This window comes from Phragmites australis, chromosome 8 (genome assembly GCF_958298935.1).
Source record: "Phragmites australis chromosome 8, lpPhrAust1.1, whole genome shotgun sequence".
Lineage (NCBI taxonomy): Eukaryota > Viridiplantae > Streptophyta > Magnoliopsida > Poales > Poaceae > Phragmites > Phragmites australis.
In genome coordinates, this window is record NC_084928.1 from 17,830,847 (window position 1) to 17,902,935 (window position 72,089).

Here is a 72,089-nt window from a genome sequence, read left to right on the forward strand (position 1 = left end):
CTGGTACTCCTCCCTTTGTATATCAGAGGGAGAGAGGATTTACACGAGAGTCAAGACATAGACCCTGGCCTAGCTAGAGCTTCCCACCTAGGCCTATCATTACTAAGAGCAAACATATCCCACTTGCTCTACGGTGCTATAGAGCCTGTCCCATTCCTCCACCACCTCTGTCATCCCGGTCTCCTGGACTGCCCTGTCCCGTCCCCACGCGCTGCCTGCGCACCTAAAAAAACCTCCTGACATGCCTGTCAGGCCATCCCGTAGCGTTTAATGCTATGGGACGGAACATGGCAACTCTGCGCCGACCACGCCATGGTCGACCAGAAAGAGGACATGGGGAACGGAAATACTCGAGTGAAAAAACATTTACTGTGATTAAGCTGTGTAGACACATACCTACCCTGCGACCAGAGTAGACTGGTCACGGAGCCTGGTCGGAGAGACTAGTTGCATGGTCTCTAGTTGGTTGCGCGGGGTGACCACGGTTCCAGACAAATATGGCATACAACACCTGCCGATATTTTACCGGTGTGGATCCACTTGCGACAGGACCCAACGATTCTTTACACTAACAGTATGATTTGAGGATTATTGGTGGTATTGATTGTATCCGAAGGAGCTATGGGCTCATCATTCAACCTCTTTATGTTGCCGAAAAAATTGAAAACCAACACCTACATGAAGTGCTGCAGGAGAAGTAAGCAACGGGAGCGGGTAGAGGTCCTGGAGCCGAAGGCGGTTAAGGCCAGCAAAGCTATCAGCAAAACTCTTAAAGAGCTAGGTGCTTCATCCTCAGCTCCAACCCTCGACCTCGCCGACCTCAACGTCCTTCTCGAGTGGATCGCTGCATCATCTGAAAGCCTTCGGCTAGCAGCCTACTTGTATAGTGATTTCTATGCCATGATCTCAGGCCGAAGCCTTATACAATCCTTAGAGATTACAGGTTGTGACCACTACAAGGCGCTCTAGAGCCCTTCGTTCTCTACCCCTTGGATATGTCCATCGGAGCGGTGTCGAAGGCATCGAAGGCCGCTGTGAAATCATTCATCAACAACTGCTGGTGTAAACATGAGTGCTACCTCACCCTTCAAGAGGCAGAGCACAACCCTCTTTGAGTAAGCGCCTTTTAGCTACGCATTGAAATTGTTTTATCATTCTATGTTTCACATATTTCTGATTGGTTTTCGTTGCAGGCTGTTGTGAATACAAAGGATGCTTTGTCTACAGTGAGACCGTCTGTCCTGCCTACCTCGCTGCCTGCCCCTTGACAAAACATTGAAGACGCACTGAAAATGGTTGAAGGTCAGGGGCAATGCACTGTGTCTTAAATTTGAAACATTCGATGATACTCAAAATATTGTAATATATTTTTGCTTAACTTTTGTTAAATATTTTAACAACCTTCACTTCCTACACAGGTCCTACCTTCAGACTCTACGTAGTTAGCTGAAGATGTTGTTCCCATCACCATGATGCGGGATAACTTTTTCATGCCGTGGGCTTGCTGGGATTCATTCCGCTGCCGCCATCCTGCCATAGAGTTTGACAAGTATTGGCAAGCGAAAGCTATGGTATATGACAGGAGGAACGCTAATTCAAAAGCATTTTGGGATTCGTTTACCCTTCAAACTTAGAGGTCTGAAGGGTTGAGAAAGGAACCCGTAGGATAGAGCATGGAGACTATGAGCCTATGAATCTCTGCTAGGGATTTTTCAATTTTGTTATCGTTGACAGCCTCATCCTTCGCAAGTAACACCGTTTACCAAAGGTTATAGTGCTTCACCTGTGTCTTCACCCAGAACCTCTTGGGATAGCTATATCGTGTTTTCTTTAGATCCAACGCAGCCTTTTCCCTCTAGTCGGGGCATTGCTTTCCAACTTGGCCGTAGTCAGATGTATAAAAATTTTGTAGACACTGACGTTGATGAAGCTGCAGAATTTGTTATTCTTTGTTGCATCCTTCCACTGAGTCATTGATCCCCACTATTTTAGTCGCAGGGACCTTCGACAACAACGTGTTTAAAACGTCGATCAAAAAAAGGCCACCAGCCCTAACTTTTAAGCCACAGGGACCTTCGGCACCAACATTTGTGAAGCGTCGATCGAAAAAATGTCGCCCCCAACTTTTAAGCCAGAGGGACCTTCGGCACCAACATTTGTGAAGTGTCGATTGAAAAAAATGCCCCCCCCCCCTGACTTTTAAGCTGGAGGGACCTTCAACATGACCTGTCTAGTTGAGCACTGCTTCGACATATTCTTAGTTTCTTCACTCATATCTTTTGGTTCAAAGACCAATTACATATTGGTCGAAGGGTGCATTTGAAGGCCATTTACATTTTTTATGCATGCTACTCTCATTTGTAATTCGAGTACCACTTTAATTTCTTTCATACCATAGTGTTCAGCCCCCACTTAGGTCTGGTGATACAAACTATTTCTTATTCGAAGCCAGGGGTGCGCTGTCTTTTGTGCGAGGCTTAGCATTACTTCGGTTTGTATTCATGAAGAATTAACGCTTTGATGCATTGGCTAGCTCATGAGTGGAAAGTAAAGCTTCAATATATGCATATAGAGAGTAATCGTTTTAATGTGGTTTACTCTTTCTACAGGGGTGCATTGCCTGGCAAGGGTGGGGAATACCTCAACTTTTTATGTGAAGGTTCATTGCCTATGGTGGGTTAGCAACACTTCATCTTTTTTGTTCCGAGTGTCTGTTTAGACTTTGGTGCGATGCTGGCACTCTTAGCATCGGTCTTATTTATGATCTGAAGAATTGAATTAGACTTCGGAGCAAGGGCAGTCACTCTTTGCCCTCGCCAAGAGGTGTGATTCCTTTATTTAAGGTCTAACAACACTTTGGCTTTTTCTTCCCGAATGTCTGTTTAGACTTTAGTGTAGTGCTGGCACTCTTAGCATCCATCTTATTTATGATCTGAAGGGCGAATGGCCTTCGGTGTGGGGGCAGGCACTCTTAGCCCCCGTATTTTGTGGTTGTGTGAAATAGATGCACATATGGTGCCGTCAAAGGGTTAGTGTTTTGACCTTTTGCTGCGGGTGTGTACCCGTCTTTTAGTCGAAGCGTAAAATGTTAGGCACACTTTGAAATTCCTTATCTTCACTTTTTATGGCTAGGCTTTGGCTTGTCTTATTTCGTCGATTGGTGTGCATCCTTCAAGCGAAGTCTTGCATCACTTCGACGATGAATCATGCCTAAATTCCATCAAAGCACAAGCTTTCTTGTGGTTAATTAAATATAGTCATGAGGTTTTACAAAGGTGGTTACCTCATTAAAAATCTCACCCCCAAAAAGGGGTTCCCGCTGTGAGGAAAAGAGTATATCACCTGTACAATGCTTGAATTGAAATGCAAAATTTAGAATAGCATAAATGCAAATTTACTACAGGTGCTTCACCCATTAATACGAAGCTCCTCTTCTGGCGTCTTCGATTACACGTAATATTTGCAAAGGATGTCCGCATTCCATGTGTGCAAAAGCTCTTCTCCTTCGAGAGTAGCCAAGTGATATGACTCAGGCCTCTTTGAACTTTTTACCATAAAAAGTCCATCCCACTTGCTTTGTAGCTTTCCCACAGTCGAAGCATTAGGGAGCCTTCGGAGCATAAGGTCCCCCAAATTGAACTCCTTTGGAGACAACAACTTATCTCTCCACCTTTTTGCTTCCTCTTGGTACTTCAACAAATTTTCAATGGCTTGTGCTCCTATTTCTTCTAGTGCATCTTATGATACTAGCTCTTCGCTTGAGCTGCCTTAGCCATGACACGAAATGATTTTTTTTACATTCTTCTATAGTCATAACCTCTTCGTCAAAAAGCAATCAAAATTGTGTGAATCTCGTTGGTCTGGTTGCCATTGTCCTAATTGTCACAGCCGGTTTTAACGGCCAAAACCAGACGCTACTGATGTGTGCCCAGGATGTTCAACACACATAAGAATATCACAGGTGAAGTAACAAAAGCAATACTTTAACTTACAATCATTAAACTCTTACACAAAGTCTTCACCTAAACAACTCTACTAACCAATCTATAACTATTAAACGACGGCAGCAGAACGAAAGTATCGGTGACCAAGCACTCCACAGGCACCAACTGGAAGACACACTCCTAGAACATCAGGTCGTCATCTTGAAAGTCTTGAAAGTCTTCCATTGAGCAGCATATGTATTGTGGGAGATAGCAAGGGTGAGCACATGGAGTACTTAGCAAGTGTGGGAAAATAATGATATGCAGTCTTTCAACAAGAATAGGCTATCATACGATATTTTTGCGTAAATGCAAGTAAAGAAAACATATTTGAACTCAAAAGCATTAAATAGTTATTAAGTGAATGTATCCCATATAACCAACTAACCAACCTACAAGGCTCCCCATCTTGCAAACCACAACCTCATAGTACTTCCTGTACTAGAACCTTAACTACAACCAAACTAATAACCATACCATAACCATTTCACCACCAACTAATCATGTGAGGATCCAAGTCTCTCATGACCATGAGCACGGCTGTTATAACAGTTTTACACTCTGCAGAGGTTGTACAACTTTCCCACGAGTCGTGATTTCATCACCTGCAAGTAGATGACTAAAGTCTCCATGTTGCAATGCCGACCAAGCACTATACACACGCCAGTGGTGTGTTGCTAGGAGATCACTACGAAGCCTTTACAAAGAATCCTCCCAGTATGTGTCACGAACACTCCAAGTTTCACCGCTAGGTGCTGCCACCTAGAAGCCCCCTCTTGTGCCATGTGGTTTCTAAGAATTACCTTCCCTCATCCATGTCTTCCATCTGGCCCACACAACATTGGAAGAACCCTAATTAATCGGCTAAGCCTACCCATATCATTCTCGTGTTTGTATGGAACATCTTGGGTTGTCGCTCCACGAACCGATCCTTACTTAGGTTACTTGAGCAAACACTAAACCAACATCATAACCATGACCACTATCACCAACATCCCTATGCTCAAGGTCTAAGGTTCCATGTTGCTAGACCATTAACACATTAGCCACCATTGTTGCATATGTTCATTAGTCAAGATTATGACACTTCCCAGTATCCCAAAAGCATGGCTAAGCAATCTACCCATAAAAGATACTTGACCATAAACCATCTAGGTTCCAAGGGAGGATAAGGGAAAATCTAGAGAAAACCCTAACATAGGTGACTACCCATCATATTCACACTGCATGCAATTTTGTAAAACAAAACAGTTTAAAAACATAGGTTCAAGATGATCAAGGGCACTTGCCTTCTCCTTGCTGCTGCTCAGTATACTCTAGCTCCTGGTCTTGATGTTCTTCAAACTGATCTGGGCGTTGACGACTAATCGCACAATTATCGGCAAAGCACACAAACAAACACACTAAGTACAGAGCACAAACCATAGAAATAACAAGACAAAATCTATCTAGAAAGATAGAGCTCGGAGAAACGAATCTAACGGCGCAAGAATCGCTTAAAATGGAGCTACGATGAAAAAGATATGCTAAAAAAATATTAGAGTTAATTTTTAAAAAGGACTTAATTGTAATTATCAGAAAGTTTAGGGACCTTTTTGTAAAAATATAAGGACCTATTTGTAATTTTGGAAAATTTTAGGGACCTAACTGTAAAAAGATAGGGTTATTTTGTTATTACAAAAAAGTATAGGGGTCTTTCTGCAAAATTACCAACTAAAGGAATTATCTAGAATTATTTTGTATTGGAAAACATCTTTTATTGTGTGGCAGCTGACTGGGCTCTGACTGGGCATGACATGTGGGCAAAAGGTGACATGACGGCTGAGGTGGCATGGCTGAGGTGGTGTGGCTGCTGACTGGTTAAGCATATGACACATGGCGAGTTCTGATTGGACATCGAAGGGGTAAATAGGCGATCTAATCTGGACTGCTCGGCTCGCATCTAACAGTGCAAGGAGATCGGACGGCCGAGGAAGGAAGAGAGCGGCGGTGCCGAGGGATTCATGGCGGTGCTCTTGCCGGAGAGACGTCGGAACCTCGTCGCTAGCCTCGGGAAACGACGACGAGCGGTGGAACACAAAGAGACAGAGGAACTCGATTGCAGGCTTACCGAGGTCGATTCGGCACTAGAGAAGCTCGGCAACGACGAGGGGCGGCCGAGGGCTCGGATCTTCAACGGAGAGGGTGCTTTGGCGATCTATCAGCGACGGCGACGTTCGGAGAAGCTTCGGGTAGGTCACGCGGCTCCGATGGTGGGCTTCGGAAGGCTCCAGGATGCTCGGGACCAGCAGGGCGGCGAGCTTGAACAGCGGCGGCGGGTATGGTGTAGGCGGCGAGATGAATCTTGGTGAGAGGGCTCGGTTTCGGCGAGTTGGCGATGGGAACGGGTCGAGAAGGATCGAGGCTAGATATATAGGCGGGTTCGGGAAGGCGGGGTGCGCTAGGACTCCAGGGCGACGACGGATCGATTCAGACACGGTGGCGGTCGGCTGAGTTCGACTTGAGGACGACAGGTCTGACAAGTGGGCTCCACACGTCGGTGGCTCAGCGCGAAGGCGGAAACGGCCAGGCATCTTCAGCGATGGGCGGCAACACGGCGCGCGGACAGGGCCGGCTCGGCGCACGGGCGTGGCCCAGCAGAGCGGCGGGAGGCGGGGGTGAGCGAGCCGGCGCGGAGGAGCTAGGCCGAAAGGACAGGGAGGCTACCCAGATAAGATTTTAACCTTTTTCTTTTTCCTTTTTATTCCTTTCCTTTCAAATTCTATTTTCTTTTTCTTTTCTAACCATTTGCTAAATCTATTTCTCAAGCAAGCAATTCAAACAAGCTAAACAAAAACCTAAATGCCTAACTCCAGCATGAATGCATCCAACCAATAATAATCCTATTTCAAATTTAAATTTGAATTTGGAAAATAGGCTTTTTTTTTCCTATTCTAATTATTCAATCTAGCTTCTAGTCTTGGAAAATTTTAGAAAATTGAGAAAAGTGAAAATTAGGGTGTGACACTGATTGACCACAGTACCTTCGGCAACTCCTCAAGCCACTTTCCCTTCAGGAGATCCTACAGCCACCTTGCCATGCCAGCCAAGACGTTGCCATTCGCCCTCTCCATGGCCCTATTCGACTGTGGATGGTTTACTGAGGCGAAACAAAACTTGATATCCATGTCTTCAGAAAATTTCTTGAAGTAATCGCTGTGGCAATTGCCCTATGTTGTCAATCCCCTACCGAGTTAAGGGCCAAGTTGGTGGGATGAGCTGTATCGCTGAGGAAGGCCTGTTAGAGGTCTTGGCCATGTACTAGCACTTCGCACAACTTTGGACTATGGCCTCTGTATTGAAGATGGTCTTCAGCCAATATAATCCATGTCTAAATGCTTTTTTGACAAGTGCTCGAGTGCCGATGTGTGAGCCACACAACCCTTCATGTATTTTTCTGAGCAACCTTGCCCTTTTGGTTGGGATATGCACTAAAGGATCGGTGAACAAATTCTCATCTTGTACAAATTTGCTTCCACAATTTTGTGGTTTCTAAAAGCTCTTTGCTCCAGACGCTTTGCCTCTACCTAGTCTTCGAGTTTGTAAGGATGCTAAAGGTAGGCCATTATAGAAGACTACCAATCTTCACTCTCAACTATGTTGACTTGATGGGCCGCTTGCTACGAGGCTTCAACCACTAGTATATTCAAATTCTAATAGAAGATGTCTAGAGGCATCAACAGTTGTTGTGATGCAGCTTTTGAGAGGTCATCGGCTTTGGAATTATCATTTCTTGAGATGTTTGACAGTGAAACCAAAGAAATATTTCTATGCTTTGCACAACTACCCTATACTTCCAGCCAATCGATGTGCCTCTTTCTTGTTCTGCGGAGGCCTCATATCAAGTATTGCTTGTCTATTTTCCAAATTTACCTTGATGCCGCTTTTTTACCCCAAAAATCCTAACAACCTTCTGGAGCGGACACCGAATGCACACTTTTCTAGATTCAGCTTTAAACCCACACTTCGAAGATTTCCAAAGGTCTCCCGAAAGTCGTTCAAATTATTAACTTCTTTGGTACTCTTGACAACTATGTCATCTACATATGCAGATATGTTCCTTCCCAACTGCAGCTGTAGTACAATTTGGACCAACCTTGCGAAGGTGGCCCTAGCATTTTGAAGGCCAAAGGGCATTCTTACGTAACAATAACTTCCGAAGGAGGTTGAGAAGCTTATTTTTTCCTCATCCTCCCTTGCCATCTAGACTTGATGGTACCCCGACTATGCATCCAAAAAGTTTAACATCTCACAGCTAGCTACGGAGTCTACTAATTGGTCAATGCGTGGCAACAGACAGGCTCTGTTCAGGTCTATGAAATCAACACACATTCTCCATTTGACATTGTTTTTTCCTCACTAACACCGGGTTTGCTAGTCATTCGGCAGCATCGACAAATTTTTGCACCTCAGCCTTTGATGTGTCTTCTCTTTCTTTTGACACCATCCGAAGCCTTTGCTTTTTTTGCTTCGCCTTTAGATCAACATTTAGAGTGTGTTCGATGATATCTCTACTGACCCATTGCAAATCCTTTGGCAACCATGGGAAGACATCCTCATTGTTGCAAAGGAACTCTATCGTTCTTCGGTCACCTTCTTGTGTCATTTCAGCTCCTCTGACCACATCTCTTTCTCATCTATCCTGACACAACAATACTTTCTTTGTTTGGCCTTCGGGCTCAGGCTTCGGCACTCGCCGTGTCTGGAGCAAGTCTTTAGCTTCTAAAGGCTTCAACGATGGTTCTATCACCACATGGACAGTGAGCCAAACTGGAGCAGTTCCCACTTCAGTTCTGTGGGCTATCTTTTGATCTCCCAGCACCGAGAAGATGCCTCCAAGGCCGGGCATATTCATGAACAAATAATCGTGATGTGGTATTGCCCCAAGCTTGTTTAGCACCCCTCTTTTGAAGATTGCATTGTATGGGTACGTTATATCGACAACATCGAAGGTAATATCTTGTATGCGAAAGTTTGACCCTTCGCCAAAAGAGACTGGTATCTCAATTTTGCCTAAAGCATTGATTGTTTTGCCACCGAAGCCCAACAATGGAGATTCAGCCTGTTGTAAATCACTTTGCTACAAACCCATCTTATCAAATGCATCTACAACGATTATGTCTGCCGACCTGCCGCCATCTTTCAAAATCCTATGGACTTCGCTTCCTAAAATGTTAGCCGCAATGATGAAGGCATTTGTATGCGGATATTCCATGAATCTAATGTCTTCCTGTGAGAAGGTGATGGGGATGTGAGACCACTTTGAATGGACGAAGGCAGGGCCTATGCTGACATGGTTAACCCTTCATACATATTCTTTTTGTTTCCTTTTGGACTCAATTTCCTAATTAGAGCCTCCAATGATTTCCAACACCACGTATGCCATGTGTTAGTGTGTTTACCGTCCTGTTGGTTTTTTTGGAGGTGGGGGGGGGGGAGCTTCTGTCACAGCCCAAAGATCCGAATTTTGGCATTAAGCATGCATTAGCATTAGGGCATCTTTTAAATCGTATTTTGAGTATTTTAAAATGTTTCAAAAATGGATGTCTTTAGTTTATGCATGTTTTCTATCATGTATGTGTTTGAGGTTTCCTAATCACCTCTGAAACTCTTTAGGAAAACCCAAATGCATTGGTGGGAAAGAAGAAAGTAAATAGGGGAACTTAGAAAAACAATCATCAAAAAGACTGCCCTCATGGTCTGACTAGGGTAGCCTGTGGTCTGACTGCCAGAGGCATGTAGAACCCTCAGAGCCTCTGTCTCGAGGTGGTTTGGCCACCTAAGCTCACGGTTTGACCACCACTGCTCAGAACCGCCACTTAAAGTCATCGCCAAAATCTTATCCGCTCGACCACCCCCCCCCCCATCCGTTCTTCCCCATCGCGAAAGAGAGGGAGAAGAGAGGAGATTCCCCCACCCCACCTTAAGCTCACCGGAGGCCGGAGATCAAAGGAGGAGGTCGTCCATGAGTCCCCTACGTCAGAGAGAGCCCCAAGCCGAGGGAGAGAGGAGAGCTCCACCTCGACCACCACAACATCTAGAGATCGACGAAGATGACTTCCCCAAGATTCCCTAGGACTTCCCTGAGCTCATCCCCTTCATTCTTTCGTTAGAGGAGCATTAATTGCCCCCAAGCCCACTAGCTACCCTAGAGCCCGATCTCCAAATCGGAGCTTTTTTAGAGTGGAATGTTCCCCTAGGAATTCCCCTTATGCCGAGGCGAGACATTCCCTACCATTTTTCCATCATTTCCAGGCTCGCATCGGCCGTCATCACATTTAGGCCCAAAATTAACCCTAGCTTGGATCCTATCCATGAAATTTTCCAAATTGACCTGGTGGATGTTGTCCAAACTACCCTAGAAGGGATCTGATAGTCTCATAGGATGTTTTGGTACCCTTCATAGTCGAGGCATTGCCAGAGCCTTCATCGGAGGCCTCACCAAGGCGCTACCGACAAGCCCCAGCGGTCTGATTGCCATTTTGGCTGTTTTAACCGCCGAGATGGAACTTAGCCAATCAGCTTCACATTAAGATACACAATTAGGTGTTAGACTGCCATTGGGTCGGTCTGACCGCCATGCCCTGCGGTCCGACCGCCCTAGGGTTTGGTCTGACCGCCAGGCGCCAACCTCTCTACTTGATGGTTTGATCGTCTGACCATGTAGAAAACATATTGTTTTAACCGCCAACCCTTCCTCGGTCTGACTGCCACTTTTTCCTCGATCTAACCGCCAGCTTCATAGAACCTTAACACCTTAGGTCGTCTTGGCTGATATTTGGAACTTTTTCTAGCTAATCATCCAAGCATTCTTTTAATAGTGTTTTCATAAGCACGCATCATATAAATTCTTTTGTAGCATATCATCGTGCTTATTGTGGTGCATTTTCTTTTAGTGATCGTCAATCCGGAGTGTGGCAGGTTTTCGAAAAAGGGGATTCATGTTTGATCCCAAATTGAAGAAAAGCAGCAAGGTAAGCATCTAAGCATACTGCACCTATTATTTTGGATCATGTGTCGTCTCAATTGATAAATTATGCTTTATGTATGTTTACATGTTAGTGAATCAATATCGGGTTCCATGGGTAGAGCCTATATTGATGCATTATTTTTCCCCACCTTGAATTGTTGATTATCTGTACTCTTGTACCCTATGTTTAATATGATGTTGTCTAAATTAAAAGTTGCTCATGATGCTTAGCAATGCATAGGTTACCGGTAGAAGTCGAGCGGTGAAGTGTTTCATCGTTCGTGAGCATAGGCATTACTTATTTTCACAATGATCACAATATTAGGTTGATAATGTTGGTTGGATGAGTGATGAGGTTGAGGTGATGCTAGGGGTATCTTCTGCCCCAGAGGAGTTCCTCGGGGTAATTCGGGAGAGAAGCTTGGGCACCATAGACCGTTTGCATCGTTTAAGCACCGTCCGTCAGTGCAGTTGGCTCTAGCACTTTCCATACTAACCACGTGCTGATCTAATGGTAAGGTAAGCTAAATACCATACGCCATGCTGACACTTGACTTGCGGGCCTATCATGCGTAAGAGTAAAAGAAAAGGAGAACCAAGGTGGTGGGGAGCCGGATGTGTTCAGAACACGCTCGCGGTAACCCCGATGCCATAGGGGCATTGCAAGTGGGTGATTTCGGGTATGAGAAAGGTTGACACAGGTACCCCTTGGGTAGGCTTGTGTGGTCACTCAAGCCGTATGGTCCTCGTATCATGTCGATAAAGTTGTATCCCCTGTAACAATTTGAATTATCGTGCTCTCGATCATGAGCAAGCTCCATTTGCATCGATCATAGAGTCACGAATGTGGGATGTTTGGGATGGATGGTATGTTGGGAATGTATGTTGGTTATGGTGTGATGATGGTTCCATTTACAGTTATGTTTATTTGGGTTCCAGTTACATTTATATTTCAAGTGGGTATCTACATGATAGATTGGTATAGGTGTTCTAGTGTAGAGGCTCACACAGTTGTGTCAAGTTTTGTTCTCGCATAATAAATTTACTTAACCATATGGTTTTTTCCTTACTAACAACCAAATGCATAATCCTTGGAGTCATGTTATTTCTATGTACCCACTATAGATTAAGTCTTGCAAATACCTTCATACTCACGCTGCTTATTTTCTTTTTCGGTGGAGTTAGGTGCTGGCTACTCTAGCCCCCGATTGGTTGCCTTGTGGAAAAATGGCACCACCAGTTTTGTTTCTTTAGTTTTTTTCCACTATGATGTTTGTTGTAAGTTAACACCAGATGAGCCCTGTCGTTTATCTTTGGTATCAACTTGTTTTTCTTGTAATCCTGTTTCTTCATCGTGTTGTGGTATTCATGTTGTTGAGGTATGTGTGGGTAATAGCTTTTTTGGGAGTTACCAATGCACACATACCGGAACTACCGAAATTAAATTTGCTTTAATCATAAGTGGCTATGATTGTTGTGGTGAGATGAGGTTAGCACACGGCACATTGAAAGATATGCATGGGCTAGCTCTCATCTTGTTAACTGATTGTCCTAGTGATTAATTCGAATTTAATTTGGACGGGTCCATACAACTTCGATTGCAGGTCTTGGCGAAGGGGTGGAAGCAATGCTTGAATAGGTCTGATCTGGTGGAGCTGAAGGTGCTAGAACATCTGGCTGCGCAGAAGCCATGGGATTCCATTGAGAAGGAAATGCCAAAGGGTTTGGCCCCTGAGCATGGTCCTGTCCCTGTTCAAATTGCCATGCGTTGCCCGGCCTATATGGCACGGCATGATGCACTACTCTTGCAGGATTGAAGGTTTCTTTCCCTAGGCCTTCCTTCATTGCCACAACATATGGACATTGCTTAGTCGTATGACCAGCACCTTTATCGTATAGCTCACAATACAATGTGCTTGGGTCCCGCGGTGCCCGTGCTCCTCAGCCACCTCGACCTCTGCAGCCTCTACCGCTTCATCCGTCGTGGTCTTTGGCACCTAGGGCCTCGACAACCTCTTGCAAGACATCTTCAAGCCTGGATTCTATCTGGTTGATCTCTTTCTCCTTGGAAGTGTACCCGAAGGCATCACTTTTCTTAGAGTGATTCGGCATGTCTCTCGGCTGACCACTACTTCCTTCCTTGCTGGAGGGAGAAGGCTTCGATATTTTTAACACCGCTATCTCACTTTTCCTTTGCTGATGGTTTGCTTTGGACCTTGCATATTCCTCCATTTTGTTGAAGAGCTCCTAGACATTCCCGACATTTTTCGTGTTAGCTTTGCTACTAGTAGCCCTCCTCTGATGCCTTGGATAGCAGTATCGATGATTGTATCCTTACTCAAGCCCTTCACCTGACAGCACACATGTACAAAACGACGCATGTAGTCTTTCAGTGGCTCCTTCGGTTGTTGCTTGACTATGAAAAGGTCATAGGACATGACTTTTTCTACACGATTGATTTGGAAATTGCAGAAAAGAGCATCATGCAATTCCTCCTAGGAATATATCAACCCTGGAGGTAAGGTGGAGTACCAAGACCTTGTTATTCCTTTTACTGTCAGCACGAAAGACTTCGCCAATGTTGTGTCATCTCCACTAGTAGATTCAACAGCTACCTCAATGATCATGACAAATTCTCTTGGATCTAATTCTCCATCAAACATCACAACTCTCGGCATTTTGAAACCTGAAGGCCACGCTGGTTCTACAAACCAGAAGAAAAGGGGGAGTTTGGGTTGCCTGAATGTGACTTGGGCCAAAGATCTTGTGCGGCCCTTGTTACAAATGATGACGAAGGGGCGATGGTGTGTCATGTCTCCTCGCCCTCGCGCTGCAGCTTGTTAATTTGGTCTTGCAAATGTTTCAACATTCTTCTGGCTTCGTCAGCATAACAATCATATTTGGCCACCCTCCGGCTTACTGTCAGGCTCTCTAGCATGCTCTTCTTTTGTGCTATTTTCCTTTCTAGGTCTTCGGCCTCTAGCCGCATAGTTCTTTCTGCTTCAGTTTCTTCTTCTTCCTCATCTTCATAGTCTTGAAAATTTTTGAAGTCTTCATGGTCTTCGAAACGATAGGCATTTTCCTTCACTGCTTGCAAAGCTTCAAAATGAGTGCGAAGCCCAGCCTCTACCCTCGCATTGAAGCATTTGCATCCTCCTGGTGAGTTGTGTCTTCGCAAACTCGATCATCCTCAGTGGATAGCACGACCACATTAATTTGTTCTTCTTGGCCCTCTTTGACTGGCTCAATCGAAGCATTGACTATGTCCGCCATGACCAGAGGGGTAGTTGTAGCCGTATCCCCCCCCCCCCCCAGAAGATGTTGTGTCTGTTGCGTTGCTGACGTATCGACGCCCTTCTACTTCTTTTTTGGGTGGCATTACTTCAGAATTTGTTCAGTCCCCACGAACGGCGCCAACTATTGGAAACAAGCGTAACCAGATAAGATGGTAGGCCTTCAAACTCCAAAAGGATCCAAATGCTATGCGGGAACGTATGCGGACACTGATATTAATGTCATATGTCCCATCAGTTATAGTGGCACCCTATTTATAGGTCGTACTTGATCATTCCTCATTGCCATTTACGAGATTACCCCTTCAACTGCCACATGCTCAGCATATTCGAGGGTACTAAGGTACTTTCCTAAGAACATCTAGGTTATTTACAATCTTGGCCTTCATGGTATTCGGTCACCACGTATTGTCCTCCCTTCGGCCATGCATTCACCCTTTGCTCCATCTTTGTGCTGGACTTAGGTCACCCTTCGTTTGGACCTTTGAAGGTCTCCGCTCGGCCGCACCTTCAGTGTCCCTTCGAGCGACCTCCTCATGGCGTTGAGCGAAGCCCTTTGACTGTGCTCCAAAGGCCTGATGAAGGCTTAGCTCATTCGAACTGTCGAAACTGTCTTTGTGGCACATAGAGTATGAAAGGGTTCCTTCGGCTTGTCAAAGGTTTCCTGCAACACGACAGATCCACAATAACTGTAAGTATGATTAGTTTGCGGTATCCACCGAGGTCTTCGACCTGATGGATGAAGGGGCCTGTGAAACCATTCCACAACAGGTATGGACACTAGTGTCATGACTGGGCCACAACAAAAATATTACGTGAGCTTGCAGAATGAGATCATTGCTAGACGACGCAACCACTTGGGTTGAGCTACTTCATATATTGTCTCTACTATAATTTTACTATGTTGTACTATCTATATGTTGTGGAAACCATGAACTTGTGAGAACCATTATGTTGTATGAACAATTAACTTGTGTTACCAGTTATATTTTATGAACCAATATGTTCGATGGACCGTAGACAAACCAATGAAATTATTGACAACCCTAAGTTACATGGGGATCATATGTGTTATGGACCATAGATGAATCATTTAAATGTTGCATACATTGCAAAAACATAAGATACATGAACCGAATACATTATTACAACTACAACATGCTACTCCCCTCCACATCTGATCAACTAGATCTTCTTGAAGCTGAGAATGATCATCTTGGGATCTAATGGATCTAAGATTTTGAATGAACTATTCCAATTCAGGCGTAGGCTCATGAGAAGGTATAACTTCTTCTCCCATTCCATAGTACTGGAAGTCATCTTCTTCTTCCGCCTCATCTTCAACTATCATATTATGCATAATGACACAAGCTGTCATGATATCACCGAGTGTTTTTTATCCCAAAATTGCGCTGGTCTCGGACAATGGCAAAACATGAATGTAGAACTCCAAAGGCTCGTTTGACATCCTTCCTAGCTGCTTCTTGAGCTTGGTCGAAATGCTTTTTCTTGTTCCCTTAAGGAGATGATATTGACTTTACAAATATGGCCCATGTAGGATAAATGTCATCTGCAAGGTAATATCACATTGTATAGTTGTGTCCATTAATAGTATAATTCACTTGTGGAGCTTACCCTTCGGCTAGCTTTGCAAAGAGTGGGGAACGACCAAGGACACTGATATCATTGTGAGACCCTGGTAAACCAAAGAAAATGTCAGATCCAAAGATCTTGTGAAGCAATGACTTCAAGAATAATTGTTGGCTTGTGAACATGGCTGGTATACATACTTTGTCATGCTGAAGGGTAGTTTTTCTACTTCCAATGGATGCAATCTATGCTCCCTAGCATTCCAGGAAACCATCTTTGCTCTCCAATTGCAAGTATTCTAGTTGTATTATTCTCACTTGGAGATCTCAAGTATTCATCTCTGAAGACTTTAACAATGGCTTTGACAAACCTTTTAAGACTATCTATAGTAGTACTTTCTCTAATACAAACATATTGGTCCATAGCATCCACTGGTACTCCATAAGTTAGCTAAAGAAATGCTACAATAATCTTCTGTAAAAGAGATAGCCCAAGTTGTCCAGCAACATTTCTTTTCTGCACAAAATAGGGATCGTGTGCTTCTACGGCTTGTACAATGCGCAAAAACAGAGGCCGCGATATTCTAAACCTGTGGGGAAAAGAAGAATGAGCACATGAGGATCAACAAACAAGGCGAACAAAACTAAATAGATAGAGTCCAAACCTGCACTGAAAGATAATTGGGCTGTAGGTTGGATTATCTAAAAAAATAGTCTTGGTACGGTCTTGCATGCCATCCAACTCTATCGCGATTAAGTTCTTGCTGTCCAGGCACAGAACCTCCATGGCGTCGAGCATTACCGAGCTGGTATTATCGGTGAGCTAGGTGTGTGGCAACAAGAATGGCTTCATCGTCATCATCTGACGATGTCGAATCCAACACACATTGCATGGCTAATCCATGATGACTCATTTCTGATTTGATGCAGGAGGAGCAACCAGAGAGCCATTGCAAAAAACTAGCAGTTGGAATATAGCCATTGCAAGAAATAGCCGTTGCAAACAAAAAAGCCGTTGGAATATACTGGCCGTTACGAATAAAGTATAGGTAAATGGGATATGGAGAGTAAGATTTGGCTACGCTACTAGATAATTCATTTGTACATATGGCTCGCAACCACTGTGTGGGACACTTTTTTGAACCGTCTGTGAAAAAGAGTCTGTATATATTAGATTTGTATAGACGGGTTTTGAATCATCTGTACAAAAGATTTGTACAGACAGCTCATAACTAGAGCCATATGTACTATAGAATATCACAGACGGCTTGAAACTTTGAGCCGTCTATGAACTAAGAATAGTACAGAAGGCTCTTAGTTTAGAACCATCTGTACAAACATAAAAAATACAAAAAAAGTAAAATTGCGCCCACCGCGGCTGCTCATCAGCTTGACTCTGGTCGCTCATCAGCTGCACCAATCAAGCAAACATCATCCCAGAGCAATCATCACACGAGCACGATGAGATATGCCATGAAAGTTCATCATGAACCTCACAAGTACCAAAGCAAAGGGTAACACCACCATCACGTAGGAGAACCAACACATAATCGAGAACGGTAACACGATACGACAGAGCTTCAGCTGATGCATCGCTTGAAGCAAACGCACATTCGAAACAAGACAGGGCAGATCTATGAACTACAACACAGATTTAGTCCTTGAAGGAGCCGGTGTAGGTGATGTCGCAGTGCTTGACCCAAAGGTGCTCACGACTGAATAGGAACCGTCTTCTTCATCCCGACGATCCTCAGGCCATGGCGCACCTCCCTATCCTTGCCGGTGGTCTTCTAGTAGCCTCCGATGGTGGCGTGGTTGTTACGGGCGTGGTTGGTGTGCTTGTGGTTGAGGCGGCTAAAGAAGTACCACTAGGAGTTGCGGGAGCAGAGGCGGGAGCCGGCAGGGAGGCCCCATGGCTCGAGCTTTTAGAGGTCAACATCGACCTTGAGCAGGCGGCCTAGGACCTTGCGCTTAAGGTAGTAGGAGATGAGCTCCTCGTCTGTCGGGTGGAAGCGGAAGCTCGAGGCGAGGGTGAAGGAGGACGAGGGGTGGGTAATGTTCCACCAGACCTGGTTGATGGTGGCGCAGCTAGGGTTTGTTCTTGGTTGGAGAGAATGTGTGTGGATTGGATTAGGGAAAATTTTGGGGGAGGGGAAGAAGGAAGGGGGTGGCTATGAGGATTTGGGCACATCAGGACGGTGGAGGTGCTGATCCATGTGATGAATGATGGCGGAAGGCTATTGGCTGAGGTAGCTTTGCAGTGGATTGTTGGGCCCAGCATGTGATTTCATTTTTCTCTCTTTTTTGGAGGGATGAGAGAGCTTTGCAGTGGATTGTTGGCCGAGCAATCACCGTCTGTACAGACGGTTCTACTTTAGAATCGTTTGTGCAGTTCCTTTTGTACATACGGTTCTAATTTAGAACTGTTTATAGTACAGACGGTTCTAAACTAGAACTGTCTGTATAAAAGAAATAGTACAGATCGTTCTAAACTAGAACCTTCTATACTATTACTGTTTATAGTGTGTAGCCGTTTATACCGTAATGATCCGCTTTATTGGAATTGCTGTTTGCTATTTTCTCAAATGGTTCTAGTTTGGAGCCGTCTGTGATACCCTTTGTATAGATGGCTCTATAGATCCGTCTGTACAGGGGCATCCCACTAAATGGATTGTGTAGTAGTGTTAGTCTGTTGAAGTGTACAGAAATATAGAGAAAAAAATCTTTTAGAGTTGGTAGCCTAATGAAAATATAAAAGATAGAATTTGACTAGTCTATCGGAGATGTTCTGAAAGTCGGTTAAAAAAAGTGGTTTTAAAAAGAAAATGGAACCTAGGCCCTGCTTGATGCGAAGATCAACATCACCGTACTAGAGGTGAAACTGGACATTCAGAACTCCAGCTGTGCTTCTCAGATCATTTCTGGCTCAACTTTTGGCTTTTTTAGCTGTGACTGCATGCATGGTGACAGAAAAGATAAGACAAAAAAACTGGTAAGTATTTGTCAATTTATTGACAACATTCATGCTGTGGGAGACAGTTCTATTGGGTGCTTCATATTTCCATGAGTCCCACTGGAGCAACAGGGCAGTAACATATATGGTTTTTTAAATTCTGCCCTCGGAAAGTATACAAAGAGATTACCATTTGTGTGGGAATGTTCATCGACAAAAGCATGGGAAAATTCAATGGTCACATGAGTTAGCAAGGACATCCTTCCATGTTTCAAATACCAACACGGACAATGGAATATATAGAAAGGGAAAATCTGACTACAAAATTAAATGAAGAAAACTACTAGTATGTATGAAGATGGTAAAATGATTGGAAAATTGCTCCTTTGGTTTCTGAAGCAAGCTAAACATGTTTTGGGCTCAATTTAGCCAATATTTGAAATGCACGAGTTTTATGAACAGTCAATATTCCCTAAAGTTTCTATGCGACTCCCCTGTTTCATGCGCAGCCTCAATTGTTAATAATGTGTTTGGTTTCTATGCTCCAGATCTAGAGCTCCCTCTATTTCATTTCTTAATATTGGATTCCTCGCACATCTATTTTAACCCTATATATATAAAGAGTGAGAGAGTCTATAGCCTGTAGCCAATTAATATGTAGGAAGATAATTTTATAAACATAATACTCAAATTTCTCATCAAACAACCAACAGGCATCATTAGGGTAGATCAGTGTCATCTGATGTGATACTAGGAGAATCTGGGAGACCCGCTGCCTACCTTTTGAGGACACCACTCAATTTCACTTCACATGCACGCATAGAATTGGATAGGATTTCCATTTATCCACTCAAGAAACTATAACATATACTCCTACCTTTTTAAATAGGTGACACTACTTCCATATGAGCTACTTTTGTCCGTTTAATTTCCTGCCGGTTGCAACTTACTATCTGATTTTATTATGGTGACATCATTGTGTCGACGCCGTTGGTTATTCCTTATTTTTGTCAGTGTTACCTATATAGATGAAATTGCTCGATACCTCACAAAAATACTAGGTATTATAATACTAATCCTTATGAACAGAATTTTGTTTTTTCAATTGAAGTTAAAGAGGCGCGGTCCAACATCGTGGAAAATTTATTTTGTGTATTCTCTCTTCGTTTTTCCTACATTCCATTTATAAGTTTCTCTAGCAAAAATCCGTGTTTTTTAATATCATTTTTGCACTTGCATTCCTATCAACTTCATGTGATTTCCCTATTATTATGTTTTTCCTCTCCAACATTTTCCAAACAGATATCAAATAATAGGATAATTATTGCTCCTATACCCCTACTGAGAAGCCTAATCTGCTATTTGCCCTCCTTTTTTCACTTAGCAGAGGGCCTGATAGTCCGCTGAATTTGGCTGGATAGTATATGTTATTGATGCCCTTACTTCAGATAATTGAAGGCACCGTCCGCCACTGACGTTGAATGATGTTATTTTAGGGAAATTAAAATAAATGATAAGTTTAACAAAAGGACAGAAATGCCCTCCATTCCTTTTCCCTTTCGTCTCTCTCCGTCTCGGGCATCTCTCCACCATCTCTTTGACCTTCTCATCGCCTCCGCCGGCCATGACTACGGCCTCATCGGAGCTCGCAGCCCGTGTCTCCTCATGCCTTAGCTACGGTCCTATCCAAATTTGGCATGGAGATGAGCCGTAGGATCTGTGAGGTCGGCGACGGAGAGAGGGACAGGGGCCCATGCCGCGATAGAGACAGGGGCAGAAGCCCGCGCCGCGGCTGCTGGTGTTGGAGCCGACCACCTCCATGCACAGGCAGGGGTTGCCGGTCGAGGGTGACGACGTGAGCTACGACGAACTCGAGCATCTGGGGAAAAGGCAAGCTCGGCTGTGTTTGTCTCGTCGCCGAATATGGTCGGGGGTGCGAATCCCCTCCTCTTCATCCACCTCCAGCAGATCTAGTGACGGCCGGCCGACGAGGTCTAGCCAGGTGGGGTGGCCCTCTACTCTCTCTCTCTCACGCCTAATCCTGTCCTCAAGCAGTGGTAGACCCAGCTAAAATTTTTAGGTGGGGTGAATTGGAGCGAAAAAGTAAATCAAAAGTAAAAATATACTACACATCGTATTCGTATATTGCAATCATACAAATTAGAGTGTAAACGGTAAATAAACGATGTAGAAGAAGATTTCAGATGATACCTCTAATATGAAGAAATAAATAACAGTTCTTGCACCAGCACCATATAATTCAGAATACACCAAAAGATAATGTATCATAGCAACCTGTCAATTTAATAAAGATCAATTAGTTAGTAATAATGAAGTGATCATATGCCTTAAAAATTGGTAAAAATTATGAGAATATACATACTACTAAGTAAAACACTAAGCACGTCTAGATCCTTTAGGTTTCCTCGGCAAGTCCATTTTGCGGTTTTTCATGACTTGAAACCTCTTCTTAATTTTATCACAATCAAGTCCTTTAAAAATCTCCTTCTCAATGTAGCACACCAGTAAGTAATTGAGCCAATCATCGGATATCTTATTGCGCAAATCTGTCTTGATTAAGTGCATAGCCGAGAATGCTCTTTCAACGGATGCCGTTGCTACTGGTAGGATCAATGCTAACTCAATGAGACGATAGACCAATGGAAAAACAATATGCTTTTCAGTTTCAACCATCTTCACGGCTAAACTTCCAAGATCATGACAAGCAGTGAAATCATCAATTCTTCTCACATGTATAATGAAGGTCTCAAGTTGATCTTTTATAAGATAACGATCAACAATTGTGAAATCTTCATCATAGATCTCCGTTAGTCAAGCAATCTTACCAACATCAAACTTAGAGAAGGAATTTCTTGGATCAAGACAAGAAAAACAAACAAGTAACTTCGATGATACCTCATTGAAGCGATGATCCATCTCTGTGATAATAGCATCAAGTGCAGTAAAGAATGTATCAACACGGTAATGATGTTCTTGAGTGATTTAGTTCCCATCAAGCCTTGATCGACCCCATCTTGGTATTGTCTCATCCATATTTGGTATGGGAATATGTTTTGCAACACAAAATAATTTGACTTCTTCCAATAATAGCTCCCAACCTTCATTTCTGAAGGTGATCAAACGTGCTTTCACATCAATAAGTAATGACATGGCTTGAACAATATTTTGATCTTTTCTTTGCATCAGGAGAGATAAATCATGTGTAATATGAAACACTTTCAACATCAACTTCATATTTAAAACAAAGGAAAGGCTCTCCATTTTGCGCACCAAACCACCTGCTCGACCAGGATTACGTTCGTCCTCATGAATCATGGCCAATACCTTGACCATGGAATCCCACATTGACTCAATACGAACTAATATTGTAAAATGAGAGCCCCATCTTGTATCTCCAGGTCTAGTCAAGTTTGTGCTTTGGTGCTTCCCCCTTCCTTTAAAAATCTCACCACTCTCCAACTTTGCCAAAATGGTTTCACGATGCTTTGCAAGTAACTTATCCTTTCTCTTGCAAGATGCACTAGTACTTGTCACAATCAAATTCACATAGTTGAAGAAATCATCAAAAGATGAGCAACAAGTTGCAACAGAAACAATGACCAACTGTAATTGGTGAGCAAAGCAATGAACATAGAAAGCACAAGAGTTCTCATCACAAATTTGTTTTTGCAAATCATTGAATTCACCTCTCATATTTGAAGCTCCATCATATCCCTGCCCTCTTAGTTTAGCAATAGATAAACCATGGTCAGCAAGAACCTCAGTCAAAGCTTTCTTTAATGCATTTGAGGTTGTATCTTCAACATGTTTAAGACCTAGAAACCTTTCCACAACCATTCCTTTTTTGTTCACAAACCTGCATGACACAATGGCACAGTTAGTTGCTTAACACATCGAGTCATCAATGAATATTTCAATATAATGCATAAAAAAATAACTACTAACCTCACAAGTACAACCATTTGCTCTGCTATTGAGATATCACGAGATTCATCAATTAGAATGGAGAAAAGACTATTCCCAATCTCTTCCTTTTTCACTTCAGTGATCTCTTCTGCACAACTTTGTGTAAGGCCCTTTTGAATCTTGTGAGAAGTCATGCGGGCAGTTTTTGGACACAACTCATCAAATGCAACCCTTACCTCCTCATTGCGTTTTTTGTACCAATCAATCATCTCTAAGAAATTATCTTTGTTTAAGGAAGAGGCAGATTCATCATGTTCACGGAATGTGTGACCTTGCGAAATGAGATAACTTGCAACATCTAAAGCAGCAGTCAAACGAACTTCATATAGCACTTCTGCATCTTTAGAGTTAGAATCGATCTTATGGGAGATACTCGCCCTTTGATTCTTAAAATCCTCGGTACATAACCTTGCTTTATTGTGGCAACCTGAAACTCCACCAACATGACCAGGCAACCCTCTATATGCATGCTTCCAATCATCATACCCTGTCTTTGTGAAAACCACATGACCAAATTTTTCATGCTCAGCTTCTTGCCTAGAAAGAAAGCAATAGAAACAAAATACGGCATCCTTTGGCACACTATACTCCAACCAATCATAGTCCTTAAACCATTTCGGTTGAAAGAGTCTCCAATCCTTTCCAACGCGCTTGCGAGAAAAATTATGACCTATAGGTTGGGTGGGGCCTCGCAATAAATAAGCTCTCCTAACCTCAAATTTAATATTAGGATGAAATCCCTCAATTGGTATTCTAAGAGCCGGATCAGCAACAATATGAACAAGCGGGTTAAATTCTACAATAAGGTCAATACCTTCTTCTTCATTTTCTTCTTGTTGTGCTTGTGGTTGTGCATCATCAACACCAATCTCAACTTGAGCTATATTAGATACTACGGCTTCAATGGCAGCATGGCCTTCAACTTCTCCGACTACTTCTCCGACTATGGAATCGGCGGCATTGCGACTTTCATGGGTGCTTGGGTGGTTGGAGCTCGAGGAGCCACCACTCAAACTTGTAAAATAGTTCTTCAAATCTACACAATAAGATAATAAGTACATGTTACACTAAGCACATGAATGACTAAGCAAATTGCTAAATTACAAATAATTTCAATCAAACAATAACGAATTTTACCATTTATTTTAGTCTTCTTGCCGATTCCTTTGTTGTTGTTTCTAGTGGGGTTCGTGCTGGTGGCACCGCGGCCTCGGCCAATGCCAACTCCCACCAGAACCGCTACTGCAGCCGAAGCAGTAGCGCGGCCACGGCCATGGCCGTGCCCGGCAACGCCGGCAGCCGGGGCACCTCCGGCCTCCTCTTCCTCCATCAAGTCAAGAGGTGGTCTGCTCTCTGCTCTGCTGGGTGACCTGGGGGCTGGGGAAGCCGTCAAGCAGCACGAGTCACGACCGCACCGAGTTGGACTGTTGGACACTGGTTCCGTGGTTCGCCGTTCGCACTCACAGTCGCGGCCGAGCTAGTCGCCAACTCGTTGAGTATCGCAGCACGCAGGTCCGCCGACCGCCGTCCGCCCGGCGCCCGTGACCCGTCCGCAGCTGGGGCTCCCGGATAGCGTGATCGTGCCCACTGTCATAGCCTCGTAGGTTTACCGTCGGCCGTCCACCTGCCGTGCAGAGGCGTGGACGGCGCCGAGCACCACAGCAGCCATGCCCGGAGGCCGGAGTCCCAGACTCCCAGACGCCGAATCGCGCCCAGCCACCCAGCGTCGCAGGACTCGCAGCCTCGCAGAGTCGCAGTCGCAGGCGCCGTAGAACGGATTAACGGCAGCTCGGCGCTGGGGGCTGAGAAATTGAGGACCGATGGGGGCTACCGGCTGCCAAGCTAGGAGATCGAGGGGGCAGTCCTGCGAATCTGCGATGGCTGATGAGGACTGCCGTCTATCGGAGCTCGGAGATGGATCAGGATTCGGGAGATCGATGGGGGCTACTGGAGGCGGACTGGAGTCTGGGAGATCGATTGGGGCTGGCTGCTGGTTGCTTGGGAGCTGGGAGAGTTCGGATGGGCGGATGGCCAAGGGCCCAGGCCCCAGGGCAGATGGGGATGAGGCCATGAGGGGATTGATGGGCCACCACAAAAATGAAATATAGTCCGCCGGCCCACGCCAATACTTTTCTTTTTCACCTCCGGGCTCCGGTCGGCTGGAGGCACGCAGACGATAGACGCCAGACGGAGCCATGCAAGTAGCTGGGGTGGCCACCCCACGTCGCCTATAGGGAGGGTCCGCCGCTGTCCTCAAGATCCCTTGCTCCTTCATATTGCCCAAAGTGGAGAGGATGATAGAGATCTGTTCTGATATTTGATGTTTAATGATTTTTATATTCAGATTTGCCATTTGAGATGATCTTGTGTTCATGTGTACAGAGAGTGATGGGAGAAAATTGTGGTGTTCATGTCTTGTGCAGGGGCATAGGTGTCTTTTTCATGAATTTTAACTGTGTTAATTATCCGGCACAAAGCCAGGGCAACTGAAGAGTTTTATCCCTAAAAATAGAGGCAGCGATGCGAAGAAAAAAAGAGAGCATACGAACAGTTAGAGATAGGGTTACAAATATCATCGGTAACCGTTCGTTTATCGCGGTTATTAGACGATTCGGTATGTACCGTTTTCGTAAACCAAGCGGGTTCCGACCAAATTTAAATTTAAAATTAAAAAAATAAAAAATGATAAAATTTGATCGATTTCTATCGAATTCTACCAAATTACTATGCGGTTAACGCGGTAACCACAATTACCACCGCCGAGCGGTTTTCGAAGGTAAAACGCATTTGTAAACTTTGGTTAGAGATCAAAGTAGGGACAAAAATACAAATCACCCTCAAATAATTGGCACCGGAGTTTATGCAAGAATTTAAAAGACAGACGTCAAAAGTGACAGTGAACCGATAGATAGCACAGGGCCGCCTACTAAAGTTGTCATGATTATTGATCGAAATATGGGTAGCCTTTGCTACCTAGTTGCTTTATTGGCTTGACTTGACTTACTTTACACAATAATGAGTAATGAGGACGGTATGCAGCAGCGTCCTGTAAAAATATATTTGACTAAAAGTAAATATTGATTCATGTACGAAAGTGAAAGCTAGCTGCTCATGTCGATAACAACGGTAACAGGTTTTGAAATGGTAATTGCCCTAAAAACTTTGGGAATTTATTTCAGATTTGAGATCAATTGTAAAGATCTGGATTCCAGTCCCTTAGTCCAAATAACATTAAGGGTGTAATTGGTTGTCTATACATATAGATGCTAGCTTGGCGGATACATATAATATTAGAGAGATGCGTATTTGGTTGTCCGCATACGCTGTTATAATCTAGCTGGGCGGATGCAAATATACTCCTCCAACCTAGCTCAGGTTTTCCCTCCGCAATTAGGCTCAGTGGATGCAGACTCATGCATCTACTCATATAGGTGGGTATACTTATCAGCGTCACAAAATCATTTCCATGCGAGCAAATAATTACAGTCTTAACTCTTGCATCTGCTCATGTGGCCTCACATTAGGCCAACTAAACAGCAACTCAGCTCAATCTATTCAAACAAATACAACCAACCAAACACTCTTCTTTTCAACAAATATGACTCCGCTCAGCCTGCTTCCCCTCAGCCTACATATACGATCCATGCGAGCAAAACTCATACGGGCAACCAATCACACCCTAAGTATACTTGCAACTTAGGGCTCGTTTAGTAGGACTCTAGATCCTGATTTGCCTAGAAGTAATTCTAATTCACCTTAGGGCTCGTTTAGGTAGGAATCTATATTTTTCCAAAAACATTTTGATTCTGAATTCTCTCTGAAAATGTTTCTTTAGTGAATTAGAATCACCTCTGAAAATCGTTTGGTAGCGGGCTAGATTCGTTTTTCTTGAAGGAGATGATGATGATGCGATTAACCAATTTACCATTGTCCTGATTTGCTTTTTTTGTTTTTTTCGGGGAGTATTTCAGTGAGCAATTGACCAACGTCAAATTTTTTCGCTAGATATAAAAAAGATAAATATTTAACAAATCACATACACATAAATAATCTCCTTTGATCATCCTACACGTGGGATCCATAGTCCATGCACTCAACCTAGCTTTAACATAGCACTCATCCTTATGCTATCCCCCTTCGTTCTCAACTCTCTCTCTCCATCTCTCGAGCTTAGAGTTTGTGTGCTCGGGCATAGAGCTCGACGGGCGGCGGCGCGTGCTGCTGCCTCTAGCCAAACTTGACAATGCAATGATGCTCCTTGGCCGAGCGAGTAGTGGCACAGTGGCGCTATTTGGCCCCGACCAGGTGGCATTGTCAGCCATCGCGTGCTTGTCCTTGTCAATAAGGGCATAACCTGTGAGCACCCCAATGACCTATGGACGGTGGCGAGCAAGGCGACACGGGGAGGAAGCGAGGGCAAGGTAGGAAAATGCTTATGATTCTCTGGTGAACGAGCAGTGCTTGTCCTCCCATGCCATTTCACCGATTCAGGTCGTTTCTCCTAAACATTTCAACTAGAATCAGCTAATGGCACCCCGTTCGGATTACCCAACATCGATAGAAAAGATCCTCTAGTGAACCAGAATCGATTGTATAATCATTTGGTTAGCAAGATAGATCTGATTCCTAAAACAGGGGATGGTGGTTGGATTGATCATCATACGGTGATCTAGGATTCTACAGCTTGTAAATAGTAATGGCTAGTTTTTTGTTGGGACTCTCTAGCGAAAATGGTCCTATTAGGCCATGAATGTGATTTTGGTGATTAATGATAACTAACATGTTTGTCAAAAATATATGTTAGTAAGTCTCATGGATGCAATACATGAAGAAGCCACCGAAGCTGGGACAAAGTTTGGTTGAATTGGAAAAAGTCCCAAGAGAAATGACTTCATTGGATGGTCCGGTGTTCACATAGTTGAACACACCGGAGCATTATATCTAGAGAAGTTTGACCTCATAGGATGATCCAATGCTCAGAGGAGGATACAAACCGAAGCATTTTTACCAGAGAAGGTTGCAGCTGTTAAAGATCGAAGGTCAACACGTCGGAAGGTCCGGTGATGAAGAGAAGTGCACCAGACAATATACCGAACAATGAACAGTGCAAAGATGAAGAACAAGACCCCACCGTATAGTCCGGTGATTGATTTGAACACATCGGAGAAATGCATTGGAGCATTGTCGATAAAGGGGAGAATGCAGTGATCTCACCAGAAGGTCCAGTGCTCTGAAGTTATGTACACCATAGCATATTTTCCAGAGAGGGTTGCGTTGGCTCAGCTGGCTGAAGATAACACATCGGATGGTTCGGTGATGAAAGTGATGTGCACTGGAGAATACACTAGAGCAATTTACACACAGAAGATGTTGGCTCGGATGGCTAAGGTATACTCACCGGTAAGTCTGGTGATGAAGGTGGAGTATAGACCAGATTATCCGGTGTTCTCAGAGGTGATTGCTGCCTAGTGAGTGGATTAAGGAGTGATCCAGCAGTGTACCTCTTGGTACGTCGGCACCTTGGACTCTTGGTGACTCACTAGCAAGCTTGTTGACCCTCCGACTTGGTGTGGAGCAGCGGCAAGGCAATTGTGCGGGAACACGGAGACCCTTACTTTTGTGGCTGAAGCTCTAAAGTGATCACGACGGTGAGGAACAGGAAGAGAGGCTAGTGGTGAGACCTTACCTTGGTGGCTCATCCGGGTGGAGGTCTTGTCTTTGTGACTCGGTGGCTTAAAGGCTGTAACCGGGAGCATATCCTTTGTGGAGCTCCAACTTGGACTAGGGGTGTCATTCATACCATCGATACCACGAAAAAAAATTCTTGTATCAAGTTTGCTCTCTCTACCTTATTTACGTTTTCGCACTTACTTACTTGCAATTTACCTTCTTAGATAGATTACAAGTACTTTAATCGGTAGAGTAGACACACTAGATAAGTCTAGAGCATATTTAGATAGAAATTGATATAGATTTATCTTGTGTTGTTTTTTGGAGCTGAAATAATTTTAAGTATCCTAATTCAACCTCCTCTTAGGACGTCACGGATCTCTACAATTTGTATCAGAGTCTTATGCTCTTGATAGGCTTAAAATCCTAGAGTTGTGACGTCCGGGGTTGGGATGGATTCCCATAGTGCTCCACTTTTCGATGGCATAAATTTTCCGCGTTGGAAAATTCTAATGTCTTGTTATTTGCATGCTAGAGGCTTAGATGTTTGTAGAGTCTTGAACGAAGGGATGAAACCTTGCATCACCAATAAGGAGAGGCAATTAGATGCATTGACAAAGAGTATCCTTTTATTATCTATAAGTGTTGATGCATTCAATCGTGTTTATTCTCTCACGAATGCACATGATATTTGGAATAGTCTCATTGAAATACATGAAGGCACAAAAGATGTACGCAGTGAGAAATATCATGTGCTTGTTACTAAGCTTAATGGCATCAAACAACTACCCCATGAAAGTGCTAATGATATGTACTCACATTTGAATATTCTTGTTAATGAGATCAATGGGTTAGGTTTGACACCAATTGAAGATGATCAAGTGATGAGAAGAATACTTCAAGCTCTTCTTCCAAAATACAAGTTGATCATCTCCATTATCTATGACAACGATGAAATCAATGATGACTCCAAGTCAAGTGCTCGGCAAAATCACTGCCTATGAGATGACAATGAACATGAGGGTGAAAGCTTCTTCCTCATCCGACACCAAGAACATTGCTCTCACAAGCAAGCAAGCGAAATATCAACACATGAAGGCAATAATGAGGAGACAAGAGTAAGAGTCAAGCTCAAGTGAAGATGATGAAGATGAAGATGAAGAGAGCTATGAAAAAGATGAGCTAAGCACCTCAAGCGATGGATCCCGAAGTCACCAAGCTCATCTCACAAGTGAAGAAGAACATCAAGAAGATTAATGCCAAGATTGATCACCTAATCTCCATGAAGGACTTGGTCAAAGCAATTGATCATATTAAGAAGGAACAGAAAAAGACCAAGAACAAGAGGGAGACAAGGGGAAGAGCCAAAGCATTCGCAAGCATAGGAAGATGGGCGAGTGATGATGAAGATTCAAGCTCAAGTAATTAAAGCATCACCATCCACTCCTCTAAGAGAAGCTCTTCCTCAAGGTCATCATCACACAAGCCATCTCGCAAGCCATCCCATAAGTGCCTTATGGCTAAAGGTATGAATAGCGATGTAAGTGATGATGAATTCGATGAGGTTCTCCTTCCTATGATGAACTCATTCATTTGATCAATGAGCAACAAAGGACTCTTAAGAAACAATCAAAAGAGCTTAAGAAATTCAATGCAATTAATGACATTCATGCTACCTTTGTTTCTAATTATGAATAATTATTGTGCAAATTCAATTTGCTAAATAAAGAGCATGAAGAGCTTAAGGCTAAATTTTAGTGCATTGAATCTCAAACTAAGGTCCCTTTGAAGTAATCTACATCTCTTTTTAATTACAATACTAAGGTAGATGCTTCCACTTCTTGTAATGATTTATATGCTTTATCTAGCTTACTCATTTGTAATGAGATTTGTGTTGAGAATGTTGTTGTAGAACAATCTAATGAACTCATTGCACAAGAGAATGATGAGCTCAAGCAAAAAGTGGAGAAATTCAAGGAGGACTTGGCGAGATTGAAGGGCAAAGTACATGTCCAACCTCCTTAAGATAACCGTGCTTTCATGCTGAAGAAGCTTGCGGAGGGGTCAACCGTGATATACTTCAAATGCCATTAAGAAGGCCACAAGTCCTTCCAATGTAACCAAGTGAAGAAGGAGACCAAGAAAAAGAAGAAGATGTCAAACCTCTCCAACAAGACATCCAACCTCTATACCAAGCTCAACTACAAGAATAAGATAAAGAGCAACCACTACAAGTTCAAAAAGAAGGAAAATAGAAAAGTGGTTGCACACATGGTTGGGAAGAAGGATAGAAGGTGGAACCAACCCATTTGGGTGCCCAAGAAAGTCATCACCAACATGAAGAGGCCCCAATCGGTTTGGGTTCCAAAGAAGACTTGAAGCCCGAGACGGCTATGGGGATTTATAGGATTGGCTCACAAGATGAAGTGAAGATTCAAGAAAAGAAGTCAAGTATACAAGATAGGAGTATTGATGAAGATTATGATCATCACATACCCAAATCTCCATCCAAAGGTAAAAGAGGTAAGTGCAGTTAGATTCTTGGTCATGCATTTTGTTTTGCTTCTAACTCATTTGTCTTGTCTAGGATTGCATGTGCTTATTTCAATTTATTGTAATGCATAGTGTAGGTTTTCATATGGTAAGTTGCTTGTATTTTTCTCTTATCTAAGAGCAACCTACATGGTTTATTAGTGGTAGGTTTCTTCTATGGCACTAGTTTTACATTTGATATCTTTTATGTTCAATGATCCAATCTATACGATAAGTCCCCATTATTATTAATAACATGTGCATATATCTCATAAGTATTTAACACTTGGATGCACATATTTATGGGAGTATATCCTATAGGTTGTGATTTTGAAACTAACATGTATTGCAAGTTTATCTCTTGTAGTCTCATAGAGCAATCAAACATGTCCCCAGAGGTATGCAATGCTCAAACGCTTCAATTGGTATCATTAACAAATCTTTGTTCATTTAAGCTACCTCTATGTATAATATAGCTTAAACTTCCTATCTTGATATATTGTCTAGTTGTGCATATGTTTCTTTCTCATCATACGTATGCACACATATAGGGGGAGTTTAGACTATATTATGTGAGTTTTATGAATTATGATCCATGTGCTTTCATAGCTTTCAATTGGTATCATTCTTTTGTAGTGAGATTTCTACAATTGATATCATTACAATTGGTATCATTTTTAATTGAATCATGATTTGTGAAAACTCTCTCCCATATGCTCTAATGTTTTTCCCTTTATGTTCAACATGTGTATATAGTCCTTTTTGGAAGATTATTTATAAAGGGGGAGAAGTTTGACGACCAAAGCAAGGAATGCAAGATGAACAATAAGGGGAGATTGTAGCAAGTGCAAGATATATGAAGGTTAGGAAAAGGGGAGAAGCTCTTGCTTAGGTTGAATCAAAGGAGAAAGTGGCAATAAAAAAAAGAGAGCCACAACAAAGGGGGACTAAGTTGTAAAAACATGCATCCAAGCAATGTGGTAAGACTTTATGCTCATTTATGATCTTTACATTTGGAATGATTTGTTATTTGTCACTTGTTTTGGTTGTTGTCATCCAAAAAAGGGGAGATTGTAATGAAAAAAGCCCTATTAGACCATGATTATGATTTTGGTGATTAATGATAACATAGTCATTGGGACTAACATGTTTATCAAGAATTTATGTTAGTAAGTCTCATGGATACAATACATGAAGAAGCCACCGAAGCTGGGACAAAATTTGGTTGGATTGGAAAAAGTCTTAGGAGAAATGACTCCACCGGATGGTCTGGTGTTCACATGGTTGAACACACCAGAGCGTTGTGTCCAGAGGTATTTTACCTCACCGGATGATCCGGTGCTTAGAGTAGGATACACACCGGAGCATTTCTAGCAAAGAAGGTTGCAGCTGTTGAAGATCGAAGGTCAACACGTCGGAAGGTCCGATGATGAAGAGAAGTGCACTGGACAATACAACGGACAATGAACAATGCAAAGACGAAGAAGAAGACCCCACCGTATAGTCTGGTGATTGATTTGAACACACCGGAGGAATACACAGGAGCATTGTTGACAAAGGGGATAATGCAATGACCTCACCAGAAGGTTCGGTACTTTGAAGTTTTGTACACCAGAGCATATTTTCCAGAGAGGGTTGTGTTAGCTCGGTTGGCTGAAGATAAAGCATCGGATGGTCCGGTGATGAAGTGATGTGTACTGGAGAATACACCAGAGCAATTTACACAAAGAAGATGTTACCTTGGATGGCTAAGGTATACTCACCGGAAAGTCTGGTGATGAAGGTGGAGTATGTACCGGAGTATTCGGTGTTCTCAGAGGTTTGAGTGGGGTTCCAACGGCTAGTTTGTGAGAGTATACTCACCAGATGATCCGGTGTTAGTACTATTGTTCTCACCGTATCATCCGGTGTTAATAACTTTTTAGAGCCATTGGGTTAACAACTAGTGCGCGAGTTTGAGACTATAAATACCCCTCCACTCAGTCATTTGAGTGAGCTGGAGTCTAGAGAAGTTTATATACATCTGAGAAGACATCCAAGCCACCAAAGTACTTAAAAGTGATCATCCAAGGCAATTAAGTACAAGATTAGCGAGTGATTAGTGCTTATAGGCCTAGAGAGTGAGTTACTAGGTGATTGTTGCGTAGAAAGTGAATCAAAAGAGTGATCCAACAGTGTACCTCTTGGTACGCCGGCATCTTAGAGTCTTGGTGACATGCCGATAAGCTTGTTGACCCTCTGACTTGGTGTGGAGCGGCGGCAACATGATTGTACGGGGACGTGAAGACCCTTGCCTTTGTGGCTCAAGCTCCGAAGTGATCACGGTTGCGAGGAACCGGAAGAGAGGCTAGTGATGAGACCTTGCCTTTGTGGCTTAGTGGCTCACCCAGGTGGAGGCCTTATCTTTGTGACTCGGTGGCTCAAAGGCCGTGATCGGGTGCCGACTGGGAGCATATCTTTTGTGGAGCTCCAATGTGGACTAGGGTGGTATTCATGCCATCGATACCACGAGAAAAGATTCTTATGCCAAGTTTGTTCTCTCTACCTTATTTACGTTTCCGTATTTACTTACTTGCAATTTACCTTCTTAGATATGTTGCAAGCGCTTTGATCGGTAGAGTAGACACACTAGATAAACCTATAGCACATTTAGATAGAAATTGATATAGGTTTATTTTATGTTATTTTTTGGAGCCAAAATAGTTTAAATATCCTAATTCACCCCCTCTTAATATGTCACCGATCCCTACAGGCTCCTTCACCTACTATATTGAGGCTCTCTTAGCTGTTTGGTGAGCTCATTTACATCTCGGAAAGTCGAGAAAGAATAAGGCACTAAGTAATTTGCAAGTTTTGTAATTGAAAATTAATGATATTATTAGTGCTAGGAGAGTAGCTTGTGCATCCATCGATCTCTTTGGTTTATATTAGGTCAAGTAAGGTCTTTGGCTTGTTACTCTTGGTGATTGGTGTCACCTAGATGGTTTGATAATGTTTTTTGTTGAGTTTCATGGAGATGATTTATTGAAGCCCTAAGATGATTATATGTCAGGTTGGAGTCCACCGATCCAGAGAGGAAAAGCACTACTACTAAAGAGCATTTGGTCCTTGCACGGATCATGAGAGAGCTATACCTTTGCGCAGGTGCTCTAACAAAGACTAAGGGGAGCGCCAACTCTGTAATACCTCGGGAAAAAGTGAGCCTTCCTTATCTCTCTCTTTACATTTGAGAATTACACTCTAATATTTAATTTATGCATTTTATATTTCGCATTTATATTTGTAGAATTACCATATTAGACTAGGAATGGAACTAGGATACAAATTTTTGTGCTTTGGATAGACTCACTAGAAATATAGAGCACATAATGTTGCTTTAATTCCTTGCTCTTGATTTCTAATTGTTCGAGAAGTCTTTAGAACCCAATTCACCACCTCCTGTTGGGCATATTCATCCTTTCATACATAGAAATAGATCGATAGGATTGAGAAGGTCTTATTAGATTTTACCATAGATATCTATTAGTAGCACGTATATTTTTATTTCGTATATGTGCTATTAGATGTACACTATTGAAGTCAAAGTGTTCTTAATATATTCAAAAAATATTAGCGTATTCAGAGGAAAATGGGAACAAATTTGAATGGCAACTCCCTTACATGATTAAAATGTTTTGAATATGCCAAACTCATGTGTTCTTTTACTTTAAGCATAGATATGATGTAAAGTTTATTTTGTTTTATCATTTGACTGCAATGCTAACACGGTCATTTTTGTAAAGAAATGCTAATGCAATCATAATACTGAAGATGAAACCTGAGGAATTCTGTAACTTTAAATATTACGAAAGTCCATTCTAGTTTCTTAAAGTATCACGTATGCCTGGCTAACACGGTCTATTAGCCTCTTGTTTTTAATCATCAAATCACTCCACGGCTTGTTTTATGAGCGATTTCACCATTGTGACAGTGCGCAGTATGCTTCTTCGTGGTTGAGATTCTTTTCGGTATACCACTATGATAGCCACCTTGTGTGCATTGAGCCTCTTCTTTATGACACAAGGGCACCAGCGCAAATTAAAATCCTATCTCAAAACCCAATAGCCACCTAACAAACGATGTGGACTTATTATGTGTTAAAACTAAGTAACGTAGCTGTCGTGGTGGCAAAATCAAACTTATTAGGTGAAGTGAACTGGTATAAAAAGTATAGAGGGCGAATTGGAAAAAAAAAAGACAGTGTTCTGGAGTTAAGTGAACCAACAACGCTCTTTATAGAGCAGAACATTTTTCCCCCAAAAAAATGTAATGGAGACGTGTTTCATACTTGTGGAATTAACTTAGGATATAGCAATTTGAAGAAGTAAAAGAATATAATATAATAAAAGAGAGATTTTGTCTATGTATAGAATAGGGATCCCCAATTCTGAGGGCCCGTACCAGCCAATACCAGTTGGTAGAAAATTCTTTCCTAGACCTGGCTCCCACCGCGCAATCAGTCTGTATCTTCACGAATAGTATCCTTATCACATAAGGGATTCTCATGACCAGCGTTCGCTGGTCGCGGGATATATACTCGTCAAACCAGTCTATTCTCATTAAATGCATTTCACTCAAGTGTTTTTCTTCCCTATACAGTGCTCCGCGGTGGACAGATCGTGGTTAGTGCAGTGGTGCCATGCCCCGTCTCATAGCATTAACGTTACAGGATGGGCTCGCAGGCATATTAGGCTGCTTCACAGCGCGCGCGTGTGAGACCGATGATGGGACGAGACGGACAAGCTGATCAGGGTGACATAGACGTGGAGGTGTCCAACAGATGGGGATATGCTCGACAGCTTCACCAGAAAAAAGGGGCATGTGGGCCACCCATTTAAGTGGCTTAGGGTGAAAGGTTTAGCTAAGGTATGGGTCAGCAGAAAAAGACGCACTTGTAAGTTCTCTAGTATATAAAGAGAGTAGGACCTGGTTTGTAAGGGATGGATGGGTAATCAGTTCTGAAATACTGATAACCAAATACACATGACGTAGGCTATTATCCTTCTGGTGGTCTGAATCTGGATAACCCCTGTGTTCTTGAGTTCATAGAATACGCACCCCGCAAGCGTTGTTCACGCACCCCTGACTGATACACCCCAGAATCATTATCAGGGATTAACCCTCGACAGTTGGCGCACTAGGTAGGGGGCGCGTTTCTGCGTTTCAGCGAGTGTTGGAGATTAAATTGGGCTACTCATGGCCGGATCCACAGTAATCGCTGAGTCCTGTTCCGAGGACCCCGGTCACCGCGGAGAATTTGTCATGGGATACGACCTAGATGAGCCCAGTGCGCTCCAGAGTTTAGACATCGGATCAGAATCCAAAGGTTTCGAAATTCAACAAGGACCATGCAACAAACAATGGCATAGGCCCCAATGTCCTAGGTACTTGCAGCGAGCTCCAGGCCGTATGCCCTGGGGGAGCTAGCCCCAGTAACTATGGCACTGTCTGGAGATGCGCTCATCGTGTCGGGACGAACTTCCCAACAACCTGTGCAATCCTCTTCACCAAAGTGCTCTTCGCAGCGTGCACTGGAGCCATCGGCCACACGAGATTCTCGATCAGGTTGAAGGATGTTCATAAACTGACTGAATGCGTTTTTTTCCTTGTTCAAGGTCATCTTGTGGGCACGAAATAGGGTGTGAGATTATGTGATGAAAAGTTGGTTTGATTGATGAAATTGGCAGAGTAAAGTGATTTAGCGTAATGATATTTGGTTGATGTTCATAAGTTGCTAAGATATTCTTGGATAGCATAGTTGGTTTGATGCATTATCATTAGTTGGGTATGCTTATGTTAGCGTGTTGGTTTTACTTGGAGTTTGCGTGGTGTTATATGAACTGATCTTGAGTCAAGTCGGGAAGGACTTGTGCTCGTACTCGATTGTTATTTGATTCATGTTCAGGTGTTGCTCGAAGGCAAACGTGGTTGATGACGGATCAACAAATTAAGTTTAGGGAGGAATTGATGTTCGGCGACTAGATTCAGGAGGAATTGAGGTTGTGGTGATCAAGGATGTCATGTGGGACGTTTGAGCTGAGAAAATAATGCATATGGAGACAAGGCTTCGCGATGGATGCAGGAGGCGATCTGATCGTGAGAGGACGTGAAGACTAATTCGTGTTCAAGTTGGAGCAGTTACGAGGGAGTCATGTGGTGGCTGGACTTGAGACAAGAGTTAGTGTTGGAGACGGACTTTGAGTTGGTTACATATATGCATGTGTGCATGGGATATGTGCATGCATGATTACGTAAGAGTAGTTGGCTAATTAGATTAATTAGTGAAAATTGTTTTTCCTCTTGTGATTAGCGGAGGATAGAGACTAGATTTAATACGATAGGAAGTTGTAGTTCGATTCGGTCATGTTTGTGCGTGTGGCTACTATATAAATAGAGATGTCTATTGTATTGGGGAAGAGAGTGCAGAACGCAGCAGAGAGATAGAGAAACTCGAGAGAGAGTTGTTTTGGGATTTCGTGGAAATCCTTGTTGGATGCTTTGGGAGACATCTTGTAAACTCATCTATGTAATGAAAATCAAGATTCGTAAGTTGATGAGTTGCTGATTCAGAATTTTCTCTCTGTTTTATATTCTGCATGCTTGGTTTTGGTTTTAAGTTAATTTTATGTGTCTATGAAGTTTCATCTTGGTTTAGTCCATCCAAAACCTTGCTAGAATATCTAGTGTTTGATCTGAGAAAATTTCGAGTGGATTTGGTTTGTTCTCGAGTAGTTTTTTATTAACTCGACTAAGTTTTGATCTACTCGATATTGGTTGACATAGTCTGCTTCGATCAGGAATAATTTTTGATCCACATATCTGACTTACTCGATACTTATTGGGTTAGTTTCGTATTTGAATCTATTTTCTGCTGACCAAATTTCAGAGCAATCCGACCAGCTGATCTTTCTCTACATCATTTTTACTACAGCTTGTGCATTCTATTACGAGTGGAATGCTGAGTTTAATCAAGTTTTGATTTGGGTGAGTTAATCTTTAAAATTGGTTTCTGCAATCATTCACCCCCTCTAATTGAATATTTTATGCATATTCAATTCTACAATTGGTATCAAAGCCTTAATCCTTTCTAATTGATCTTAATAGGTAATTAGAAACATGGCTTCATATAGGTATTCCACAAAACCTTGTGCTTCCGATGGAGTTGATTTTCAGTTCTGGAAGGTGAAGATGGAGGCTTATATTCAAGCATAGGACTTTGCAATCTGGAAAACGTTCTACAAGCCATATGTGGTCCCTGAGAATAATGAAGTGATGGCACAGAACATGTCTCATATCGAGGCGAACAGCAAGGCAAGGAACCTGATCATCTAAGGCTTGGGAAGGAGTGACTTCGATCGAGTAATACATCTCAAATCGACGTACGAGGTATGGAAAGCACTTTATGATTATCATGAAGGTTCAAATACTATTAAAGAGGTATGTCTAGATTTATTTAAGAAAGATTATGTGCATTTTGAGATGAAGCCTGGTGAGTCACTAGATGATTTCTTTGCTCGGTTTAATAAAATTCTTAGTAATTTACATGCTGTTAATATTACATATACTGATGCTGAGAATACACGTCAATTACTAGGAGTTTTAGATATGTCAGTATCGGAGATGAAAGTTACATCTATTAGAGAATCTGCTGTCATGAGTTCACTTACATTAGATGTACTTTATTCTAAATTGAAAACTCATGAGCTAGATGCTTTTGCTAGGAAAAACATTAATAAATCAATTGCTTTGGTCTCTCAACCCAGCATGTCTCATATTAAATCTTCTCCATCAAGTTTTTCATTATCTTCTATATCTTCACTAACCAAATATCAGCTTGAGTTGATTCCTGATGGAGATTTAGCACTACTTTCTACTCGGTTCTCTAAAGCATCGCAGAATGTGCAAATGAGGAAGAAAGGAAGTGGAGGTCCTCAAAGATGTTATGATGATCTCAACCACATTCGTTTCAATTGTCCTAAGCTTGCAGATAAAGCATGAAAAGAGAAGGAGAAAAAGAAGCGATCGTTTAACAACAAGAAGAAAAAGAGCTTTCTCAACCGCAAGTTTGTGCATCGAGTTCATTCAGTGCCCTAACAAATCAACTTGAGTGACGTTGATTCAAAGAGCAGCGAGGATGACACAACATCTAAGAGCAAGACATTGCGTGATTTGACTGGATTGTGTCTCATGGCAAGCAACAAAGAAAGCTCAACCGAGGATGGACTTGATAGTGATGGTAATGAGGTATTACCTACTTATGATGATCTATCTAATGCTGTTGTTCGTGTTGGTACACTCTTAGAGAAACGTAACAAGAAAATTAAGAAACATGATATTTTAATTGAATTGCTTAATTCTGAAATTGCAAGACTTAAGACTTTAATTTTTGATGATGATGCTTGCAAGTCATGTGACTTAATTTATTCTGAGCTCACTTCTCTTAGAGATGTTTATGCTTCTACTCTTGAGAAACTTATAGAAGAAATTGAGAAAAATGAGAAAACTGTTGTGTTAAATTGCAAACATTTTAAAAATGCAAGTTGTTCAACGTCTGATTTGCAAGATTCAGTTTCCTATTCTAATTGCTCAATTCTTGAATTGAAGTTGCATGATGCTAATACTAGAGTTTCTCAAATAGCGAATGGCATGATTACTCATGAGGTTTTTTCATGCTCTAATTGTCATAAATAAAAGAACCCTATGAGTGTTGCTTGCGATAAGTGTCTAGCTCTTTCTAAATAGGTTGATTATTTGAAAGGAACTTTAGAACATTTTTCTAAGGGAAAGAAAAATATGAACCTGATTTTATATTCATCTAATTCAAGTACATGTAAGCATGATCCCTATGCTCATTCTAAGACAAATGCACCCATTATTGTTAGAGCTCTTGGCTGTAGCAAATTTCAAGCTCTTGCTGAATCTGAACCTAAGAAGTTTGTTTTTAAGTCTGTTGGATTCTTATCCTCTACAATGAATGCAAATGTTGTCTCTTCTTCAAAATCCATACATCGGGTTAAGGACACTTGCACTCATTGTGGTAGAGATAGACATTTAGTAGATTTTTATTTTAGACTAGCTAAACAACAAAAGAAAGAAAAGTCTAAGGCTAGGTCTAATTTGCGAAAGGCGCGTTTTATTCCTTGTGAGGTTGTGGCACCTCATTTTATGCCTCAGGTGAAACAATCATCACCTTTTACTACTCGTGTAACTCGAGTTGAACCTACTCGAGCTTCTCGAGTTAAGTTTACGCAGGCTACTCGTGTTTTGCCTACTCGTGTCGTTGGTCGAGTGACTCAATATTGTATTCCTAAAAGCTTTATTACTAACCCCAATATTGAACCCTCGATATCTTCTATTTCCACGTAGGCTTCTCGAGCGAGGAAGGAGAACATTTAGCTAGTCGATTCCGGATGCTCACGCCACATGTCTGGTGATAAAAATTGGTTCTCCTCACTTGTACGTGCATCTCGTGCTGAAAGAGTTACTTTTGGAGATACTTCTTCTACCTCAGTTGTTACAAAAGGTACAGTGTAGATAAAAAACAGATTTATGTTCAAGGATGTTGCTTTGGTCGAAAACTTAAAATTTAACTTGATTTCTGTCTCATAGAGTGTAGATAAATAACATATTTATGTTCAAGGATGTTGCTTTGGTCGAAAACTTGAAATTTAACTTGATTTCTGTCTCACAAATGATTGATGAAGACCTTGAAGTGCGCTTTAAGAAAAATGAATGTAAAGTATTAGATGCTTCAGGTGATCTGGTTTTAGAATCTCACGTTTTGGAAGAGTTTTTAAGGCTAATTTTGATGCATCACCTTCTTCTAAGTTTAGATGTCTTGTTGCTAATATTTCTAAAGATTTATTCTTTTGGTATCGTAGATTTGGTCATGTTGGTACAGAACATCTCACTCGAGTTAGTGGTTTAGATCTTATTCGTGGCTTGCCTAAGCTTAAGGGTGATAGAGAACTAGTTTGCTCTTCTTGTAGATATGGTAAAATGCATTCAGGTTCACATCCATCTATTACCATGGTTATGATAAATGCACTCGGTCAACTTTTACACCTTGATACTATTGGTCCTTCTAGAGTACAATCTTTTAGAGGTAAATGGTATGTGCTTGTTATTGTTGATGACTACTCTAGATATTCTTGGGTTTACTTTATGTCATCTAAGGATGAAGCTTTTGGTTATTTTAGAAGTTTAGTTCTTAGACTGTCTGTTGATCTCCCAGGATCTTTGAGAGCGATTAGAAGTGATAATGGAACAGAATTTAAGAATTCTTCTTTTGATCATTTTTGTTCTGAAAAAGGTATTGAACATCAATTTTCATCCCTAGAGTTCATCAACAAAATGGTGTAGTTGAAAGGAAGAATAGAACTCTAGTTGAGATGGCTAGGATCATGTTAGATGAATTTTCTACTCCTAGAAAATTTTGGACTGAAGCTATATCTACTATTTGTTATGTTTCAAATTGTATTTTCTTGAGATCTAAATTGGGTAAAACTTCATATGAGCTGCGGTTTGGACATAGGCCTAGTGTATCTCACTTTCGAGTTTTTGGCTGCAAGTGCTTGTGCTGAAATCTAAAAATTTGGATAAATTTGAGTCTAGATCAATAGATGGTATTTTTCTTGGATATCCTGCTCATACTCATGGCTATCGAGTGCTTGTTTTGGAGACTAACATAATTGTTAAAACCTGTGAGGTTACTTTTGATGATGCTAGTCCTGGAGCTAGATCAAGTGATGCAAGTACAGATACACATATTCAGGGGGAGTTTGAGAGTATTTTTGTGGATGATGATGAGGTCAATGAGGATGAGATTTTAATTCTGATGATACAATCAGCTGTAGATCCCTTAACACCTTTGACCACTTCAACTACAGTTGGATACCCTCAAGCTACTACATCATCTCTGTGTATTGAAGGAGAAGAAGAGATTACTTCTCGAGTGACAACTTCTTTGGACATTCAATGGAGTCATCCATCTGATCGGATGATTGGAGATTTGCATAAGCGAGTCACACGGTCAAGGTTTATTGATTCTAATTCTCATGCTTATTTAGCTTTTGTTGCTTCTTTTGAACTCAAAGATGTTTCACATGCATTAACCGACGAACCTTGGATCAATGCCATGCATGAGTAACTTGAAAATTTTGAAAGCAACAAAGTATAGAAACTTGTCACACCTCCTTCGAGTCATACACTTACTAAATGAGTTTTCAAAAATAAACAAAGTGAGGATGGTGTTGTTGTTAGAAACAAAGCTAGACTTGTAACTCAAGGTTTTACACAAGTAGAAGGGCTAGATTTTGAGGAAACTTTTGCTCCGGTTGCTAGACTAGAAGCCATTAGAATTCTTTTAGCTTTTATTGCCTCTAAAGGCTTTAGATTATATCAAATAGATGTCAAAAGTGCTTTTCTGAATGGCTACATAAATAAAGTGATTTATGTTAAGCAACCACCTAGTTTTAAAAATCCTAAATATATAGATTATGTGTACAAGTCGTCTAAAGCTTTGTATGATTTAAAATAAGCTCCTAGAGCGTGGTATGATAGGATTAAAATATTTTTGCTTAAAAAGGGTTTTGAAATGGGAAAAGTGGACAAGATGTTGTTTGTGCTCAAGCATGGTAATGATCAACTATTTGTTCATATTTATGTAGATGATATCATCTTTAGTTGTTCTTCTCATGCTTTGGTGTCCTAGTTTTCAGAAACGATGAGCAGGGAATTTGATATAAGTATGATTGGTGAACTAACGTACTTTTTGGGACTTCAAGTAAAAAAAAACCAAAGAAGGTACTTTTGTTCATCAAAGTAAGTATACATGAGACCTGCTACGATGTTTTGAGATGGAAAACAGCAAGCTGATCATGACACCTATTGGAGCAACAATGACACTTGATTCTGATGAAGATTGTGAGCCAGTTGATTAAAAGAGTATAGAAGTATGATTGGATCACTTTTGTATCTCACTGCTTCAAGGCCAGACATACAATTTGTTGTATGCTTGTGTGCATGATTTCAAGCTTCTCCACGTGCTTCACATTGACAAGCTGTCAAACGGATTCTAAGGTATCTTCATGGAACTCAAGATTTTGGTATTTGGCTTTTTGTTTCTTCATCTATTAGCTTCAGAGATTTTTTTATGCTGATTTTGGAGGTTGTAGAATTGATAGAAAAAATACATATGGTACATGTCATTTCTTGGAAAATTCTCTTGTTGCGTGATCATATAGGAAATAGTCCTCTTTTGCACAATTTACTGCTGAATAGGAATATGTAACTACTGCTAGTTGTTGTTCACATACTCTTTGGATAGTTGCTACACTTAAAAATTATAAAGTTAATTTAGAGAGTGTTCCACTTTTCTGTGATAACACTAGTGCTATAAGTATTACTAAAAATCATGTGCAACATTCTCGGACTAAACATATTGACATCAAATTTCATTTTCTTAGAGACAACATTGAAAAAGGAAACATTGAACTTCTTCGTGTGAATACTGAACACCAACTGGCAAACATTTTCACAAAACCTTTGGATTCTTCTCGGTTTACTTTTCTTTTAGGAGAACTTAGTGTTATTCCTCCTATGGGATTGTTTTGAGGGGGGGGGGGGGTTCTTATATCTTTGGAACTTGTCAAAGTTTATAAAAATAAGAAACAATAAAAATATGATGAGCATCATATCTGATACATGTGTGACTTTTGAAGCCAGTGCTTATGCTACATAGGAGTTTTTGCACTTTCATATCTACATGTGCAACTGTGTAGTTTTTGTCATGACTTTTTAAATCGAATAACAACTTGAATTAAATTTTGACATGGTTAAACTCTCTTGATTACTTTGATATTTGATAGAAAAAAAGCTATATGTGAAAGAATCAAAGAAATGAAAAAGTGTTGAATAGCTGATAGATAAAAGATCAAAAAAGTATGCATTGTCGCACTTCTTTTTTCAAGATTGCTTATCATTGCACTTTGATATGAACTTGGAAGAAGTCGTGTATGACCAAAATCATTATCTTAAGTTTCTGATTGTCTTTTTGACATAGGCTTAGCATGGTTGGATAGAATAAGACAATGATTTTTTTTTAGACTATTTATCATTGCACTTTGATATAAACTTGTAAGAAGTCTTGTATGACCAAAATCATTATCTTAAGCTTCTGATTGTCTTTTTGACATAGGCTTAGCATGGTTGGATAGAATAAGGCTGATGATGCATATAATTCCTTGCAAAAGAATATGAAAAGTTCTTGACATCAAAATTGGCATCTTGTTATATATTTTTTTAATCAAAACAATGACATACTTTTGATATTCATGTTTTTGATAGCATATAAATTGAGTATTCGAGTGATTGAGATTGGGAGACCATGCCTTACAAATATATCATTAATTATATTTGATAAGTTGTGCTTACACTATATTTTTACGTGTGTATACGGGTTGGTGCAAGTATTCTTGATAGTGTGGCTTGATACAGTATTCGTTATATATGTGGATGAATTCTGATGCTCATTGAAATAATTGAAATAACAAGACTTGGTTCTCTCTTTTGAATTTTGATGAAATCATTGCCAAAGGGGGGAGAGAAAGTTGCCAAAGGGGGAGAGAAAGTTGCTCATTTTTGCTTCAAAGGATTTTTTTATCTTTTGATTTCACTTTGTGTTTGATTTTAAAATCAAATCATGTCTGTTAAAATGTTGCCAATGTTCACATGGGTTTTGCCAATATTTTCATCAAGGGGGTGAATGTGAGATCATGTGATGAAAATTTGGTTTGATTGATGAAATTGGTAAAGCAAAGGAATTTAGCATAATAACATTTGATTGATGTTCATGAGTTGCTAAGATATGCTTGGATAGCATAGTTGGTTTGATGCGTTATCATTAGTTAGGTATGCTTATGTTAGTGTGTTAGTTTTGCTTGGAGTTGTGTGGTGTTGCGTGAACTGATCTTGAGTCAAGTTAGAAAGGACTTGTGCTCATATTCGATTGTTGTTTGATTCATGTGCAGGTTTCGCTCAAAGGCAAATGTGGTTGTTGACGGATCAACGAACTAAGTTCAGAGAGGAACTGAGGTTCGGCGACTAGGTTCAGGAGAAATTAAGGTCGTGGTGATCAAGGATGTCATGCGGGACGTTCGAGCTGAGAAAACAATGCATATGGAGACAAGTCTTCGCGATGGCCACATGAGGCGATCTGATCGTGAGAGGACGTGAAGACTAATTTGTGTTCAAGTCAGAGCAGGCATGAGGGAGTCGTGTGATGGCTGAACTTGAGACAAGAGTTAGTGTCGGAGACGGACTCTGAGTTTGTTCGTATATGCATATGTGCATGGGAGATGTGCATGCATGATTACGTAAGAGTAGTTGGCTAATTAAATTAATTAGTAGAAGTCGTTTGTCCTCTTATGATTAGAGGAGGATAGAGACCAGATTGAAAACGACAGGGAGTTGTAGTTCGATCCGGTCACATTTGTGCGTGTGGCTACCCTATAAATACAGAGATTTGTTGTATTGGGGAAGAGAGTGCAGAACGCAGTAGAGAGATAGAAAAACTAGAGAGAGCTATTTTGGGATTTCGTGGAAATCATTCTTGGATGCTTTGGAGAGGTATCTTGTAAACTCATCTATGCAATGAAAATCAAGTTTCGGAGTTTTCTCTCTGTTTTATATTCTGCATGCTCGGTTTTGGTTTTCAATTAATTTCATGTGTCTATGAAGTTTCATCTTAGTTTAATACATCCAAAACCTTGCTATAATATCTAGTGTTTGATCTGAGAAAATTTTGAGTGGATTTGGTTTGTTCACAAGTAGCATTTTGCTAACTCGACTAAGTTTTGATCTACTCAATACTGGTTGATACAGTCTGCTTCGACTAGGAATAATTTTTTATACACATATCCGATTTGCTCGATACTTGTTGGGTTAGTTTTGTATTTGAATTTATTTTCTGCTGACCAAATTTCAGAGCAATCCGACCAGCAGATCTTTCTCTATATCGTTTTTACTAGAGCTTGTGTATTCTATTTCTAGTGGAATACCGAGTTTAATCGAGCTTTGATTTGGGTGAGTTAATCTTTGAATTTGGTTTCTGCAATCATTCAACCTCCCCCTCTGATTGGGTATTTTGCGCATATTCGATCCTACATAGGGCCTTCCGCTCTTCAAGTTTTGATAGAAAGAACGATCACTTGCGACGGATACCAGGAACAGGGGCTGCCTCCCAGGACCTCAACAGGTGCCCCTTTTTCTCCTCCTATATTGACCACTCCTCGACTAGACAAGGAGTCACTGCCCTATTTTGCAGCTACCCCCACATGTCGTGGAAGCATTACTGGTCGTCGAACGGTGGGTGCTTTCTATGACCAGAGATGAATAGGCATAGAACCAGATATGTCGACAGGCCGTGCATGTTGAATGGGCTAGGGGATGGAGCAATCTCGACCCCACACGTCAGCGACACCTTCAGGTACACATTTCAATTAAATTTTTAGGCCACCAAATAATGTTGCGAAGTATGATGGCCTGTTATCTAGAATACGAGCAGCATCCTAACGAGGGGTAAAACGCCCACTAGCGGTGAGGGACTCGCTATTAGCTGTAAACTAGGTGTGGAGGGTTTCTTGTGCTCGGACCAGACGATAGCGACATACCTCTTTGACGTGAGAGAGCTAGAGTGACGCTCCTTTGGTTTTGAAGTCTAGCATGTCTCTCGCAAGGACAACTTCCTAGGCGATGAGCTGGTCCGTATGGCCTCTTCTTGCACACATATCTCAGTCGGAGTCTTTGAAAAAAGATTCACATGACCACCCACCGTTGTCTCGGGCCAACGTGGAAAGGAATGCTCCGCTTGGAAACGGAGCACCAGAGGCAATGTCTCCTTCGGTAACTTCGACCTCAGGTGGCCATCATGTGGTCACCCTGCTTGATTTGGGTATGACATGGATGGATAAGATCTTACATTACCTTTAGAATCAAGCAGCCCCTGATGATGATGGGTCAGCAGAAAGGGTCACATGGCAGGACCACCAATACTCCTAGGTACGAGGATGCCTCTACCGCCAAAGGAGCAATGGCCTTTTACTGAAATACATAGCTCAGGAAGGGAGGAGCACAACATTCCCTAACATCCTCAGAGGTATATGTGGTAGCCGCACTTCATACCGCACTCTAGTTGGAAAAGCGTTTTGGTAGAGATTCTATTGGCCCACGACCGTCTAGGATGCTTGTGAGCTGGTGAAACGATATAGGTCATGTCAGAACCATGGCCGATATGCCAAACTACCAACCCAAACACAGTAAACTGTACTACTCTCTTATCCTTTCACTATCTAGGGCTCGTTATCAAGGGACCATTACCTAAAGCCCAAGGCGGTTTTGAATTCCTGTTCATGGCAACAGGCAAATTCACTAAGGGGATCAAGGCCAATCCTGTTAGGAATCCTCTACCACAGTAGAGATTAAGTTCATACGAGCAGTGGTAGTGCGATTTGGCCATCCAAACCGCATAATTATGAACAAATGTGACTCAATTCGCTAGTCGAAGAATGCACGCCGCCTCATACAATCGACTACTTGCGCGACAACTAGGAGGTGTAGCGAGAGGACAATACAAACCTGAGTGAAGAGTCCTGCAAACTTGCTCAAAATTTGACAGCCCGATACCAACAGAGCCTCAAGCGCTACCGTGACCACAGGGTACAGAATTAGACATGCTCGTAGAAGACCTCGACCTTAGATGAGTCCAGGAATAGGGCAAGTCATAATAAGCTCTTCCCCAAAGGGGAGGGGTCCTACAAAGGGTCAGGTCTACTTTTCCTGACCTAGCACAGTCGACATGGCCAGAGGCCGGCCACAAATTACACAAACTCACGGAACACAGTTTCTATGTGTAAGGTTCCTGGAAGATGAGCCTATTTTCCTATTTTGTAGGATCTTTCGGACGAGTGTGGAACATGGCTTGTATGTTTTTTTTTCAAATTCAAAAATAGACTCTGTTTTGTAGGATAACCTGGATATGAAAGATCTCACCAAATGGTAAGTTTTTTCGATTCATAGGCTTGACTGTCTGGTCGAGAGTTTTCTGACTGACCAGATGGTCGAGGGCTAGAGCTTTTAGGATATATAGTTTGTTTTTGTGCAGCGTACATGTTTTGTTATACCAGATCGATCATATTGTTGGGGAGGGAGTCAAAATTTCTACTCGTATAGTGTCGAAGGTATGGGCATCCGAGGGATGATGACCACGAGGCCACGAGTCCTAAATCGGGTTGAACGCTGGTCGCCCCCGAAGGGTTCATTGTGCTAAGGACCATCCTAAGCACTAAGAACCTTGCTAGTGAGCACCCTGAACCTACTCGCACTCAAATACAGGAAAAAATTATGGGGAAATTTGTCTACATGGTACTAAAATAGTGTTGTTTGGTCTCCAACACACCTCACTTGTCGATTTTGCATGCCAAACACTGCGAAAATATGGCTTGGTCTACAGGACACCGCAGCAAATAAAATAATCATTTTCAGCTAATGAGGAGAGAGAATAGTTTGAAAATGACACAAATTCCCTTGTCTCTCTCGTCAGCATCTCACCTCTCTCTCCTCAGTTCATTGATGTCATAGCAAGGACGAAGCCGGAGTGGAGGCTCTCAGCGGTGGCCCTGCCCTGCCCGATGCTTCCATCACAAGTCACCGCCGGTCCTCACCGCGCCATTACCGTCGTTCTCAGCCCTGGTGGAAAACACAACTGTGGCAATCAGTCTTTCTTGTATCCGGTGAAGTTATTTCCCCTCTCTTTCCGCCATAAGCATCTCCACTACCTCACCTGCCTTTTGCCCCACTCGATTGCAGCAGGACACCAAGCATCTCGTTTTGCGCTGATGCACATGCAACGTCACTAGCCCTCTTTGTTGTCCTGTTGATTTGCGGTGTCTCTGGCCGATTTACCCTTGCATACAGCCGTTCGGGTCCACCGCTGCCCTGCCGCCTCGACGTCACTTCATCAGATTCGCCATCTTCCAGAGCTCCACGGTGACCCACTGATGTCAATGCCACCGCCCTCTTCTCATGTGCCTGCCCCAGTGAGCTTGCGCCATGAAGACCTCGCAACCGACGCACATGAAGCGAGGGCGGGGAAAGCTAGCCGGGGAGGAGGGATCTCCGGCAATGGCTTGATGCGCAAGCGGTAGGTGGAAGGACATGCGGGCGCGGTCGGGACGATGTTCACGCAGGTGGCGGAGGGTGTGGCGGCGTGGGCCAGTGGCGTGGCGCGTGCGGCACACTCGGTAGTAGCGCGAACACGAGCAACAGCACAGGTAAAGTAGCGGCGCGGTGGCAGCTGTGCGTGAGAATGCCGCGTGCGAGGGAAAGCTTGGCACTGTGGCGAGTTCAGCTCAAGGCCGGGTGGGTCGGCGCACATGAGCAGCGTGGCCAAGCAGGACGGTGCGGGTGACAATAAGGAGAAAGGCAACAATGACCTTTCACTCACCTTATGAATATTTTATTCACTGCGGTGTCTTGTAGACCAAGCCACGTTTTTGTAGTGTCTAGCAGGCAAAATCGACGAGTGTGGTGTGTTGGAGACCAAACAACACTCTTTTAGTGCCCTGTAGACAAATTTCTAAAATTTATATGAAGATTGGTCCTTCCATTACAAAGTGACCACCGAGCAGCTCCCGAGGGCTGGATCCAAACAATCTATTCAGTCCAAGCAAGACCCAAAAATATATGGTAGTGGATCGAATCGGATAAACCAAAGAAGGGAGTGAACAACGGGCATATATGAGTCTGCAAGTTCATGGAGCTCCTCGGTGGCCTTCGTGATGTCGGTAAAGCCTTCAGATACTGTCAGGATGAGGTATGTATCCGGAAGCTACTCATGGCTGTAGGCTAGGGCAAGATAGGCGCCGGTGGCTCCAACATCTAGCAAGTGGCCGCTTACCGTCATGCGTAGCCTATCCTCAAGGCCACTCGCCTCCTTAGAGGCTACCAAAAATAAGTTGACGTGACCAGTCATGGTGCCTCCAGGTGTTGGGTGAACCTAAACAACGGTGCATCACAGCAGCGAGTTGAAAGGTGTAAAAGCTCGGTTGAGGTGATCATAGAAATATTCTCGTTGCTGGTCACTCTCTCTGGCCATATACTCCATGTCTCTCCGCATCGCGAGCAGCTCCTCCTAGCAAGCTGGTCAATAAAACAAGTCGCAAATTACCTAGAAACCAACCAATTGGGTCTCACCCAGCTAGCCTAGGACCAACGCATGGTTAAGTGATGGTAGGATCGATGCACCTCAAAAATCACCCTGCATGTTCTCTTGCTCAACCACAAATCCCAGCTCACACTCGGCCACTACTTCCTAGATATGCCGGTCAATGGAATCTTCAATAAGCGCTGCCATGGATTCAGGGCGAGCAGGTGGGTTGGCCAATTCTGGTCGTGCCACTTCCAGCCGGCACTAGTCGTGGGTGTTGTCGATAGGTGTGGTTGAGGGCTTGGAGCAAGAGAGATTTTTAGTCATTTTAGGGCTTCTATGATCAGGGAGGCAACAAAAAACTCATCAAAGAAATCAAAAAAAAATTATCCAAACATAATACAGAACATAAATACAGTTTTATATTTACTCCTCAACGATCTCCACCCGAAAGATGGATCCCACATAGTCCACCGCCCTTTGGCACTCCTTTTGCAGTCTCTCCTCTACAGGCCCGGCTACCGCAACCCCCTCCTGAACGAGGTCGAGGTTGAAGTTGGGATTGTGGCTACGATAGTATATAAAGAGAGGAGGATCCGGTTTGTAAGGGACAAATGGGTAATCACTTCCAAAACACTGATAACCAAATCCACATGATGTAGGGTTATTATCCTTCTAGAAGCCTGAACTTGGATAACCCCTGTGTTCTTTAGTTCATAGCATACGCACCCCGCAAGCGTTGTTCACGCGCCTCTCGACCGATACACCTCGGAATCATTATTAGGGATTATACCTCAACAGATTTGCATTCACAAAATTCATAACATGATTATGTAAGTTTAGGAGGGAGGAGGGGACTGTATTATCCAGAGTTGGCTGTCCGTAACAATGCAAAGTAGGCGAAGTACAGAGGCGATGCACCTTCTGGAGAAATCCAACGCTGTAGGCAAAGTGTGAGAGAAAGCACACCCTCTGTAGAAACCTGTTGATGAATGTATGGAGGATAAATATTGCATGTCTAGATATGAAAAGCAAATAATGGGAGATTGAATATATTTTTGAATGTATGGAGGACAAATATTAGATGTCTAGATATAGAAGATAAATAATAAAAGATTAAATATATTTTTGAAGGAGGAACAAGATCCAATTTGCATAGTGATCATTTGATCAATTCGGTTGGATGATAGAGATCGATCGAATTCGCCACAACTTGTATATTTTATAGGAGTGTAGAAATGAATAAACACAATTTTTTTAAGGAAGCAAATAAACACAAGGAAGGAAGGAAGATATATGTATTTTTCTGCAGCCCAAAAATGATTTTAAGAAAATAAAAATAAGCATCATAGAGTCTATTTGGTTGAAGAGATATCCCTGTGTAGGATATAGTCATCCAATTTTTTAAGGAGTTTGGTTTAAGGGAAGGCATAGATGGGGTGGTCACCTTTCAGCAATATTCTCCTAGATGTTGGATGAGCCTATCTGTAAAAAAAATACTGGATGAAGTTATTTATGTTCTGGATAAGCTTAATCCTTGCTGATGTGGCCTATTATGGTTGGTTAGAGTAGATGTACTTTTTCGTTAGCATGTTTTAGATAATATTATCTCATAAGCTGTTTATCTGATTTGTGATCCAATTGTATCATTGTATTCATTGCTATTAAATTAGTAAAACAAGATCTCGCGTGATCATATTTTGATCGAAAAATAAATATATGATAAGCGGGTACTATAAATTTTGGCTAGCCCTATCCAAGTTTTATCATCTAATAAAACAAGAAATTGGATCGCTCTATCTACACTACCAAAAAAGAAATTGAATGACCTCATCTAAAGAAATGGATAGCTATATCCTATCTAACATTATCATCTGACCAAACACACCCATAATCTACAAGTGCATAAACATGAGTTTGATTCACTGAACCTGAGTGGATGGGACCGCCCGGTCCAAGATTTTCGACTCTACTCGATGTTTGGTTTGTGATCAAGAGCGGATGGAGTCATCCAACTAAAAGGAATATTTTTTGAGATACTGGATGAGGTGAGCCGCCAAAATACTCAGACGAGGCCATCCGAATTCTTCTGCTCGCTATCAAATTCAAACAAATTCCAACATGCACAAATTCATCCAAATGCTGCAAAATCAAGGGACAAACTTACTACTTTGCTCATATAATCTATCCAATCAAATAAAAAATTGATTTATCCTATCCACTTTAGTCCTACTAACCAAACAGAAAACTAGCTTATCACATCTATCCAACAAAACATCCAATCCATCCAACCAAACGGAAATTTAGCTCATCCTAACCACTCTAGTTTCACTAACCAAACAGAAAATTGTCTCATTCTATCTATCCAAACAAACAGAAAATTAAATCATCACATCTTAAAAAAATAGGAATAGCTCTATCCCATCCAATATTGCTCTTCAATCAAACACACTCCAAATAAACGAACGCACACAAAAAAACCATCTCCAACGACTTCCCTTTATGAAGGGATTCTTGTTCTCTTCGATGCTCTAACGTCTTTCTTTAATGAAGAAATTCTCTTATATTTTCTCTACTTTGAGATTCTCTCTATTTTTTTTACAAATCTTTTCGAAAAGAAATTATTAAAAATAAGAAAAAATAAAGAGTATGAGAATAAGAAAGAGAATAAAGTAAAGGTAATATAGTCGGAGACCATTAAGGAAAGAAAACAATGTGTGGTACGAAGGGGCAGCAAATCACCATTAGAAAAGGAAGAGAAGCAAACCCGGCCCCAACCCTCCGCGGAGAAGACAGGAGGGCGCAACCGCTGCGGCACAGCGGCGACGCTACCAACTACCAAAAACCCATTGCACGCATCAACCTCTCTCTCTCTCTCTCTATCGACTCTCTCGCATCGGCATTGCATCCCCCGTCGCCTACTTTTTCCATTGACCTCTCCCTCAACGCTCTCCTCCTCCACAAAGCTTCGAATTTTCCCGTTCCCAAACCTTCCTTCCCCTGATTCACCGGCGGAAAGAACAAGGCAAGCCGCCCGCCCGCGTGGCGTGGGGTCTGGGTGCTTTCCTTACCAGGGCCTTGCGTGCGCCGCGGCGCATTTGTCACCCCCGCGGGATTCCTGCCCCCTTATTAAGTCTTTCTCTGGACACGGTTCCTTTCTTGGAGGAAGACAACGCAGGAGGCGCTGCATGGATCAGGACCTCCGCTGTAGCCGCCTCAAGCCGCGATTTTGGCTTGTTGGCGAGGCCGGGCGGCGGAGAAGAGGGTTCTCGGTCGCAGCGCCGCGGCGTCAGGGTGGGATCTTGGAGCTCTGCTGAAGTGCTCCGGCGAGGTGATTTGGTTCAGGTGCAGTCCAGTCCCTGTGCAGCTCTGTGTGTGTGTCTGGTTTATTTGCTTTTTTTAGGTAGGTGGGGGTGGAGTTGGGTGGGAGGGGAGCTGGAATTTATTGCGAGCTGTTTCTCGGAGGCCATTGCTGCGCAAAGCTGAGTTCCTCCTGTTTCGAGGGACCGGATGACCTGTCTGGTGGTGGACTGGTGGTTCGTGAGTGTTGAATTATCGATTGAGTTCTGCAGTAAGATTTGGACCTCTGTTGCCACCCACAGTTGAATAAGATTGCGGCCAAGAACCCTGAGTTTGTCACCTCTGTTGAATTTATTGCCACCCACAGTAAGATCGTAGGAGTAGCTTTGGTGCAGTGATTTGGCTGAGATTGGAGGAATGGCGCGGCGGAGCAAGAGGCTGGAGAAGCTGAAGCTCAGCGCATTGTATACGTTTGCCCTCTGTCATAGGGGCTCCAGTGAGGATCACTCGCGGATTGGGACGGCGGGGTTCTCCCAGGTTGTTTACGTCAATGAGCCAGATAAGCACGAAGAGGAGGGATTCAATTATCCACTGAATGAAGTGTCGACAACAAAGTACACGATGGTAACCTTCCTGCCTAAGTCCCTCTTTGAGCAGTTCAGGAGAGTGGCCAACTTCTACTTCCTGGTCTCGGGTATCCTCGCTGTCACCCCGCTCGCGCCGTACACAGCGGTCAGCGCGCTCGTGCCGCTATGCATTGTGATTGTGGCAACCATGGTGAAAGAAGGGGTCGAGGATTGGAGGAGGAAACAGCAGGTATCATTCTTGTTATCTTCCCTTGGAGTCCTAGCTGTGATATTTGTTGAATTTATTCATGAAATATCTGTTGTGATTCAGAAGAACTGAAACAGCTCATATGCTTACTTAATTCAATGGTTGTTTCATATATTGTTTAATGAATTAGAGCAAATCTAGCATCTCTTTATTGGGCTTCCCCATTGCTTGGTGTTGGGGTGGCTGGGTTCTTTCCTCTATACATCTAGGTTTGGATCTCCAAAAGTTTGGAATCATTCCATGATACGTGATGGAACAAACACGGTAGGAATTTAAGTCTAAGCGAGCTTTCTTTCTTGATCAACATATGAAAACCATAAATTTGCAGAGAAAATAGTTTGTTTTTCTCGTAAAAGATAAAATTTCAATTTGTTTTTGAAACTATAAGTAACCGAAAGTAGCAAAATTATCACAAAAGAAGAATGGTTTTTTTTTTTTTTCATGATGATTCTATTACTGCTTAAATTGTTAGGTGGAAAATGGGGAAATAATGTGTATTCCTTAGTTACACATACCACAAGTTCCCACTACAACGTGCTTAGGTATTACCATGTAATTTGGTTTTGAAACTTAAATTCTTTGTATGATCATTTTGCATGCTTCAGATGTGGCCATGTGATGTCATTATGGATTATACTCAAATTTGTTCATCCTACTAGGCAGCTGACATATTGATGTAGCAATAATTTGTAGTCTCAGTTGTAGGCTTCTAGCACTTAATATTACAAGAAGCCATCTTCCTTTTTTCGTGTATATCTAATTCCTGAACGTATCTGGGATTCGATGTGTGTCATAATTAAAATTCGTTATGAATGTTGTACACATTTATGTGATGGTTTTCTCACACTAATATTAGTCTCAAGATTTTACCGTATTACTGTAATTTAGTTAATTTGGATATTTTATGTAAATTTTCCATGCTATTGGTATATTAAGTAGACCTATGCAACTACATCACCCAGGATCATGAGCTCAATAATCGGATTGTCAAAGTGCATAGGGGCAATGGCATTTTTGAAGAGACAAAATGGAAGGATATCAAAGTCGGAGACGTAATAAAGGTGGAGAAGGATAATTTCTTTCCCGCTGACATGATTCTGCTTTCATCTAACTATCCGGATGGCATCTGTTATGTAGAGACTACAAACCTTGATGGTGAAACAAATTTGAAAATTAAACAAGCTCTTGAGGTGACATTGGATTTACAAGAGGATACAATGTTCAGAAATGTCAGACAATTAATCAAATGCGAAGACCCAAATGCGAATCTCTACTCTTTTGTTGGTACAATGGAATGGAAAGGCCGGCGGTATCCCCTGTCACCCCAACAGCTTCTTCTTCGGGACTCAAAGCTACGGAACACTGACTACATATATGGAGCTGTCATCTTCACAGGTCATGATACAAAACTGATGCAAAATGCAACTGATCCACCATCTAAAAGAAGCAAGATTGAGAAGAAAATGGATAAAATTATTTACCTTCTGATGTCTTGCCTACTCATAATTGCATTACTTGGTTCTGTCTTGTTCGGGATCTGGACCAAAGAGGACTTAAGAGATGGTGAGCTCAAACGGTGGTATCTTCGGCCAGATGCTACGAGTATATACTATGATCCAAAGCAAGCAGCTCTGGCATCTTTCTTTCATTTGTTGACAGCCTTGATGCTGTACAGCTACTTCATACCAATTTCTTTGTACATATCTATTGAGATGGTCAAGATCTTGCAAGCTCTATTCATCAACCAGGATATTGAAATGTATCATGAAGAATCAGATAAACCAACTCATGCTCGTACTTCAAATCTAAATGAGGAACTAGGTATGGTTGATACAATTCTCTCTGATAAGACTGGGACATTGACGTGTAACATGATGGAGTTCATTAAGTGTTCTATTGCTGGCACTGCCTATGGTCAGGGTGTCACTGAAGTTGAGAGAGCTATGGCTATGAGGAAAGGGACCCGGTTAAATGCTGAAATTGAAAATGGAAACCACAAGGTGGAAAAAGTTGATGACAGTCGTCATGTTAAAGGGTTCAATTTCAAGGATCCACGTATTATGGATGGAAACTGGATTCGTGAGCCTAACAGGGATGTGATAAGAGATTTTTTCCGTCTTCTAGCCATCTGTCACACGTGCATACCTGAAATAGATGATGAAACTGAGAAGGTATCATATGAAGCTGAGTCTCCTGATGAAGCTGCATTTGTTATTGCAGCAAGAGAACTAGGGTTTGAGTTTTACAAGAGGTCCCAGACAAGTATAATTGTTCGTGAATGGGATCCAAGTTGGAATGTTCCTGAAGAGAGGTAAGTCAATTTTTTGTCTTTCCTTTAGAGATAATCCTTAGTATTTAATTCTGACCCTTTTGCATTATTCTACAGAAAGTGTGAGCTCCTAAACATGTTGGAATTCAGTAGCTCAAGAAAACGGATGTCTGTGATAGTCAAGGAACCAGAGGGAAGGATATTACTTCTTAGCAAGGGCGCTGACAGGTTAATACTGTATCTCTGTGTCAAACTTTTGCTCGTCCATGGTTTGTTAATTTTTTTCGACGTGGGGAAACTCCATTTCCATTACTTAAACGGAAACAAAGTACAAACGTGTTTCAGTTTATCCAACAATAGCCACTAGCAAAAGATTAGAACAGACACTCCATGATTTTTTAATTGTCTTCTCCATGTGAACAGTGTGATGTTCAAAAGGCTTGCACCAACTGGAATTTTTTTTGAAGAAGAGACAAGAAGGCACATAAATGAGTATGCTGACTCTGGTCTAAGAACCTTGGTTCTAGCATACCGTGTCTTGGATGAGAAAGAGTACAGGGAATTCAATGAAAAATTCAACACTGCCAAAACATCTGTAAGTGCTGACAGAGATGAAAAAATTGAGGCGGCTGTTGATAGCATTGAACGGGACTTGCTTCTTCTTGGTGCCACTGCTGTTGAAGACAAGCTCCAGAAAGGGGTATTTCTTTTTGTGGTTAAACTTTTCGTTCTGTAACATCTTATTTGTATGCATTGTAGTGACCATTGCCTTCATATGCATGCATGTGCGCTTATATTCAGGTGCCCAAATGCATAGACAAGCTTGCTCAAGCCGGAATAAAGATATGGGTCCTCACAGGTGACAAGATGGAGACAGCTATCAATATTGGGTATGTATTTTATGTTTGCATTGAGATAGGAACCTTTTTGTTTCAAACTGGTTATTTCCTTCTCTGATTCATGTGGTTCTCCATCTGCAGCTTTGCATGTAGCCTACTTAGACAAGGAATGACACAGATAATTATCACACTGGAACAACCTGACATCATTGCATTGGAGAAAAATGGAGACAAACAAACAATTGCTAAGGTGAATAAATGATTACATCAACTTTATTTTTTGAACCATCACATATGTTAGACATTTTACATATAAAATACTAGCAACTTTTGGAATGACTATATTAGCAACAGTTGCTCCCAAATGTTTCAAAAAAGTAGTTTCACAAGGCAGGCATTCACATTTATGATTTATTAATTGTTAACGCTATGGAATCAACACCATTGTAATTACATTCTTTTTGTTGGCTCTCCAGGCATCAAAGCAAAGGGTTATGGATCAGATAGAGGATGGAATCAAACAAATTCCACCTCCAAGTCAAGTTAGCACTGAATCTTTCGCACTAATCATTGATGGTAAATCACTAACATATGCTTTGGAAGATGATGCCAAGTTTAAGTTCTTGGATCTTGCTGTCAAGTGTGCATCAGTGATATGTTGCCGATCTTCACCAAAGCAGAAGGCATTGGTCAGCTTTTTTCTTTTCTCACGTTCTCAAGTACATATATCTTTTGTATGTATTTTCACAGTAGAAACATACATACAAAGAAATTAACATAGTGCAATAATTGCAGGTTACAAGACTTGTTAAGCAAGTAACACATAAAGTGACCTTAGCGGTCGGTGATGGGGCAAATGATGTTGGCATGCTTCAGGAAGCTGACATAGGGGTTGGCATTAGTGGTGCTGAAGGGATGCAGGTTGCTAATTTGATGCTTTATAAATCTTGTTTGGTGTGTCCACTATAAAATGTTTTTTATTGTTTTTCCTGTTTGTGACATTCTAGGCTGTTATGGCAAGTGATGTTGCCATTGCCCAGTTCTGCTTTCTTGAACGATTACTTCTGGTGCATGGACATTGGTGTTACCGGCGCATTTCAGTGATGGTATACTTTTCGTTTATTTATATCTATTAATCAGCTTTTGGAATTAAAGTATTTTGCTGATTTTTTTGGTTGATGTGCAGATATGTTATTTCTTCTACAAGAATGTTACTTTTGGGGTCACTCTCTTTCTGTACGAAGCATTTGCATCTTTCTCCGGGAAGCCAGCTTATAATGATTGGTTCTTGTCACTCTATAATGTCATTTTCACCTCCCTTCCTGTCATTGCTTTGGGGGTATTTGACCAGGATGTGTCTGCTAGGCTGTGCTTACAGGTACTCAATATTTAATCAGTTCTGGGAACAAATAGGATCTTTAAGAGTAGTAAACAAAATTGAAAAATATTCCATGCCATCTCAAATCTAGAATATCATGGAAACATGTTGTACACTATCTTTTCTGAAGAAAGCATGACTCTGTGGTTACTGCGAAGCTACATAACTCTGTTTTCTTTCAGATACATCTAAGGTTTCTTCTTGTGTCGTGTTGTGTTTTTGACCCTGTTGAGTCCAAGGACCTTTTAACCCAGAGATCCCTCAATTAGTCCTTGTAGTGTTTTTAGTTCCTTTCACAGTTTCACTGCCATATTGGACAAATCAAGAAAACACTATATTTCAAGTTACATTAAGGCCTAAAGTGCATGAGTTGTGCATGTTCGTTTTCCCTCCAATGTATCTACCTACTTTTAATTACCTTCCTGTTCTGCCTGTTCCGTTACAGTATCCGGAGCTCTACCAAGAAGGTGTGCAAAATATATTATTCAGCTGGCATCGGATACTAGGCTGGATGCTTAATGGTGTCATGAATGCTATCTTAATATTTTTCTTCTGCATTACTGCCTTTGAGGACCAGGCATTCCGTTCGAATGGCCAAATTGCAGGCTTGGATGCCCTAGGTGTTGTCATGTACACTTGTGTTGTATGGGTTGTCAACTGTCAAATGGCGCTCTCAGTGAACTACTTCACCATAATCCAGCACATATTCATATGGGGCAGCATTGCTGTATGGTACCTCTTCCTCTTGGCTTATGGTGCCATAGACCACCTGGGATCGTTCTCAAACACAGCATACATGGTCTTCATTGAACAGTTGGCTCCGGCTCTTTTGTATTGGTTGGTGACGCTTTTTGTTGTGATTGCAACGCTGGTCCCTTACTTCAGCTATGCCACAATCCAGATCCGGTTCTTCCCAATGTTTCATAACAAGATTCAATGGAAAAGATACCTAGGGAAGGCTGAAGATCCAGAGGTGGCAAGACAGATATCGTCACAACACCGGACGTCATCACAGCAGAGGATGGTTGGCATCTCTGCTCGTCGTGATGGCAAGGCTATGCAAATAACAAGGGAGATCGATTTATAAGTTCAGGAATAGTTTTTCAGTAGATTTTGTGTTTTGTACAGCTTATAGGATATTGTCTCCAGAATGATGACAGCTGAACTGATTGGAACTTGGGGATATTCCTGGATCGTTGCTTCTATTGTGTCATGGAGTCTTCCAGTTCAGATGATAGAGCAAGATCACAAATTTCTTAGATAGGTCACAAGGAGACTAAGAGAATACCTGCTGTAAAGTTCTTTTTTTTTTAGCAATTTAAGGCTTTGTAATTCCCCCCTTTCTTTTACACATGTAGATGCTTGTAATCAGGTGGTAGATTTTCATTTTGTTTTATTCCTTTTATACCCCCTTACCTTCTATCTCAAGTGTATTTTAAACAATAATGGTAAGGCTTCTAATGTGAGTGGTTTTAATGTTCCAGGAATAAGTCTAAATTACTCTTTTAAATTATGTCTAGTGTTTGGATAACCTTTTAAACTATTAAACTGTTTTTTACTCTCCTGTATTTCAAATACTCACATAACTCTTGGAGTGGTTTATAACAATGGTTTTGATGATATGATGACGGTTTCGAGTGCCATTTCCTAACGTCTCACTCCCTCTCATCTCTCCCTCACAGTTGACACAGAGCAGCGTGCCAAGCTGTTGCCCGTCGAATCCCGATGCGTCGTCGAATGTCGTCACCGAATCTGCAAGCCTTGAGCCATGAGGAGCAAGAGAGAGAGAGAGAGCACAGAGGCTCGCTAATGTTTCCCCGGGTGAACCCCACTGATTCTGCGCCGGATTCGAGCACGTGACATCTTCTTCCCTGACGCCAACCAATCTCTCTGCCCCTCACCATCATGTCGTCCGTCTGCTACTCCTCTCTTGGGTCCATGAATATGGTGAGCACCGAGTGTCCTTGCTATACCTTCCACGCACAATGGTTTTCCTCTGGCCCGACGTCGACCTGCATCTCCGCGGGCACCCACGCCGTGGCTGCCGTCGCACGGCCATCTTCTGGCCAAGCCAAAAAGTCGTTTCCTGCTCAGCTGAGTTCCTCGTGAGATGTTGATATTGGTGCCACCCTCCTACAACTAGTTGACATCTCCATTCACCGACGACGAAGAGCACCACCGTGGTAGTATGTACGAAAGGAGGCCTACCGCGGTCAAAGATTTTGACTAGCCCGTGGTCCCTAGCCTGCGCGTGCACCATGCCGCTCCTCCGCACAACCTAGCCAGCAGGTGATGCTCGTGCGTCGGCCCGATCTGCGCCGTCAAGCCGACCTGGCTAGCTTCCTTCCTCTTTGGCGTCACTTCTCCTCTTTGCTCTCCCTTCTGCCGCCGTGGACTCCCGCGTCAGCAGAGACAATGTTTGGCCACCGTCTCGTGCCGTGTGTGCAGCCCACCGTCACGCTGCGTGCCACCCCTTCATGCTGAGGAGCGGCGAGGTGGAGGCCGGCAGGCAACGAGAGAGAGAAATGACATGGTAGGCACATGGCAAAAAAGGGTGACGTCGCCGCAATGTCATCAAAACCGTTGTTGCATACACTTCAGGGGTTATGTGATTTAGTATTTGAAGTTCGATAGAGTAAAATAAACGGTTTAATAGTTTAGGGGTTATCTGGATATCAGACATAGTTCAAAGGAGTAATTTAGACTTATTCTAATGTTTTATTGGAAAGAATCATAAATGGATGCTTGGCGATGTAAACTAGTGCCTCAGAGATTATGTAAGTTGCACTTGTTTGCATAACTTGGCAAATATGGTGAGGCCACATAGCTCCATTTGTGCCTTTTTTTTTAATCAATTCTACACTCACTGCTCTGTTAAAGTTGCCTAGAAAATCATTTATCTTTCCTGATAAACAAATGTGGAAGCAAAATTGGAAACTGTTTTTTGCACAAATAGTTCTTTCTGTGTGTAAACACTATTTCCTGATAGTTTTCGCTGTTGATTATCAGCCATAATGGCAAAAATAACTGAGTCTGGAACTGGCATAACGCTATGATCTTACTGCATGAAAATGAAAATCAAAAGCTAAAAATGAAAAGCTAAATAACATGACGAAAGATCAAAGGTTTAGAAGAACATTGCATTGATCTACAGTATCTTTTTTATTGCCTATTTTTCCTATGGTACTAACCTGCAAGTGCAGCGAAGGACAACTGAAGGATCGAGAACCTGAGCAGCTGCCTCTTCACGGTTCAGGCAGTGGCGGTGGCGGTGCAGCTGGCTCCTCCACATCCTGAGCTGGCACCGGCAGCCGGGGCGCGCGCCGCCTCCAGCACCTCCGGCGTGCTAGCCTCGTGCAGTCGTACCACTCGTCGGGTCTCTCGGCCTGCGCCGCGCACACCCGGCCGAAGACGCAGGAAAGCACGGTGAGAAGCAGCACCGCGGCCAGCACCCCAAAGAACGCGCCGACGGAGCCCGAGGCGCCGTGCCGCGGGGCGGCCGTGACCGCGCCGGACACCTGGTAGTCCGGTAAGGGCACCGTCGTCATCATTGGCGTCGTCGGTGTCGCTGGCATGACGGCTGCCATTATTCTTGCATGCACCGAGGAACGGTTAGCGGTGACTGGTGAGTGATCTAGCACTTGACTTAGATGAGGGAGGCGAATGCTGTGTCAATGAGGTTACCATGAGTGGAAGGAATGGACTAATGGAGGACATTGAGGAGGGAGGCTGAGGGGCAAAACTGTCACTTGCTTTTGCAATTTAGTAGTACTACTAATACTTGGCATTGTAGTGCTGTGGTGGATGGAGGAGAGAAAATAGAGGGAAAGGGTTTGAAGGTCAGCTTTAGTGTGGACTAAAGTGGGCACCAACATGGAAAGAAAAGGGTGGTGCATGATGGGGGCAATGTCATGCCATGTTGTTAGATGGTGTTTGTGTATCTAGAAAAAGGGAAAGAGCTTCTCTGATCTGATCTGCTCATGAGTGTGCAAAAAGCCAGTAACCATTGGATGGAGAAGAATCAAAGAGAGAAGAAAGGAGGCAGGATTGGAGGAAGAGAAACCATTACTAGATATTTTGAATGGAACAACCATTTGATTTTTGCGAATCATAGTCAGTCGAAATTTGAATTCTGGAACTTATCATTTCTCAAAGATATTTATTTTCCAATCGATGATGGTCTTTGCAAATGCATTTCCATACACACTGACGGCCGTTTCTCCTTGTGCTATTTCAGTCGCTGAATCAGAGAACAGCAGATGTTTTCTCTTCTTTTCCCCTCTCCATTTCAATGGCAGAGTAGGACAATGCAAGGTTGAGCTTTCTGAAGCTTTCCCATGCATGCAGCGGGGGTAGCCTAAAGCTCAAAGCTCAGATATGTCACAGTGGTTTATTGCTTGCTTAATGGGCAAGGTTACTCGCCTTTTTCTTTTTCCAATCATGCACTCGTATTTTATTCAGGTATAATATTTTCTGTAGGCACGATCTCATCTGCTGCGTCTTGTTTCACACTCTTATCTGTATCAAACATTTCAGACTACAATGTGATGGTTTTTGTCCCTTTGATCAGGGTACTTCCAAAAAAAGCTATTTTATTAAAGAGATTTTACGATGTTTGGAAGTCACCATAACCGTCTATTTGGACCAATTGAAGAGTTAAGAACCGAAAGGTACCGGTTGAAAGATACTTCAAGTTGTTGACCAGTACCAAAAAGTGTGGTACAGGTTTCAAGTTGAAGAATAAGTCATAGAATAGATTAGTAATTTTGTTACCAAAATCTAATTAGGAAGAGGAGCAGTTTAATAATAGCACGTCTATGGGCATCGACAAATTTCGTACTGTGTCTTTCGTGTCGATTCAGACACTAAATTGTCCGTTCTATCTCGACATTGCGCCGTAGTTGTGTACTCCGCCTCCCGCCTCCTCCACCTGCACCTTCGGCGTCGCGGTCCAGGTCAACACGACGTGTCTCCACCGCCGCGTATTCTGTCTCTCGCCTCCTTCACCTCCACCTCTGGCGCTGCGGTCCACCTCGGCACGACGCGCCGCCAGTCACATGAGGCGCTCACCAGCACGCCGTCATTCTACTATGCACACAGCGTCATGCACACGTCCAACCCCAAGGACCTCCTCCTCTGCATCCCAAAGCTGGAGGCCACCATGTGGAGGTGGTCACCGGCGCGGCGCTTGTCTTCCACGAGCTCCTCGGAGCGTAGCGACCGCTTCGTGTACATTTCCAAACCGATGTACGAGCGGCGTGGCCAGATGCCAGGCGCATCGCCGTCGCCGTTTGGAATTACAGAGGAGGAGGACAAATAGGGGGAGTATCATGAGAAATAGGTGTCTCAGGGTGCTATGTACCATACAAAAGAGGTTATTATTGATGCAGTTAAATTCTGGTCGTTGTCTCTTTGGAGGTAGTTTAAGGTTGTTAAATCTAGTAAAAGGGAGTACGATGTGAAGTGTTTGGTGCCTGAATGACCTTGGCGGGTGCACACATTCAGAGGGAAATGGGTAGACTACTAGCAGTGCTCAATAGTCATAGAGCATAATTGTCACATTGAGGAAATAGAGTTCACCCACCGGAACCTATCATCTGCTTTTATTGCTAATTTTATGTATGGGGAGATTGTGGATAACCTAAAGTATGAGCCACGATCAATAATCCATGCTATTGAGCAAAGGTTCTAGTATACAATAAACTATGCGAATTCATGAAGGGCGAAACAGAAGGCTATTGAGATGAGATTCGGAACATATGAAGATTCATATCACAATCTACCTCGTCAATTAGCCACAATATGTGGAAGGAACCTAGGCAGTTACTATGATATCAAGCATAACCCCTCGACTGATGTGGAGTACAACGGGAAACGAGTATTGCAGCGTGCTTTCTTTGCATTCGCTGCAACCATCGAAGCATTTCGGTACTGTCGACCCATCATTTGCCTGGACGGGATATTCCTGACTGGGAAGTACAAAGGATAGATATTGTTTGCAATTGGGGTCGACGGTAACAACCAAATCCTGTCACTGGGGTTTGCCTTCGTGGAGAGTGAGAACGGGAACAGCTAGTATTGGTTCCTTGAGCGGGTGAAGCATGCTATTGTTCTGGAGCGGTCAGATGTGTGTCTGATTCATGATAGACATGCAGGGTTGGGCAGGCTTTGTTGGATATGCAATATGGAAGTGTTCGACGGGGTGTTGCAGCAAAGTGGCCCGACTTAAAGAGCAGGTGGTGTATGTGCCATATGGGTGCGAACTTCTAGAGATAGTTTAAAAATAAAGAGTTGATAAAGCTTTTCAAAAAATTGTGCAGTCAAAACTAGCAACGGAAGTTCAATGCCCTATGGGAAAGACTGGATGAACTAACTCTGAAACAGACAGCTAAGGTTGCAGCCACAAGTGATGAATCGATAGCTCTTGGGCCTCTCCCAACAGATACTCCTCAGATAGTAAGGAGGTCAGGGTCAGCTATTAGGAGCTTTTCACAGTGGATACGTAATGAGTCAAATGAAAAATGGATTTTGATGTACAACAGTGGTGGGGCCAGGTATGGAATAATGACAACAAATCTTGCTAAGGTTTATAACTGGGTCATGCGAGGAATGAGGTCCCTCCTACTCGTTGGAATTGTAGAAGGTATTTTGCATGGGACCTGTAAATACTTTATTGATCGGTACGCAGCTGCTTCCAAGGTAATGGAAGATAATTGTATGTTTTATGGACGGATGCTATGTGAGTATATGGAGAAGGCCACAAAGAAGGCACACATACATCGCACTAATCAAGAGAGGACTGCAGAGCACATGTTCAATGTCCTGTGCCAGGATAAGGGTCGTAGGAGTGGAAGACGTGAGCGGCATGTGCAAGATTGCGTGCTTAGGAGTGGGACATGCATTTGTACTTGCCAGAAGCCACAATTACTTCACAAACCTTGTACACACGTCATAGTTATGTGTGCAGAGAACAATATGCTTCCCAAGCAATATGTTTCAAAGTATTTCATGAAGGATCAGATACTGAACACCTGAAATCATGAGCTACATGGTTACAGCATTGTTGATACTTTTACAAGTAATCCAGGCTCTTCACAAATCTATGTGCCTGATTTGGAAAAGATGAAGAACGCACCGGGTCGTCGACAAACTCATCGGATTCGCAATGATATGGATGAATCCGAGGTGGGTCCAAGGGTCAAGCAATGCAGCCAGTGCAATGAAACAGGTCACACGTACAAGTATTGTCCTAAAAATGCACCTGTTGTGTAGGTGAGTATTGCAACATGTTCTAGTGTGATTGTATTTAGCGTACCTTGCTGTTATATTTGTATTTCGCTCTCTAGCATTTTAACCTTACATTTGTAAGTACATGTTGCAATATATTCATGTTACTTTTCATGTAATAGACTGTACGTATTAATCATGTACATATAGTTGCAATGTAAATTTCCATTCAATATATATTGTTCTTGTCTACATGTTGCAATATATTAATGTACATGTGGTTTTAATGCAGATATGGCGTACCCTTCGGCCCCCGAGCTTCTCGACCTTGCAGTGGACAAGAGGCACCGCAGCTTCTGGTTCGCTATGCACCAGACGGAGTTAGGAGTATTCCGACCACGTGGCCCTGGAGAGCTACTTACAATCAACAATCGGTGGAGTCATCGACATGGATGCTGACTGGATGAACGTCATGCATCAGTGCTTTGGCCCAGTTCAGCGGACAGACGACACACCCCCCTACGTGCCTGAGTTCTTGTCCGATCCACGAGGGCCCACGAAGAAGTGGATCCTACAGTTCCAGGTACCGTACAATGCAACTTCTCATTTACTTTTTGAGTATCCAGTTCTGTTCCTTATTATCACTTGCCATACTTGCAGCTGGTGTACATGCACCCGGAGGTCGACGTGTACTCGGTGTCCAGGCATTTGGAGGCCTATCTACTTTGGCTGTTTGGCTGGGTTATGTTCACCAGCGGCCAAGGCCACCTGGTGGCGAGGACCCTTGTTCCATATGCGAGATTGATAGCGGATGTTGTTGGCGAGGAGGTACCACAATTCAGTTGGGCATCTACTATCCTTGCTGCGACATATCGGGCACTCTACGACGCATGCACGAAGAAGGAGCCACTTGCCACTTTTGCTGGGTGCCCACTACTACTGCAGCTGTGGTCCTACGAGCGGTTCACCATAGGCCGACCAGTGGTGGACCGCTCCCCGTAGCCTGAGGAATGGTAGGGCGAGCCCGAGGAGGACGTGCCTACCATGGCCTCGCTTTAGTGTCGATGCCGGGTATATACTTTTTTTAATACTTCAATTTTCACATGTTATTGTTATGGATGTAGATCATATTTCTCACATGTATTTGTTATGAATTGTGACTATATTTGTCACACAACCACACTAGGCGTATGAGCAGGCTCACAACGCTTATGAGCTTTTTCGGTCGCAGTTCGACCGGCTGCGTTCGGACGATGTGATATGGATGCCATACAGCTTCTTGGGCATCCAAGGCTGTGCAGGTTTGGGCCTGTCTTCGTTGTGTACCCGCGACGAGGAGTACTGGCTTACAAAGACACCGCTTGTCTTCAACATCTACATCAAGGAGTACTCACCGCATCGCATCGTGTGGCAGTTCGGCCGCCACCAGGCTTTCCCTCTCGTCCACATTCGCACTGTTCCAGTGCACGTCCACAGGTAAATATAATGAAGTGAATAATTCGTAACATTCATCTTACTGTCATTCTATTTAACGTGGTTCACTTGTAGGTGCACATCTAAGGACAGCCGGCTGGCAACCTCTGGGCAGATCGCTTGGCCCCGTACATCTCAGCATGGGTCCAAGCCCTTCAGGATGTCATGGAGGAGGCGCGTTTGTTCGACAAGCGGAGCTTCGAGGAGTACCTACGATGGTACGTGCCACATACACGTACATAGGTCACTTACACCCCAGAGGGTGTCCAGCCCCACATCGCGTTGACTACGGAGGCCTACCCGGGCCATTGGGATGAGGATGCTACATTGACAGTATGTTTAATTTACATCTTATTTCAGTACCACATACTCGCGTAACAATGATTATAAATTGAAATTGTTATTTCTTGTTTGTTTTCACAGACTGATATCATTTATGATATCCATAGGGACGCAGCTGGTACCATGGATCACCTCAGGCAAGGGGTGCACCTCAATACGGCGGATGTAGCAGGGTTCGTCAAGTGGGTTTTCAACAAGACCGCGCGAGCCTTGAAGCTTACCTCTTGCTGGTCCACCGCAGATGTTGCATGAGCGCGTCCCAGGTCGAGTGGGGTCCACGCCGAGTTGTCCAGGAGGTCTGATGTGCACTGTCGTTCATCGGTATCGGCACCCACATAGCCCCCTGTACCACAACCTGTAGGCCCGGACCCAATAGGTACGGATTTTTCATACGCACGGTGTTTAAATATATTCGTTCCTTACTGGTGCATTGATTTTGAACAAATATTAGGTGCACCTACACACGTCTCGACGCTACCACCTAGACCGATCCTAGTGCCGACACCCTCACCACTCGCAGGCCACTCAGGTACTGGGTGACACTACATTCACGTATTCAATATATTCAATAGTACAGCTAATATTGTCCACAGGTTATTTCAGTGATGAGGCCGGGCCGTCTTCAGCTGCCCCGCGACCAATCCCACCACCACCGTTCGACCCCTACCACGGCACGCACGCCTCTGCTGCTGCACCGGCATACCACACAGGTACAATAGTATATTTTGTACATTTATCTATTCGTAGGCCCTTCCAGCCAGTACATATGGATGCCCGCGGATCCTTCTCAGTATTCATACCTGAATCAGGAGGATGAGCCTTGGCCAGACCCCCCGTACAACCTCGTGCGGGACTTCTTCAGGGGCACACCAGACTACGATGTCCTCCAACAGTCCCAGGTACCCAGTGCTCTACTTCGGACACAGCACACCTAGGAGGAGGCCTCGACACCGGTGTTCCCTACTAGGTCTACCAGGCAGGTCGGTCCATTCGACCCCCTGACCTACTCTAGGGGCCACGTGAGTGCCAACCAGCGGTAGCGGCAGCGGGACCATGATGGGGGAACGACTGACGACAGTGGGGGAGACAGTAGTAGGGTTGTGCATTTGTTTTTGTAACTTACATATGCATATTCGATTCACGATCTATTCTTACGTATTTGGACGCGTGTAATCTTTATGGTCCACTTACCATGTCGTAATTGCATTTCTTATTCTAATGTGATCGCACGCTAGTTGCATTTTTTAATCCAACGTGACCATACGCTACTTTCTATCGTCCTCGGCCATGTATGAATCGTTCACGATAGACCTAAAAAAGTATTTCTTACAAAGCTACTTATACACGAAATGACCACTCGAAAACTCTGTCGGGAGTCTAACTTTAGTCACGAAGTGACCACATAACTGAACTTTAACCATTAAACGACATCACCTCTTTCCTGGCGTAATCTGCAGACACAAATTGACCGCACCACTCAACTTTAACCATGAAATGACAACACATTTGTCCTTGCACAGGCTATAGACAAGAAGTGACAACACGGGACAACTTTTACCAAAAATTAAATGATAACACATGTACCTTGACACATGGAATCTCTGTCCAGTATCAATGCCACAATTTTTCCAAGAGGGAATCTAATGCTCCTGCCACCCTCTAAGCCCTTCCACCCACTCCTTTCTTCAAGAGGGAATCCAATGCTCCTGCCTTCCCCCACCATAAATAACTCAATCTTCATATATGGATACACCACTTATTTCTTAGTTTTCTCAACTGCAATATCTTCCTCAGCTCCATCAAGCCCACCCAAGAAATATTAGGGGATTTTCATCCCTCAGGAGATCGAACCACCGATGTGCTTCTATAGTGACCGTTGTAGGCTTCGTGTGTCCCATGACATCTCATACACCTATGGGCTGCGCTTCTTCATATGTGCCAACTACCAATATGACAAGCCTCAACATGGACCGTATGAGTATCCACCGGTATAGCAACAAAGATCAGCCACATCTTTCCCGATTTCACACCATATTTTACTAATCTCTCATCTTGTTCTATTTGTCCAGTCCCCTCCACCGATATACGACTTTATTCAATGGCTCGACATTGAGCAAAATGAAGACCAGAAGCGGTGGGTCGACATGACCATGCGGTGGAGGAGGGAAGCTTACACACGCCGGGAGTACGAGCAATAGCAAGAGGAATTACGTTTGAAGCGGTAGGAAGAAGAGTGCATGAGGAAGGCAACGTAGGACCATACCGCGTCTCAGGCTCAGGAAGCTGAGAGGGCAAGGAAGCGGGAGAGGGCCCGTCGCGCTAAGGTGGCAGGTCCCGATGCCCTGCGAAAGGGCAAATATCCTAGGTGCACTCAGTAGAGAGTATCTAATGTAACCCGACATGTTTCTACTCCCTAAGGCATGTTATGATTAAGAGCGATGCATTATTAAGTAGGTCTTTGTGCAAACCGTACATGCCATCTTTTTTTTTCTCGTCATGTCGTCGTGGTTACACTCCCATGTAATATTTTCCACCATACATATAATCATATATTTGTCGCCGTTTGCAACCTCATTGCCGCGTAATATGTTGCGAGTGCTTCACATATATAATTTGTTCACAAATATTGATTTTTTATCCTCCGAACAATACGTAAACTACTTCAAAATCTCGCTTCCCCAATATGCCGTTTTGACTACTTTTTAACCATTTTAATTTCAAATTTTACAAAAAACCAATTTCAAATATTGACCAATGTTTTCCAATAAATTTTGCAACTTTAAAAATATATCTTAACCGCCCATTGGGAGGGTGGTTGGCAATGTACTGCCCTCTCATTGGGCGGGAGACCCTACCCGTCCCCTGAGAGGGCGGTTATCTCCCTTGTCATCTAACCGCCCTCTGAGAGGGCTACAGGCGCATAGTTTTACGATTATTGCGACGAGGAATCTATTTATTTAATTTTTTAATAAAAAAATATAAAAATAAAAAAAACTCTCCAGCATTCGTCACCTCGGGCCTTTTAACCCGTTCCATTACACGGCCTCTGGGCCGACCCACACACATGCCAACACGACGCGGCCCGAACCCAAGACACACGAGCTGGTTCCATTGAGTCGTCGCCCGCTTGATCAGAACGCCTGGCAGGGATTGGGCGGGGACCTGACACTTGTCTACAAATAAAACTGTATGTGAAGAAGTCGGTTAAAAAAATAGAAAGGGTAGACTCGTCAGCAGACATTGAACGCTTGGAGGTGGAACAAGACCAAATATTCTAAGACAGGAGGACCAAATATTCATCTATCATTGCAGTAATTGTCTGGTTAATGAATCATCCTCTGGTTAATGGATTCGTCCACACAGTGGTTCCATTCGTGTTATGTTCAGTAATTTGTGAAACTACATGTATATGCTTGGATTTCAAATTTGTGAAACTACATCTAAAAAGAGAGATCAACTTTGAACAAGGCATTTTCATCTCTAGCCTCCACCTTTTACTGGTTAATTTGCAATTCATAACAATTTCAGTATAAATTTTATCAAACCATGAAGAGAAGAATTCTGTATGTGGTTATGCCTTATTAAATGCTACCCTTACACCATCCTATTGTAACCAAACAAGCTAATCCATGTTGAGCGGTTTCTGGAGCCATGTTGCTAATCCCTGTGCGCAAATGAATGGTGTACGACTCCATCTTCATCGTCATTTGTTGGACCACTTAGAAGGAGCGCAACAACTAGATCTTCAATTAGAAATGTACCATGGTGCAAGAGGTGGTCTGTGACATCAAGGAGGAATTTCAGTCGGTGCAGGTAGCAGGGATTCCTCACATGGATGGCGAGTGGCCTCATTAGCGATATGTTATAGGTGAATGATTTCGGATTTGGTTAGCGATAATTTTGGTTTTGATTTTTGAGTTTCTTCGGAGTTCTGAAGATCGGTACCATTTTTATAGAGGGGAGATGCTGTTTTGGCTTTTGAGCATTTTCCGATGGCTTCACTCGGTCTTCGATGTAAATGTACATTTATAGTCCCCAGTATTAAGATTTAGCTCCCTCGAGAATAGCACGGAGTTAAAAAAATAAAGGAGAACATGGTTGATGTCATACAAAAGTTAATGATCTGATACTTTGTAGGAAGTCATGAGCAGTGTGACATTAAGCCAAA

At 42.7% G+C, this 72,089-nt stretch overlaps 2 protein-coding genes and 1 pseudogene across 3 annotated transcripts; 1 reads left to right on the top strand and 2 right to left on the bottom strand.

Annotated features, from left to right (window-relative positions):
- Positions 1-21,224: 21,224 nt before the first annotated feature.
- Positions 21,225-24,144, bottom strand: LOC133927634 (uncharacterized; annotated as a pseudogene).
- Positions 24,145-53,021: 28,877 nt separating this feature from the next.
- On the top strand, positions 53,022-60,359 carry LOC133926721 (putative phospholipid-transporting ATPase 9). 2 transcript variants are annotated; one of them, XM_062372761.1, is made up of 12 exons: positions 54,234-54,375; positions 55,356-55,454; positions 55,531-56,704; positions 56,780-56,890; positions 57,086-57,362; positions 57,464-57,552; positions 57,643-57,751; positions 57,978-58,190; positions 58,297-58,422; positions 58,509-58,607; positions 58,688-58,879; positions 59,325-60,359. In XM_062372761.1, the coding sequence occupies exons 2-12, from the start codon at positions 55,421-55,423 to the stop codon at positions 59,964-59,966; spliced, it is 3,066 nt and encodes a 1,021-aa protein (XP_062228745.1). In that variant the 5' UTR covers positions 54,234-54,375; positions 55,356-55,420; the 3' UTR covers positions 59,967-60,359. The 2 variants fall into 2 exon arrangements, with proteins under 2 accessions (XP_062228744.1, XP_062228745.1); XM_062372760.1 differs by having other exon boundaries at positions 53,022-54,375; positions 55,356-56,704.
- Positions 60,360-61,762: 1,403 nt separating this feature from the next.
- On the bottom strand, positions 61,763-62,647 carry LOC133925866 (uncharacterized). Its single transcript, XM_062371611.1, has one exon. The coding sequence runs from the start codon at positions 62,464-62,466 to the stop codon at positions 62,125-62,127; it is 342 nt and encodes a 113-aa protein (XP_062227595.1). The 5' UTR covers positions 62,467-62,647; the 3' UTR covers positions 61,763-62,124.
- Between the last annotated feature and the right edge of the window lie 9,442 nt (positions 62,648-72,089).

Coding starts and splice junctions, on each gene's coding strand:
- LOC133926721 (XM_062372760.1), top strand. CDS start 53,977: ATGGCGCGGCGGAGCAAGAGGCTGGAGAAGCTGAAGCTCAGCGCATTG. Junction 54,376..55,355: donor ATTGGAGGAGGAAACAGCAG/GTATCATTCTTG, acceptor TACATCACCCAG/GATCATGAGCTCAATAATCG. Junction 56,891..57,085: donor CTTAGCAAGGGCGCTGACAG/GTTAATACTGTA, acceptor CCATGTGAACAG/TGTGATGTTCAAAAGGCTTG.
- LOC133925866 (XM_062371611.1), bottom strand. CDS start 62,466: ATGGCAGCCGTCATGCCAGCGACACCGACGACGCCAATGATGACGACG.